General features: G+C 34.1%; 2 protein-coding genes and 1 pseudogene across 2 annotated transcripts; 2 read left to right on the top strand and 1 right to left on the bottom strand.

Moving 5' to 3' along the window:
- Positions 1-23866: 23866 nt before the first annotated feature.
- On the top strand, positions 23867-25224 carry LOC142634904 (uncharacterized). Its single transcript, XM_075809147.1, has 2 exons — positions 23867-23914; positions 24295-25224. The coding sequence occupies exons 1-2, from the start codon at positions 23867-23869 to the stop codon at positions 25222-25224; spliced, it is 978 nt and encodes a 325-aa protein (XP_075665262.1).
- A 6108-nt stretch (positions 25225-31332) lies between these two features.
- Positions 31333-32478, top strand: LOC142634902 (uncharacterized). Its single transcript, XM_075809146.1, has 2 exons — positions 31333-31876; positions 32108-32478. The coding sequence occupies exons 1-2, from the start codon at positions 31333-31335 to the stop codon at positions 32476-32478; spliced, it is 915 nt and encodes a 304-aa protein (XP_075665261.1).
- Positions 32479-41024: 8546 nt separating this feature from the next.
- LOC142636844 (coatomer subunit beta'-1-like) lies at positions 41025-43744 on the bottom strand (annotated as a pseudogene).
- Positions 43745-56154: the final 12410 nt, after the last annotated feature.

Genomic DNA, 56154 nt, shown 5'->3' with positions numbered 1-56154 from the left:
CTAGAATAAGTTTCTAGGAGGATATGTACTTGGGCTATGGGTGTGGGGCTGGTTAAAGGGGTTATAATGGGTTGGGATGTATATATGGTTTAGATTTCTGGGTCTGAGGCATCATCATTATCTGAATCTGAATCTTTTTTTGATATGGAATAGGCCATAACTACTAAAGCTTGAGAAAAATAATCATCATCAAGTGAAAAACGTGATTCTACATCTGAGAAGGGGGTGTCATCTGTATGAATCTGAGCTTGTTTAAGAAGCTTTGCTGCTTTTTCCCTTTTTGGACAATATTTTGCAAAGTGGCCTGGTCTTCTACACACAAAACAAACTTTTGAAGTTTTTCCTTTGAATTACTTTATTCTAAGAAACTTCCATTTTTTCTTTCTAAAAAATTTCTTCCTTGGTCTTGCATGGTGTCTCCTTTTCAAAGGATATTTCTTGAAATGAGCTCTTCTTTTTGTTAGATAGTCACAATTTTTCTCATAGTACTTTATCTGTAATTCCTTTCTTTTGCAACTATCCTTGAGTTTACTATGAACTTTGTCAATTTCTAAAAGAAATTTTCTCTAGTTGCAGAGCTTTTCTAGAGCAATGAGCACATGCTGGTAAATTTCTCCCAAGGAGGCTTGTTGTAGAGCTATTTTTTGGAGGTTTATCAAGCAGAGAGTTTCATCTCCCAATGGTTTCAGGAGGGAGTTAAGAAAAGTATGCTTGGAATTGACATCATCCATGCCATTAAAGGAATATATTAGTCTTGACATCCTGTCAAAATGCTTTTCCAGATCTTTTCTTTCAAATGAGCAACACTTCATTACTTAGAATTCTTCTCGTGCTACTTTTGTATGATGGGTCGGCGAGCCAAGAAATTTATTATGAATAATTGTGAAAAAATCTTCTAGTGTTTTGCATTGGGCTGCCTGTCTTTGCCGGAATTCTCCTAGATTAATCCACCATTTTCTTAGTCTTCTTGTGATTCTTGCAACAAACTTGGCTATGACCTGGGCAACAGTAGAATTTGAGGCTTAGAGTTTAGTTGTGCACCATGAACACATATTAAAAATTTCATCATGTCATTTGGAAGGAGGGGCATTATCAATGGTAAACAAATGTTTTGAATTTGTGGTTGATGGGTGGGTCAAACGTGTTTGGTTGTCAGGGACAAAAGGTGGTGGAGGAAATATTGGCAGTGGCAGTGGAAACAATTTAGGGTGGAGAACATCATCTTCTTCTACAATTGGTTAGTTATCTGTCATGAACACTTCTTCTAGACCAAGATCAAACAAGTCTAGATTAGTGACATCAATTACTGGGAGCACAAAAGGTTCTCTTGGATCTTCAAGGGTGAGATTTTACAAAAAATGATGAAATTGGATTTGGAGGGTCAAGATCTACAGCCAACATGTTCATATTTGGAGGCTTTGATAAAGTGCCGATAGTTGGATCTGGGGGTTGGTATAATGGTTCTTTTTCCTTTTTCTTAGGAGAAGATTCATTTGGTGGCCTAGCTTGGGGTTCTAATTTAAGTGGAGCTGAATATGTTATGCCAAGAAAAATTCCACTAGGCCTGAAAGGGTTATGGTTAGGATTGTTAGGATGTGTGTCCTTAAATCCTATTGTATGGTGCTATGTATGACATTTTGTATGATTTAATGTTGTGATTAATAAAGTTGTTTTATTATTATCTAAAATAATGGTAACATGAATATTAGGACATTATCATATAGTCCATGAGATGCATAATATGTGATTTAGTCACAGAAGATATAAATCACAAATTCTTTGTAAACTCAGAATTGTAGTTTGTAGTTGGTGATAAAATTAGGCATTTTATTTGCGAAGACTATAACATATCAACTAAGATGATTTGTCTTGATCATGGAAATGGAGATTTCTAATTGGTATGTTAATATGTTTTAAGAGTTAAAACATATTAAACTGGACCGCTGTGAGATTTATTATTCTTCTAATGACTGTCAAATGAATAATAAATTCACGATTTCTATTTACATGAACTCTTAATCCTGAGAGGATAATGAATCTGCTCATGAAGTGTAGGTTGCTTTGATATATCAGGAGTGAGGTCTAAAGTCACGATCAAAACCTTAGTATGTTAGGCAACCACATTTAGTGTTGATGGAACATATATTCTCAAGATGGAATATATATTCTCAAGATGGAATTCACAGTTTTTTAACGGAGATATAAAATATTCTATTGAGATAAGTTTAATAGGTTTGGTTATTTAGAGTGTTAGACCCAACCACTGTAGTAAGGAGTTACTAAAGTATATATTTATGGAATTGGATTTTATAAATATATAATGAATAACTTAAAGGATTAAACCGAGAACTCAAGGAATTAAGATGTAGTAATTTTCAAAGTTACAGTCTATATTCATGACTTTGTATTACTACGAATATTTTATGAAGATGTTACATGTATAATAAAGTCTTGGGATATAATTTATTAATAAGGCCTAGAGTGCAATTATATTTATATAGTGGTATTAAATATAATTAATGGTAACTTTGAACTTGTCAATAGTTGACAGAAAAGCCCAAGGCCCATTGGAGCTAGTGTCTTATTGGTCTATTTTGGTCCCACTCCAAGCCACACACTAAAGCCCAATTGGAAAGGCTCAATAGGCCAGCCCAATTAGATAATCAGTTAAATATAAAAGGGAGAAATATACATAATTTTTTTATTAGAGAAACATCATTATGAAATAGTGTGTATGTGTGAGTGAAGCCACTCCTTTATTCTCCCTTGAAAACTAATTGAGAGACCACACTTCTTGAGCGTAAAGTGGAATTGGAATGAAGATTAAAAGTGTTCCCAAGTACTTCTAATATTTTTTTTTGAATTTCACCACACCAAGGTATGCTATTTTGTTCTTAAATTCTGAAATTTATATAGTGCATGTTATCAATCATGAATGAAATTGATCCATATTTGTTGCTTCCATTGTGTGTTTTGTATGAGATACAAAACCAGATTTTCCAACAAGGATGTGTTATGGCTAATGGTTGGAGATTTTGGCTAGGAGAGGTTGATGAGAATGGAGAGGTTAAAGGTATGGATAAGTCTTTATATAATGATTCTCGAGGTTGGTAAGGCATATAAACAAGCATCGAGGAAGATTGGGTAGCCTCCTTTTGTGATCCTTCTATAGATTGAAGTCATGCTAACAACTATTTTCTTTCTTTTTCTTTTTGCCCTATGAGAGGGAAAGAAACAGACAAATCCTTAATTGTGGAAGCAATTGTTGTCAGCTCTTGTTCAACCATCTTGATTTTTTACTTCAAATCATCAATAAGAGAATTTGAGGATGAGAAGGTCCAATAATTTGTATGATTTTTTTGAATGAGGGTTGGGCTTTATTAAACACAGTATAAGGATTTACAACAGGGAAGTCGGTAATAGGTATTTTACTATCTTCAGGTATATGAGATATTTCATATAGGTAGTTTAATCTATTTGCAATGGATGTACGAATGAAAAGGTCAAAGATGGGTTTAGTGGTATCAGTGACTGCTGAAGATGAATTGGCCATGATAGTTTCTTCAAGAAAAAAACTGTTTACATGTAAAAGATAGAGATTAAATATGTAGTTTATACTTAATCTTTTATGAACCTTTCAGGTGAAAGTCCCAAGTTCTTAAATGACTTTCATAGGCTTTGTGAACCTCATTCTCTTGGGTTTTCAATCTAGTAAAATGTGAGATTAGAGATGGATGTAGGAGTACTTAATCTGAGCCTATGTGTGAGCAAAAAGATCGTCGACAATACAACTCTTATCCAATCAAATAGTTTGTCAAGCCATGATCAAGACAAAGAAAAGGTGATAAGAAGAGAGCTACACCAATTCTTGATAAAATCTCAAAAGTCATACAATATTCAAGATATCATGCAAACGATGAATTTCTACCATATATAGTCTCCTTACACCATTTTTATAATAAATTCTACCATAGATTTCTAACTAAACTAGGAAATTAACATGATAAAGATAGAGGGAAACTAGGAACAAAAATAAATCTATATACAAAATTGAAAGAGAAAATCTAGGGATAGTCCCAAAATCTCACAATATTTTCATTAGAGTGATTATCTCATTTTAATTATTATTAGTTAGTACATATAAATGACTTGGCAGTCCCTTCTCAGAAAGAAAAAAAAAAAGAAAAAGAAAAAAAAAGACTTGGCCGTTGGCTCGTTGTATACGTTACTACGTTAGTTATGCTTCTTATTATATATAGTTTCTTTTTTATTTTTTTTCATAGAAAATAATAGACATATTAATTTGAAGTAAGATGTTTTATACATCTTCTTGTAATGCATCATGCATAAAACTGGGAATATCTTTACAACCAAACAAGCTCGTTCATGAGCGACCTCCAAACGCAACCCTAGCTGATATATAGAGACCGATCTGAATCTATGGTTTTATCTGAAACTAGGGTGTTTTCTGTTTTCATTACTGTTTTTTATGGGCAGCAACCAGTGAAATTTTACGCCAGTCTTAAACAAACTCCAAATTTAAGGATTTGAGAACTGGTTTTGGTGAAAGTGTATTCTGTACTCAGACTCAAAGACGTTTTTACTCTCTCTCTTTATTTCAGTATTTTTGAGTGCTGCGAAAATGCACAGTCGAGTCATGTAAATCCTTTGGCCGTGGTGGTGGGTCACATTTTTTCAAAAAATCTGCAACACAAACTGACTTCATTTTTGTAACCAAAACACAACTGAACTGACATTTTAAACGGCAAAAGAAACCAGCCCACACCTCCATCGCTGAAAGCAAAGCCAGAACCATAAGCATTAGCACAACGCTATTAAAAGCAGTTCCTTCCATGGTGTGAGTCCCTTCTTTTTAGACAGTTCTCAGGTCCAATGCTGATATGGGATCTTGGGTTACTACAGAAGGGCTGGAGTAGAAGTTGAGTAAACTGGGTTCAGTTCTCTGTGACTTTGTGGGGTCGTTATATGAACCAGTCTGTGTGCAATTTACATAGAGCTTCACAAGGCAAAAATGCAATTTTCTCCTAAGTAATAAAATATCATTGTAAATATTTTAATGTCGTAAAATGACATTTTACTCTTATGAAATGAGTAAAGAATTATTTATAATATTAACAATGAGAAAGATATTAAAATAGAATATTTAAGACTTATCTTTTATTGTGTAAACATTTAAAAGAGTTCATTTACTCGGTTCCTCCATGATGGTTCATTGGGAAAGATGTTGCAGTGGTTCCTCCACCAGTGGTTCCTTCACCAGTGATTCCTCCACCAGTGGTTCCTAGGACGTGGGTTTGTGGTTCCCCGAGTATGATGTCGTGGTTTCTAGGGGTACTAGGTCTTTAATCAATGGAACCCAAAATGTTAGTTCTTTGAACTATGGTGCCTTTAATTTGAGAACCCAAAATGTTGGTTCCTTGACCACAGGATCTTCCTCTATACTTACTGGATTTTGTCCTCTCCCTTTACCTTTGTAGGTTCTGCATAAAAACTATACAATACAAATCTCCTCAAATAATTTTTAGTTCCTTAAGTTAGGATATACATTCTAAAGCATATACATATATGTAAATGTACTTTATATAAATGAGTTAGCCACGAGGTTCTTGGCCCTAATTCTCACAGACTTAGTGTTTTTGCACAAGACTTGTAGGATTTGGAACTCAAGTCAAAGTAGCTTTGCTTGGACATTCCCTTCCAAGGTAGTCAAGTGAGGAGAATTTTGTGGGAGAGAGTGATATTTAATGTGTGCATGTTTTTGTATATGTTTCTTTGGAAACTAAGTGATATTTTGAAGGATCTCTAGGATATGGGAGGAAGTCTTTCTCTCTGGCTCTCTTGTTTTACTCCTTTCTCTACTCTCCCTTGCTGAACTCTTATAATTCTCAAAACTCTCCTCTGAACCCCTGGAACCCTCCTTTCAACCCCTTTTTCTGCTTATAGTGGACATGGTCTGAGACTCCCAGGCGAGGATGTCCTTGATCTGTTGGGTGAAACCATGTCCTTTGATAGGAACCTAAAAGAGTTCATTGGGTAGAGGTTTAGTTTAATTTGGCCATTATAACTCAAAAGAGTATTTGGCTTTAGCTACAAATGAAAGATGCCATTCTGAAAAGTCAAATGAGTAGGTGGGATATTCAATGCAATGGGTGATAGCTTTGATTGATAAAGACAATTGAAAGGAAGCAGTGGGGGGATGATATGCACACGAGAGAACTGAGTTTTTCATTGGTTCATGCATTCCAAGAAAATAGATTAACCAAAGGAAAACTTCAAGTTCCTCTTTTCATTAGAAATCACTTTTCTACCGACCAAACCACTTTTCCCTTACTACCAATTTGAGATCCCATGGGCTTAGACCATGGATTACAAAGATGATACCTTGTTTGCTGGATATTTAATGACTTTTTTTGGGAATTTGAAAATACATCTTGACTTCTCACGTGTTAGCCAAGGTCCTTTTCTCAAGACTTTAAAAGGACACATCAAGGTCCTAGGGTCTTAATGTTGACTATTCTTGGTTTGGTATTTTCCCAGAAATGGCATAGATTCCTCCTAGCAATGGGTAAGCTTGGAAAGCCTTTGACCATCCTCCTCTTTGCTACATGTCCTCTGCTTGACAGAGATCCCTTAGTTCCTTCGTCAAGTATTGAACTTGAGGACATCACTTATCTCTTTCGCTTCTCTCTACCTCTTGATTTCGATAGGACATCTAACAAATCTTTTCTTCTTTTCCTTCTTTCAAGGATACATGTGAGTGACTTTTTCTACCTTCTGGGTTGCCCACGTCCTTCTTAGAATCTTCTAGGTTGTCTATCTCCTTAGGATCTTTTACATTGTCCACGTCCTTCTTAGGATCTTCAGGCTTTCTCTCAAAGGACCCGCTTCCTAGAGGATGGAGATCCCATTCGTGGCCTAAGTCTGGACCCAACCCTCTAACTCCTACTACTCCTAAGCCTAGTTTTTACCCTTCCCTGAATTCTCCTCTCTCACCTTCTTTCTTCTTTTCTCGAAATATTTCACCCCTTTCTGTTTTTCCCAACCCCTTTTCCATTCACCCCTCTTCCCTTTTACAGCCTCCCCTTAGTGGGGATCCAAATAATTACATTTGCATCAATTACCACATAATCCCACTTCTGCCCAGAATCCAAGTAGATTGGTCCATTCTGAGGATTCTCTTGAAACTTGCACCTGATGCCGAATGGTGCTTGGCAGTGGATTTCCCAAGGCACTAACTATGCTCTGGGGACCGACCTGAGTCTTGATTGTCCCCCCTTCGACCATCCCTGGCCCACTTGTCGGTAAAGGGCCTAGCTCGGCCCAACTACGATAGGCCACCTCCGAGCACCGATCCTATGCCCTTGTACTTTTGCCATTAGGCTGGGCGTACCCCAACAATGTTGGGCCAGTATTGGTCATCGACCCCAAGTCCCTACAGTTATTATAGGGGAGATGCCTTAACAAGGTGTAATTAAGGAGATATTAAGATGTGATTATTAATTAGATTCCTCCATTTCATGTACGATGTTACGTAACAATAGCTTTTTTTTTTTTTTTTTTTTTTTGCAAATTTAAAGTTTTACTATTTTTTAGGTCCTAATGTTTAGGAGAAATATGATTAGATTAAAGTTTTTTTTTTTTTTTTTTTGGAAAGCAATCTATCTACCTTCCTCTGTAAGGCCACTATAGGCTAGTCTAGATAGTTTCTACAACTACCGAGGAAATGGCATCCCAAAGGACTATTGAGTGAAAAAATTATTTCAATCTCATAGTGTTATGTTAAATTGAGGACAATAAATTCTTTTATATACTTGGATTACCTTTGGCTACCACATATATAACTACAAAAAAATTATACAAACTTTTTATAATTTTTATGTGTTATTAGGTTCTAAGACCTTAGGGACTAATGTATTGGAACTTCAATATGTAATGTGTTGGCAAACCATGATCAAAACATAGAGTCTAGGTTTAGGCTTGCTCAAAGTATGTTTAATTGTAAAATTGGAATCGAGTGATTGCAGATATTATTGGACAAAATCTACAAGGCTCGATCGATCGATCGAGAATCATGCAGATTTAATTTTCTGCAGAATTTCCAATTCAGCCCAAGCCCATTTGACATGTAGGGTTTTATGTTTTACTTTACATATAAAAGGAAAAACCTTAGCTACTTTTTAGAGACCTTTTGAGTGTTGTGTGGTGAATCTTTTGTGAGATCTTGAGGTATTTACCTTCATACACACACATAGGGTTATCAAGATCAAAATTTGTATCAAAAGCTTGATGATCGCTTTAGTTGCTGCTTAAAGAATTTAAAGAAACTCTGAAACCTTTGAGTGGAGTCTTAAAGTCACATGTAGGAGAACTTGTGGTTGCAGTAGATCAAGGAAATAAGTAGTCCGTGGACTTGGAGCTGTCACGTGGTTGTGGTAGTAAGTTTTCTACTCGAGGTAGCAATAGGATATTAGTGGTCTAAGTTCTATTATACAAATTTCAATTCTTTCATAGTGGATTTGTTTTACCTTGAGAATAGCTAGATTAAATCTTCCCCAAGTTTTTTACCGGTTTGATTTTCCTGGGTTATCATATCATTGTGTTCTTTATATTTTTGCATTATTTACATGATATGATTTTATTGTGTTAACCTAGATCTTGTAATTTATCTGAGTAATTACTTGGATAAATAACTAGGTTAAACAACTTGTGTTAAGGGGTCTAAAACTTCACAAGTGGTATCAAAGCACTCTATGGGTTGATCGGGTTAGCTCTAGTATTTAGATCCTTTGATCTAAGAGTTAATCATTGACCCCTGTTGTCATGGATTCTTTGAAGTTCTTTTTGCTAAAAATCCAACTTGTCTACGTTTGGTTTATATGGCTTGTTGCATGTGTTAAGTATTTCCTTGAGTATCTGGGTATAATTGCATGTGATAATAATTATGTGTATTATACAGCTTTAACCGCTTTAAAGGCACGTGATTCTTGTCTTTGGTATTTGGATAGTGGTCGTTCCAGGCATATGATAAGAAATAAAGCTCTTTTCAAGACACTCTTTGAAGGAAAGATTGGGACAGTCACTTTTAGAGATGGAAGCAAATCGGTGATCAGAGGCATTGGAACTGTGGACATTCCAAGGTTGCTGGTATTTGAAGATGTCTAGTACGTTGATGGGTTGAAAGCCAACTTACTTAGCATCAGTCAGATTTGTGACAACAATTTAAATGTTCTGTTTACCAAGTATGAATGTGAGATACTTGATGGAGGAGGTGACTGCATGTGTATTGGTGTTAGGATAGTTGATAATTGTTATGGTATAACACCAAGTATAAGCAATAAGTGTTTTCGTGCAAAGATCAATTAAGTAGACTTATGGCATCAACGGTTGGGGCATGCAAGTCACAAGCAATTAGAGAAGATCTCCAAGTGTGAAGCTGTTATTGGTTTTCCAAAATTTGAAAAGATTGAGAAGTGCATATGTGGACCATGTTAGATGGGTAAACAAGTGAAGTCCAAGCATCTGTCTGTAAGTGAAGTTCAAACCTCATGACCATTGGAGTTGTTATATATTGATCTTATGGGTCCTGCCACAGTTCAGAGTTTAGGTGGAAAGAAGTATATTTTAGTTGTTGTGAATGATTTCACTAGATATACTTAGATTGTGCTTTTTAGAGATAAGGCTGAGGCTCTTGAAAAGATGATTATGGGATAGCACAAGACACCATGGTTGTCTATTGTGATAATTCTAGTGCTATTGACATTTCTAAGAATACTGTTCAACATTCTAAGACTATGCACATTAAGATTAGATATCCCTTTATTAGGGATCTGGTTGAAAGAAAGATTGTGGCTCTTGAATATATCCCTACTAAACGTCAAAATGCTGACATCTTTACCAAACCACTTGATAGGATTAAGTTAGAGACTCTTCGTCAAGTGATTGGCGTAATTTTGTGTCCCTAGTCTCCCTTAGCTCTTATGGTCCTTGTGCTTCATCGCAATACTCTTTGTGACCATTCTTCTTTTGTTGTTTTTGTTTTCCTTTTTGCTTTTAGGATTTGCATTGCATTACATTTATACATTTCATGATAGGTTGTTTTTGTTTTTCCAAAAATAAAAAAAGCGAAAATGAAAAATATTTTTTGTATCATATATCTTGGATTTTGTAATCAATGTTGGCCTATTATCTTTACATAACATGCTTGTGTACCTTTTTTTAGCTTAGATGAACTTATTTTATTGCACTTTGCTAGTTTTAGCTATGTAGTGCATGTTGTGTAGGAATTGTTTATAGTTTTTGATCACATGATCTTGATTTTGAAATCACATTGTTAGGACTAGAACTTAATGAAAAAGACATAAATAACCATCTCACCACTATTTACTAGCCAATCATGAATACCTTAGTGCATATCGTAAGATTTTGTGCTCGAGAAAGTGTAGCACATGCACAAAAAGAACATAAGGTGTAGCCTTAGATTAATAATAAAAATAGTGTGTACATTATTGGGCTATATTAAAGATGACAAAAATAAATAAAATTGGTGTGTACATTATTTGGCTGATCTAATAATTTCCAAATGAAATAAAATTGGTGTGTACGTTATGAGACAAAACAAAAAACTTCCATAATTGCAAGCTTGTTTTCTAGGAGATGTGAGAGTTATATGATGTAACTCCTTGGGTGATAGTCTCTTTCAAACTTATGTGATGAATGATATAGAAATTGTAATTGATTACTATCTACTTATCACCTCACATGTATCTCAGGCTATGACTAGTTGCACACACTACACAAGTTATTCTTTGCTAAACTTAGTACATGATATTGTGTGTGAATTGTTTTGGCCATATAAGATTATATGTTCCTTGATTTTGATGCAAAATGTGTTTAATGATTTATCTCTGGGGGCAAATTGGTTGAACATGTTTTTGGAAGATCTGGGTTGAATTTATGTGTTTTTGAAAAACTTTTACTCTCATACTCATGCATTTCATTTATGAAATAAAGTGGTTTGAGTGGTTTCTACATAAATCTTGCTTGGTCTTTCATAAATTTCAAAAATCCAAATTTTCGATTGATCGAATTTGTTTCTCGATCGATCGAAAATGCGTTAAAAGTTTAGGTTTGAATTTGCCTGGCTCGATTGGTTTTCGGTCAATCGAATCTATTTTTCGATCGATCGAAGACCAATTTCGACTGGTCGAATTTCGGTTAGCGAGTGTTTTAAAAAGAACTTTTCTCATGTGTTCTTCATTTTGTTCAAATTTTTTCAAACACTATTTTCACTTTTTCTCCTTGACCGATTCAATCTAAGAGTTTTTGTCACATTCCTCCTCAAATCTTCAAAAGTTTTTGTCCTCAAGTGTAGGTTAGACCTAATTACCCTTCTTTTTTCAAAGAATTTACATTTTTCATGCATTCTCTTTAGGATTTTCGAACATAAGATTTTTAGGGATTTTAATGTTTGGGTTGTTTTTATTCATTTTTTATCACTGGGTTTTTGTTCCTAGATCATATACATGTGATTCTCATGCATTAATTTGATCAATTTTGTTTTTTGAGAAAAATTTGAAATTCTAGGGCTTGGAACTTTGTGAAATTGGGGATTTTGTTCAATTGGGCTAAAATTGGTGAAATTGACTTGTGTTAAGGATAGATTAACTAATTATATGATGTTTTCTAACTAGTATAATGGTTAGTTGATTGGTTGAATTTTTGAAATTGGGTTTTTCAAATTTGGGGTTTTTGGACTAAAACTCTATGTTCAAGTCAATTTTTGATTTATAAAGTGTAATTGAACAAATTTCAATGCATTAGAGCATGCATCATACGTGCATTCATTATAGGGGAGGAGCTAGGATTTTTTGTTTGGGGGGGCCAAATTTTGCTACTAATATATTAGTCTCGAGTTAAGATAAACCATCACACACATACGTAAACGCACATACACAAATATAAACATTAATATTTTTTTGATACTAGAGTAGGTCATAATTTATAAATATATTGTATATAAAATTAACAACTTTCACACACACACACACACACACTATATATATATATATATATATATATATATATATATATATATATATATATTCACAAGATAATTTCTTAGGGAAACTTATCATTCTTTAAACTCCATACTATACAAAAATTGTCTAGTTTGATATTAAATATGTACAAAAAAACAAATTAAAGAAAACAAAAACTACCTTGTCTCAATAACTACTGGACCAATTGACAGATTTTATTGGCTTTTAAGAGCATCATTGGATTAACTCAAACATTTGGGTGGGTCAACTTCTATTTTTGTAGCTAACTATTTAAATTTTTTAATACATACACATAATATAAAATAATTTTTTAAAATTTTGGGAGGGCCATGGCCCCCTTAAGCCTTGTTATAGCTACACCCCTGATTCATTACATGCATCATATAGATTGATATTTATTGAGATTTTTGTGCTCTAACCTTCTCTAATGTAGTCTGCCCTTGGTTTTTTTGTTTTTTGTTTTTTTTTTCCTTATCCCTTAGCATCATGGTTAGGAAAACTAGAGCCAACAAGAAAATCGCCACTCCCTCTATTCCTGAGTTCCAAAGTGATAGGTTCAAAACCCTTAAGTGTCAAGAAACTTATGAGAAGCTTAACATTTTTAGGTCAGTATGGGCTGAGCGTAGGGTCATTTTAGATGAGGTTAATGGGGAGTCTAGGAGGAATTTTGAGAGTAGGGGTTGGTTACCTCTTTTAGATGTACAAAATCCTCTTCTTGATGCTTTGATTAGAAAGTTCTATTCGAACCTTTCTGTCCACTCCAATGATTCCAACATTCAGTTTGTGAAGAGTTGGATAATGGGTGAAAAGTATGTCATTACTCTTCAGGTAGTGGCCTCTGTTCTTGGTGTACATTTGGTACCGTTACACCAAGTCTCCTCCCCTCGATGACATTATGTCTCTTCTCACCGGTACTTTCATTAGATGAGGTATTGATCCTGAGATCACTTCTCATGAGCTCACCGAGCTCAATTATCTTCTTCTTCTTTTTTTTTTTTATTTTTTTTTTTTTTTTTTTTTTTTTTTTTTTTTCGGATTTCTTGTCATTCCATTTAGACTATCTCCCACCTTTATACCATTCCTCTTGAGAGATGTGCGTTTTCGTACGCTCTCATCACTGATGCTCCTATCAATTTTCCTTCTTTTTTTATTTACTCTTTAGTTGAGGTTCATAGGAGTAGTGCTAAATCCCATGGTTTATTCTTTCCCATTTTCATTTATAGGATTTTGTTAAATTTAGGTTTAGAGGATTTTCCTGCATCTGAGCCTGTTCTTATTATAGCTCCCATAGGTGCCACATTCCTTAGGCAAAGAGTGACTTAGATGAAAGCTAGCTCTAAACGCCCAAGAGTCAAGTCTTCTACAGGTGATGCATCCAAGCCTCCTCCTTCAGATGATCCTATTGTTGAGGATTTTGTTGATCCCACTGCTACTATGGATCCTCCACCTTCTACATTGAGCGATTCTTCTATTCAAAGTATGTTGGATACTGTCATGACCGTTCAGCAGGTGCATGGACAGATTCTGTTGGACGTGCTCACTGAGCTTCAGGCTTTACAAGTTGATTTGGTGAGTTCTAGATGTTTTACTCCACCGTCTCCACCTTTTGATGGTGAGTCATGATTGCCCTTTTGATGATGAGTCACAAAAAAGGGGGAGTATATATACACATGTAGATAGGGGGAGATGAGGTTTGAGCTATAGATTGTATTTAGGAGCTTCTTGATGTATTTTTTGGTTTATGGTTGGCTTTGATGTATTTGTTCTTTATGGGTTGTATATGTTAGGGGAAGACATTATGCTTTGTGTCTAGTATTTGTATTTGTTTCTTGTTTCACATATGGTACATTTGATTATTGATTTATATTTATGAGGTTATTCATGATATATGTCTTTTATTTTATGTTTTCTGATATCAAGAAGTTTAATTTTGGTTTACTTGTATTTTCCACATATGCGTTTATGTGTTTGTTGAGTGTTTCAAGAATTTACAAGTTAATTCAGTTGAGGCTGCTGTCTACATTGGCAACTGATAGATAGTAGTTATGTCGAATTGTAATTAGGGCTTTTTAAATATGATTGGGCTATTTGTATCTTTGAGCATTTCATTTTTGTGATGTGTTTTGTCACAAATTGTCAAAGGAGAAGATTGTTAGGTTCTAAGACCTTAGGGACTAATGTTTTAGAACTTCAATATGTAATGTGTTGGCAAACCATGATCAAAACATAGAGTCTAGGTTTAGGCTTGCTCAAAGTATGTTTAATTGTAAAATTGGAATCGAGTGATTGTAGAAATTATTGGACAAAATTTGCAGGGCTTGATCGATCGAGAATCATGCAGATTTAATTTTTTTGCAAAATTTCCAATTCAGCCTATACTCGTTTGACGTGTAGGGTTTTATGTTTTACTTCACATATAAAAGGAAAAACCCTAGCTACGTTTTAGAGGTCTTTTGAGTACTGTGTGGTGAATCTTTTTTGAGATCTTGAGGTGTTTACCTTCATACACACACATAGAGTTATCAAGATCAACATTCATATCAAGAGCTTGATGATTGCTTTGGTTGCTGCTTAAAGAACTTAAAGAAGATCTAAAACCTTTAAGTGGAGTCTCAAAGTTACAAGTAGGAGAACTTGTGGTTGCAGTAGATCAAGGAAAGAAGTCGTTCGTGGACTCGGAACTGTTACGCGGTCGTGATAGTAAGTTTTCTACTCGAGGTGGCAATAGGATGTTAGTGGTCTAAATTCTGTTATATAAACTTCAATTCTTTCATAGTAAATCTGTTTTACCTTGAGGATAGTTAGGTTAAATCCTCCCCAGGTTTTTTACCGGTTTGGTTTTCCTAGGTTATTATGTCGTTGTGTTATTTATATTTTCGCATTATTTACATGATATGATTTTATTGTGTTAACCTAGATCTTGTAATTTATCTAAGTAATCACTTGGCTAAATAACTAGGTTAAACAACTAGTGTTAAGGGATCTAAAAATTTACATGTGCTATAATATTATATATATATATATATATATATATATATATATATTTGATAATTCAAGAGTTACAATTGGAGGGGATTGAATTATGAATGATTCTGTTACTAGGAGGTACCTACCAATTGAATTGTAAGACTCTTGGTTATGTACTATTTAATATTGATCATGTAGTTAGTTTACACAATATGCATGTTATACATGTTTTGATATATACAAGAATTGTTAATGATTTTTTGCAAATACCAAATACTAGAAAACATTTTTAGCTCATTTTCAAGGTCAATACCAAACACAAGAAAATGATATGATTTTGTTGAAAATCACCAATTTTCTAAAAAAACGTTTATAATAAAACAAATGGAAGTATTATATTCATATGTTGTTCGAGGTAGGACTCCCTCAAAGTAGACTATTATCAAATTTGAATAGATTGGTTCTGTTCCCTCAAAGCATTGATAAAAATTTTGTACTTAATATTATAACGTATGATATCTAGCTCACAAATTTATAAAAATATTATGAAAATATTATAGATATACCGATATGGCATTTCTCAGAGAGTATTTGCCACAGCATGATGGTATCATGGGTTCCTATATATAATTTGTATGGATATAGTCTTTTAGAAAAAAAGAACGTAAGCAAAATAATGCAACTGCGGCCCATATATGCGTACATTCTCAGCTATTGCTTCAACGCTTCCACAATATCAGTGTCTAAGAGCGTTTGGATGTCAATGCTTGGAAGAATATAGAAATACAGTTGATATTATGGTGATGGTTAAACGCTTGTCTTTGGGAATGACACTATTTTCTGTAATTGTTAAAATTATAGTAACATTTCTTAATGAAGAAAGGGTTTTCTTTTGGTCTTATTATTATTATTATTATTATTATGATAGCCCTCATTCTTATATATAAAGCTTCCCTTTGTTTCACTTCTAGAAGTTTTTCTTTTGGCAAATTAAATAATTCCCTAAGGGTCCGTTTGGGAGTTTATAAAAGAATTGAATGGAATGATCATTAAAGGAAATGAATGGAATGGAGTGGAATAGAATGAATTTAGTAGGGAAAGGAACGGAATGGAATAGAATTTAAAAATCTTTTTTGGATGTTATAAAGTAAAGGAATGGAATGGAATAGAGTGTAAGTAACATCGTTTGGAAGTGATATTGGAAGGAATGAAATTGAATTATTTTATAATAACATTACTATTATACCCCTCATTTTAAAGAACATAAAAAATAATCAATGAGAACTTATAATTGCTTTGAAATGATTAGTATTTAGTGGATGATGTGAAACTAGTTAGCCACAATTGAGTCTGTGTTAGATTATTGAATTACAATATAGTTTTGTCAAGGTGAATAGATTGCATCACGCTAATTAATAATTTAATAGATGAAGATAATGGCATGAAAAATGGACAATAGCACAATTTCTTTATTTCAATTTGCAAATTTTTTTAGGGGCGGCTAGTTTTAGATTGAATCTTTTTTTACTGGTGGGCTTTATAATGGATTTGATAATTTAATACATCTCTATCTCCCAATTTCTTATACAGAGCAACATCCTATTAACATATCAATTTCCTGATATAAAACTAAAATAATTCTAGTTTAAGGAAAAAGAAAATTTTATTGTAAATAAAAAACAAGTTATGTATATTTTTATATTGTAAAGCAATTCCTGCATCACATATTTATTCTCAACAAAATAAATATTGCCTAAAAATGCAAACAAATATCTTTAAAAAAAAAAAAAAAACTCTTGTAATTAGTCTTGCCAAAACAAAACAAAATAATACAATCTATTCCAAAACTAAGGTTGGCCAAAAAATCCCACACTTTTTTTAATTTTTAGGCCTAGACATCAGTGTCAATAGGACACATTTGCACTCATGATCTGGGCAGCCAAAGAACATCTTCTTATATGTTGGATTTTCCATCAAAAATATGTAGGCCTCAGTCTTTGATATTAGATCTAAGTCCAATACGCCCGAAGCTGCATGAACTTCTGCTCCATATGACTTTGAAAAGCACTTTACCATAACCTCGATCGCCCTATCAATTGCCTTTGATACATTATCAAATGACTGAGAAATTACATTCCCGAGTTCATCATCTTCTGCCAGTCGTCTTTTCTTACTTTTAGAAGATATTGCATCTTGTGATGACACTCGGAAATGTGCAACATTAATTTCTGGTGACCTCTGATCATCTTCCACTTCAAAGTTCTCCAAAGAAACTTCATTTTGAGATATCAAATTATCAATCTCATCAATAGTGGTTGATGTAGCATACCTAGCACGTTGTGTGTCTTGAAGATCACATTCTCTTCGCAAAATGTCACACAAACCTTGAAAAGCTTGTGAACCCATGCGTACTACATCATAGCATTTTTCACTAGATCTAAGTTGATGCATTATTTCATTATGAACTAATTGTCTTTCTATGGCTGATTGTGTAGGAATGTAGGGAACATGTCTTTTCAAACATTGCCTTCGATGAATAATGTAGCACAAATAACGGCATGAAGCATGAACCAAGGCTAGTTTCCGCATATATTCTGAAAAAATTATGGTCTTAAGTCCCTCATCATTCAAATCCATCTAAGTAAAAAAAATAGTTATGTTATTAGTCAGAGTCCTAGTCAAAGAAGTTATAGGCACATGTTCTATTTATTATAAAATTTGGACACTTCACAATATGCTTTTTGATAGCTTTTAAAATGCAAATTAAATATTTTTTTATATTTTAACATATAATTAAATATATGAACAAGAAATAGTATAAGACTTGAATACATTGAAATGAATATATTTTGAAATCTGTCTATTATGTCAATTTCATGGTTCAAAATCTTATTTTCAGAATTTAATAGCATATAGACTGCCATGTCCTATTCCTTATATCAGATCAAAAACAGTAATATCCTACTTTTCATTAAAAAAAAAAACATTATATGTAAGCAAATGATATACTACGTTTATAGTTCACCAAATGATATACTGCTATGTCTTATTCCTTGTATTAGATCAAAAACACCACGTTTATAGTTCACCAAATGATATGCCATATTTTGCTACACAACAAAGAAAGATGTAAGCAAACCATCTTTTTTTCAAACAGCCATGTAGCATGCTCAAACAACTATCATTTTATGAAAAAACATTATTAAGAAAGATGTAAGCAAGCCAAAGAATCTAGCCATACAACAACAACATAGCCAAAGAATCTAGTCAAAGAATATGCCACTCTTTCATCCGCGGACCCCGTAGCTTTTATTTATAAGACTTGAGGGGACAAAGAAAAGAAAGACTTATATCAGATGATCAAAACGTGTAGCTTGAGGGGACAAAGACAAGAAAGACTTACTTGTAAGGCAGCAGTCAAAGATTAACTTGTAGCTTCAATGGTGTGTCTCACGAAACAGCAGTAGCTTAACTTTGTAGCAAATAGAGAATAACGTGTAGTTATGATTTTGTTCTTAGGGTTGATTAAGAAAAGAATGGCTGATATTAAAAGGGGTATTTTAGGGATTTTAACAAAATTTCATTAAAACTAAATCTATTCCCTCTCAATCCTCCAAATTCTGAGAGGAACAAAAATTTGAAATTTTGAGGGAAAATGGAGAAATGAGCATTCCCTCCTAACCATTCTATTTCCTCCCACTTAAACTCCCAAATAAGGGAATGGATCTTTCATTTCCTCCGTTAAACACCCAAACAAGAGGAGAGAAGAATATTCTAAAAATATTCATTTTATTCCATTTCATTCCATTCCATTGCCTCTCCCCAAACGAAGCCTAAGTTGATTTGTGGGCGGTTTCAAATTACTCAGCTAGTCTCAATTTGTTTGGTCCGTATAGAAAATCAAATTTTGTAAGGAAACATTATTTAATGCATTGTCTTTTACATAAAAATGTACAAATTTTCAAATTTACTTTTTTTAATTTAAACTTTTTTTAGGAAAATTTTAAAAAAAAATTTTTGAAAGGAGGAAAATTTTAATTTAAACTTTAGTAAAAGAAAGCTATTAAATTTTTAAATAAAGTAAGGGTATCGTATGTTAGGAAATTTATTTATAGACTTTTTAAGGTAGACTTCATTTTGAGCATCTCAAAGCGGAATAAAAGGCTTAACAAATTGATTGGGACAAGTGAATACATCATAAACTTTTCGAAATTTTCAATTAAAACACTAACATTATGTCAAATTATCTCTTCAGAATTTTAATTGTGTAAAAGCATAGATTATTCGAACTCTCTCTCCTAGGCTCTCAGCAGTCTCTGGAAAGTAGAAGCTCCTAACATGTGTTCTTCATACGTAAGATCCTAACCCCTCAAATCAATTTTTGTTGATTAGTAGGGGATTTTTGCTTTCCACTTTCTTTTTCTTTTTTTCTTTTCCTTTGTTTTTCCTCATATTTTCTTCCACTTTCTCCCATTTACAATCATTCACTTTCAAGTTATGGACGTGACACTAGAGGAACTTTGGAAGAAGTTCACTCTTTCAGAGGAGGAAAAAGGTGTTCTGTCCGTTAATGCTCAGGATGTTGCCCGATCAAAAGAACAAGCTCAGTTCAGTCTTTTATCCAGGTTGCAAACTAATAGAGAATTTAATAAAGATGCTTTCAAGTCCACCATCCAACAGTTATGGAGAGGCTCTCAGCGGGTAACTATCAAAGATGTGGGAAAAAATATTTTCCTGGCAATCTTTGAAACGGAGGAACACATGAATGATATTCTAGATAGGAGTCCGTGGTCTTTTGATAAGAGATTGGTTATGGTGAAACGTTTCACTAATGATGTTAGCCTAGAAAATGTCTCATTTCAACGATCTCCTTTTTGGATTTGAGTCTTCAATATCCCAATTAAAAGTATGAATGCAACAGTTGGGCGTTACATTGCCAATGAAATTGGCGTTCCTCTTTTAGTTGATGCTCCTAAAAGTGGTCTAGTGTGGGGTCCCTTTCTTCATATAAGGGTGGATATAGATATTACTCAGCCTTTAATGAGAGAAAAAATGTTATAGATAGAGGGCATGGAGGAAGGGTGGGTTCATTTCAAATATGAGAGACTTTCCATTTACTGTTATCGGTGTGGAATTTTGGGACATCAAGAGAGGGAATGTCACAAAGCCAAGAGAGGTTGTATTACTGTAGAGGAAGATGACTTTCAATTTGGGCCTTGGTTACGGGTTGTGGGGACTAAGTCCAACCAAGGAAAAAATTCTTTCAATAAACCAAGATCCGGTGTGGCTGAGGAGGACATTGACCTCGAATCTGATGAGGAAGAAGGTGACAGGCAGCTTTCTCATATTTCTCGCCGGCAAGAGGTTCCACCGTCGATCAGTAAGCCATCTGATAAAATCATAGCAGCTAGTTCGATGGAGGGTTTTGCTGAAATTTCGGGTTGCCAGGTAACATCTCAATCTTATCCTAATCTAAATTCAACCAATAGATTAAATTCCTACCCATCTAACCCTGAAAAACCTATTTCCCTCTCATCTTCCAATTCTAATCGGATAGATAAGCCAAAACAGAGCAACCCAGAGAGAAACCCATCCACCACGGATATCAATCCTAATAATCCCATCCCTAATCCCGTGGAAAACAATTCCCCTCCACCTAATTGAGATGCCAAAATAGAGAAGCTTGGAGAGATCCCCACCCGTAACGAATACCAATTCCAAAATACTTATCCCCAATCCCATGGAAAATAACCCATCCAAACATCCCTTAATTCATGTGAATCCTTATCCACTCAAATTGGGCAGTGAAGCTATCCTCCCTGTATCAGATGAAAGCTCAGAGATATTGAAGGAGACGAAACTTGAAAAATTAAATGGGGAGTGTTTAGGTGATGATATTGAGATGGAATTATTCTCAGATAGTAGTGAGGCGTTTTTGGGCCACATTAAAACCAATCTTCGATCTTGGAAACGGTTACTAAGGAATTCCAATCCTATCCCATCTTCTGTTAATAGTGAGAAGCCTATGTTCCAAACCCATATTAAACGGCCTAACTCAATTTCTTCCTCAATTGAACACCCGAGACCCAAAAAATTAGCAATTGAAAGTCTTGCTGGGGATACTCTCCCTCCATGTCATCCTCCATGAAAATACTTAGCCTCAACTGTCGTGGGCTTGGGATCCTAGAGGTAGTATAGGAGCTCTGCTACTTGTTAAGTGAAGAAGATCCCAAACTTCTTTTTCTTTTTGAAACTAAGCTAGACAAGGATGGTTTTAGGAGGTTGAAGAGAAAGATTGATTTTCAGCAAGGCTTTGAAGTACCTCGAATTGGATTGGGAGGTGGTCTAGCTTTATTGTGGCGTGACAATGTGGAGATTGATGTTCAAACATCTTCTTTACACCACATTGATGCTCTAATAAACCAGAATGGCATTGTTTGGCGTTTTATTGGGTTTTATGGACATCCTGAAACTTCAAAGAGAGGGGAGTCTTAGGAGTTAATGCGTTAGTTGCATGCATCACATTCTTTGCCTTGGCTATTTACTGGAGATTTCAATAAAAATCTTCATAGTCATGAATACTGGGGTGGTGGTTCTCGACCATTCCATCAAATAGCATAATTTACTAGAGTAGTAGATGATTGTTCATTAATTGACTTGGGTTATAGAGGTCCGAAATTCACTTGGTGCAATAGAAGATTTGAGGGGAACTTGGTTTATGCAAGACTAGATCGGGATTTACATAATTTGGAATGGATGCAACTGTTTCCTCAGTCTAAGTTGTCTCATGTTTCATTTGGGTTCTCTGACCATATGGCATTGTTGGTGAAACTCCAAACGGATGTTGCAACTTCACCAATCCGAAAGCACATGATGTTTAGGTTTGAAGCTTTTTGGATGAGAGATCCTAATTGTGAACATATTATCAGGGCTAGCTAGGATGTCTTGCAATGGGGTACTCCTATGTTTCGGTTACACAAAAGATTAAGGCAGTAAGGGTGGCTCTTCTTCAGTGGGGAGGTGGTGGTGCAAGGGGACTCATACACTCTATAAATACAAAGCGGGAATTACTTACTAATCTGGAGTTAGAGTGTCACTTGGATCCTGAAAATCAGCAATTTTCTCATGCAAGGAATGCCATCAGATTGGAACTTAATGAATTAGTGGCTCAGGAAAACACTTATTGGCACCAGCGCTCTAAGATATCATGGCTAAAAGATGGAGACCTAAACTCAAAATTTTTTCATGCAGTGGCTTTGCAAAGGAAGAGGAGTAATGAGATTCAAAAGCTCCAAGATTCAGATGGCAGATGGTATTCAAAACAGTCTGATTTAGAGAGGGTGGCAAGTGACTACTTTCAGTCAATGTTTACTAGTGCTTCAACTAGTTCTGTCCAGCATGTGATTAATCACGTTTGTGAAGTGGTTACCTCGGATATGAACGACATATTGCTGACTGAGTTCACCTATGATGAGGTAAAGAGAGCTCTATTCCAAATACATCCTACAAAAGCACCAGAGCCTGACGGTATGAATCCTTTATTTTTCCAAAAATATTGGCATATTGTAGGTATTGATGTTTCTAATGCATTTCTTGATTGTATTAATTCTGGAAATGTCTTGCATAGTATCAATTTCTCTCATGTAACTCTGATTCCAAAAAGGAAAAATCCAGAGAGTATGTCTCAATTTCAGCCAATCAGTTTGTGCAATGTTATTTTTAAGATTGTTTCTAAAGTCTTAGCTAACAGACTTAAGTTGATTCTGGGGAGTATTATATCAGAATGTCAAAGTGCCTTTGTCACAAACAGAATGATCACAGATAATATTCTCATCTCCTTTGAAACTTTGCATTATATGAAATCCAAATGCCAAGCGAACACTGCACATATGGCGATAAAGCTTGACATGAGTAAAGCGTATGACAAGGTTGAATGGGACTACCTCAAGGCATTGATGTTAAAGATGGAGTTTCATAAAAAATGGGTGGATTTGATCATGGCTGGGATCTCAACTGTTTCTTACTCGGTGTTGGTAAATGGAGCACCTTCTGGATTTATCAAACCCTCCAGAGGCATTCGCTAGGGAGACCCTTTGTCTCCTTACTTGTTCTTACTATGCATTGAAGGTTTCTCGGCACTATTAAGGTATGCAGCCCATCATAGGGATTTACATGGGGTGAGTTGTTCTTGGAATGGACCTACAATCACCCATCTTCTTTTTGCAGACGACAGTCTGCTTTTCTGCAATGCATCTTTATCAGAATGTCATATTATGATGGAAATTCTTCAAGCTTATGAAATTGCATCTGGGCAAAAGATAGATATTGATAAAAGCTCCATTTTCTTCAGCTCTAATGCCCCTCATCCATTACGGGAGGAGATCAAGCAGTTCTTCAATGCTAATTCCAATGTACCTTTGGAAAAATATCTGGGTTTATCTCCTATAATTGGCAGAGGAAAGAAGCAAGCTTTTGAGGACATTAAGAGTAAAGTTCAATCTAAACTTGAGGGTTGGAAGGGTAAATTATTATCACAAGCTGGCAAAGATATTCTTATAAAATCTGTGGCCCAAGCCATCGCAGTTTATGCTATGAACTATTTCCTCCTTCCTTTGGGGCTGTGTGATGACATGAATTCCATGATGGGGAAGTTTTGATGGGGGCAGAAAAATGAGGAAACTAAAATACATTGGCTGAGTTGGAAGCATATGTGCCTAGCAAAGAAGGATGGAGATTTGGGGTTTCAGGATCTTAAATGTTTCAACTTAGCTTTATTAGCTAAACAGTGCTGGTGGCTTCTCCACAATTAAGTATTACTCATGGGCGAGAACTTATCAAACAAGGGAGTCGATGGAGGGTTGGAAATGGTTCCTTGATCAATATCTAGGCTGACAAGTGGCTGCCATCTGAAGCTAATCAAAGAGTCCTCTCTCCTCGTACAATTTTACCACCTAAAGCAAGAGTTGCAGATCTCATGGAGTTTTCATCATTTCAGCCTAGATGGAAAACCATACTCATTGATACTATATTTTATCCTTTTGAAGCCTCACTCATAAAAGTCATTCATTTGAGTCCACGAAGACCCAAAGATTCTCTAGTTTGGATTAGGAACAGATTTGGTGCGTTTTCAGTCAGAAGTGCATACTTTTTACAACTTGAGATTGAAAGAAATTCCACAGGTAATGAAGCTTCTTCATCCAACCCAGCTTGCCTCCATTCTTTCTGGAATGGCATTTGATCTGCTCAGGTTCCTCCCAAGATCAAAACATTTATCTGGCGAGCATGTAATGACAGTTTACCAACTCGTACAAAGCTGTTTGACAGGAAGGTGCTGCATTCTTTTTCTTATGTGCTCTATAATGAGGAAGCTGAAACTTGTGATCATCTCTTCTTAGAGTGTTCATTTGCTCAAGCCGTTTGGCTGCAATCCCCTCTACTGAATGATTACAGGCTCTACTCGAAGATGAAATTCATTGATGCAATAAATGTTGCCCTTAAGAAATTATCTGCTTTTGTTTTTGATACACTATGCATAGCTTGCTGGATGATTTGGAAATGCAGGAATAGAGCTGTTTTTAATAATATTGCTCCTTATCATGAGCTATGGACTTGGGCAGATTTGTATAGACTTGAGTTTGTGGAAGTGCAGCAGAAAAACTTGCAAGAAAGCATCTTGAAGGCAGCAAGGTGGAGTCCCCCTCAATCTGATGGTATGTACAAACTCAATGTGGCTTTCTCTCAATCAAAAAAGTCTTCTTCAGTTGGGATTGGATTTATTATCCAGAATTATGTTGGAGAAGTTTTGGCTGCTGTTTGTGATAAAAGGGTGAAGGAGTTAAATCCATTGTGTACTGCTGCTTGTGTAGTGAGGAAAGCTTTATTTTTCTGTCAAAGTACCAGCTTTTCCCATGTGCAAGTGGAGTGTAATTTTGCAGAGTTGGCGGACTTGCTTAATTCTGACCGTATATGTTCTCTAGAGGTGGCGTGGATTTTGGAAGACATTGCTATTATTAAGGATAGTTTTAATTTTATTTCTTTTTCTAGTATTCCTTTACGATATAATCGTGCTGCACTAGCTTTAGCTAATGTTGCAAAAGAGAAAGAGGAGGTTATAGTTTGGTTAGAAGAATGCCCCTCTTTTCTCTTTCCCATTGTACAAAGTGATATACATCAATAAAGCCTACTATCGTTTTTGCTCAAAAAAAAAAAAAAAAAAAATCTCTTCAGAAAGTTATTGTTAACTAAAGTACTAAAAAATTGGTATTTATTTGAAAAATAAACTAACGAAAAGGATAAAGTTCAATTTTATTTATCCGTTAGATTTTTTACAATTATTTTGTGAAATTTTGAAATGGGTTTTAGTTTGCCCAATTTGTAAAATTTTTTGACCTCAAATTAGAGATCTAGGGCTCAATTAGTTCAAATAGTTTTAAAAGTTTGTGGTTAAATTGAAACCTTTTTTAATTTCATCCACATCAAATTGTGAAATTTATCCTCTTAATTTTTACTTTCCTCTCAGTTGTCCTGAAATTCACTCTTATCTTAGCGTTAAGATGCTTTTCAATAAGTGAATATAATCGTTGGCTGAAATAAGTGAGATACGGTTTTTCAGAAACAGAAAATGTGCCGAACAAAAATTGTGGTAACGTAAAATTGTGTTCTAAAAACTAATTTTAAACTCAGTTGTCCCGATACTTGTTTTCAAGAATGAAAACAAGAAATGAGAACTTGGAGAACCAAACACAGCCTAATCTCTACATCAACGTTAGCCCATCCTGCCATTCATGCTCCTTTCAAGCTTAAAACTATGGAAAGCGCTTGGTTAGTATAATCTAGAAAATCTATCATTTTCAACTTCATAGAGCTCATATCCATCTTCAATTATTTGGAAATTTTTATACTTTTTAATGTAATATTTATGACATAGAATTTGAGACCATATAGACTTTGAACAACACGTACGATATTTTAGCCGAAATAATGGCAATCCCGTAACGTCAAACTTGATGATCATGATATTATATGTCCATTTTTTTAGTTGAATACACAGATACTTATTTGATAAAGAAGTTTTAATCGATTCAAAGACTTTACAACACAATTCAATGCGAATCCAAATAACTCGCTCAAAATACATAATTAGGGTTTTTTGGGGGAAAAGGAGCGGAGGGTTGTTAAATGTTATGTAATACAAGGTGGAAAAGACAATACTTTTCTGGAAGAAAAAAAAAAGACACAATAATGACGAACATAATTAGGCTTTTTATTGATCTTTGAGCAAGAATCAGCATCACCTCCCACTTTTCTGCATATGAAATAAAAACATATGTTAGCTAGATTAATATCACAAAAATAATCTAAAAAACATAATGAATGTTTTGATGCTCTTGGAATGTTACGCCAAATATTTGTATTATTATTATTTTTTTGATAACATCTTGAGTCAAAGAAGACTCAACTATATTATGATTTTCCTCTATCCAAGTTATATAATCAAAAACATCCTTCACATACTGGGGCAAAAAATTAGAGCATATTAGTTTAATTCTTTAGTAGGTTTTAATACGTTTGTATAAATATAAGATTAGAATTCAAATTAAAATCTTTATATTTGGCTGAATTGTCATTTTCGTCCATAAAATTTATTCTTTTATCATTTTAGTTTTTAAAATTCATACTTAAAGTTTTCCTACTAAAATTGACCAAAACGGTATTAAGAAACTAAAATAACAATTTGCCAAAATTTAAAGAGTGTAATTAAAGTTTAACCTAAATGTAAATAAATTGGGTGAATCAATCTTCACTAAAGGGGGAAGACGCATTGGAGATTAGAGTATTCTGATTTTTTTATTTTTTTATTTTTCTTTTTGAGAAGAAGAGCATTTTGAAACTAAATGTGTTATTTGTATGTGTAGCATTTTTTTTTTTTTTTGATAAAAATGGTAAGATTGTGTAGCAATCTAAAAGTCTTAAGGATTACATACCATAGCTCAAGTTTGAGCACCGCGAAGATGCCCAGTCGAGTCAGGTAAATCCTTCGACCGTGGCGGTGCCTCACATTTTTTCAAACAATTGGAGACACACATTGGACTGGTTTTAGAAAACATACAGGTGAGCTCACATTTGAAAGTGCATAAGAAGCCAGCCTGCACTTCCGTCGCTGAAAGCAAAACCAGAACCATAAGCAATAGCCCAACCCTTCTAATAGCAGTTCCTTCCATGGCTAACTCCCTTTCTTCCTTTCTTGAAATTTGATGGTATTGGAATTTGAAGCAAACTCAGGGCTTGTTCTCACTAGCACTGGACGTTTGAAGTATATATAGTGTATTTTTTTTGTTCGTAAAAAGAAATCTTATTTATAGGAATCGCCTTATACAAGGTGTAAGGAGATATTATTTGGTTCAAATCTAGATTCCTTTACTATTATGAGGCAAAATGTGTAAGAAGAGATTATTAATTAGGTTCTTCCAATTCATGTGCAATGCCAATGTTACATAACAATAGCTATTTTTTGCAGATGTTAAGTTCTATATTTTAGATCCTAATTCTTAGGAGGAATATGATTAGATTAGACTGTTGAGTCTATACTTTATTTCACTCTAAAAAAAAAAGAGTCTATATTTTATTTTGTTCCTACTTTTAGCATTTGAAGGTTGTGAGCATTCACATCCGATTTTTACAAAAATTTTTATTTTATCATCTCAAAAGCTATTTTATCATTTATACCATACTATTTTACAATACACCCAATATTTCAACTTTTATTTTTCTATTCAACTCAAAAAATAATATATACTACCTAATAAAATAATATAATTCAAGCTTGTTACAATGCTACAGTATCATCTGACAGTGCTACAGTGCCATACCCAATAGAATATAATAAACATTATACAATTTTTGCTACAGTGCCATCCTACATTTAGGATGGCACTGTAACACAATTGCAATTTTGTTTTGCAATTACAACATCGGGTAATGTGGGTTTTTGGAGCTTTGTTGTACATATGGCATATGGGAGATCCAATGCTAATGCTCCTATTTTATAGATCTTAAACGATTGGAAGGAGTTATCTAAATAAGCAACATAATTCAATAAAGTCATCAACCTTCAAAATTAGAATACTATTATACTCATATGTTGTTAGAGGCTGGGATCCCCTTCACAAAGTAGTCAAATTATCAAATTTGGATGGATTGGTTCTGTTCCATCGAAGCACCCTTAAAATTTTATTACATAACATATTACACAGGTATCCAGCTTCACAATATATATTATTATCTACGGGTCAATTAGAAACTGATAAACAATAAAGGTCTACATATTGCCTCATATGCTGTTAGAGGTATAACTTTAAAAAGTTACATATTTTCTAAACTATTGAATTTAAATAATTCCAATGGTAAAAAAAACACTTATTAATCTAATATTTTGATTAGGATCTCATTTATTATTTTTTATTTATGACACATTCCATATATATCTCTAGACTCAAAATAATTTTTTTTCTCTCTCTCTTTCTTTCTCCTCCACCGCATGATATATAGAAAAGCACTAAATTGATCATGAATACTATAATGATCATCCTGAGTGTGGGTAGCACAGCACTGGTGCATATAGTGGTCATGGTGATCATGTGAATGAGTTTTTATTTTACTGTGTTGACAGCAAAGGAAAAAAAAAGATAGCGAAAACATTATAGTCCAACAATGCTTGGGATTTCTGTATATACATGTTCCGTATATACAAGTTTTACTACAAGTTTTATGTCAAAAGTCAAAACAAATTAAAAGAATTATAGTATATATATATATATATATAATTCAAAATAAACAATAATTTTTTTTTTAGTAATTTAATCTTATTGAAATCTAGGTAATAGAGTTTCACTAAAAATTTAATTAGTTTATTTAATAATATGTTGTGGAGGAGAAAGAGAAAGAGAGAGAAATAGAATGTCATAAATAAGGGACATTAAATGAGATCCTAATCAAAATATAAGCATTAATAAATGATTTTTTTTGACCGTATGATTTACTTAAATCCAATAGTTTAAAAAATGTGATAAATAAGGGACATTAATAGGATTTATTTATTGTCTTTTTTTTTTTTTTTTTTTTTGTTGAGAATCCAGGATTTATTTATTGTCATATAGGCTTCATGGTTCTGATTTCTTGATTAGGCAACAAACTTTATAATTTTTTTTTCCTTGTGTACATCTTGACCCGATTCTCATTGAATGAGAAAATAAATTTTACCATTTTTGTTTACATCAGCACTAGGTCTTAGTTTGGAAATATATTTTCCAATAATAAATAAGATCCTTGGTATAATTTGGATCGAAATAAAAACTTTTTAAAACAACAATTTGACTTTCACTATGGAAAATATTATTGTTAGAGTTACTCCCTTTTTGTAAAGTCCAATTATTTTATCATCATTCTAACCTTCATTTGGATGGAAAGTATTTTCACTATTAGTATTGTGGGGGGTAAAAATGCTTAAATAAACGTTTGAGTTTTGAGCCTGGTTAGTTGGTATAAGTCTGTTCAATCAGAGTCTTCTAAGCCCACAGGTCAGTTCGCACTATAATGGTCCAAGGAGTTGTCTGAGGAGAAGTATCTCCTCAGACAGTAAAGGCCATGGGACTTGCTAAAGGGCTTAGAGACTGGATTCTGGAAGGTCTGTTGGGTAAAGGCATGATCCAAGCACCCGTTAGAAGCAGGAACGAGTGAGAAATATCTGAGGAAAAAGCTGCTACCACCGCATTAAAGGCCCTACATCTACCTCCCTAACCGCATTAATGGAGAAATGACCTCTGAATAGTAGTATTCAGCCTTCTAGCTATTATTTGAAGACTTTAAGAAGGTGGTGGATGGGACAAGTATTTAGGAGAAAGGTCTGTGTTACACGTGGATGAAACATGGAAGAAGAATAAGGATATAAGAAGGCGAGAGAGGAAAGAAGAAGGGGCTCGTTTTTTGGAAACAAAAACTTGTAATCTTTTGCTTAGAAAAAGAAAGGCTATACAAATTGTCCTCGGCTTACGTCTGAGGAGGGTTTTTTGTCACATTCATCTGTTACTTACATTGACTGCGACGTTCTAGTCTGTTTATCAACTTTCCAATATCCCTAACCTAGGTTTCAAACCCATACTCTACAAATTTCATTGTATAAGGCTCTTTGAGCCTGAGCCCATCACTCGTTTTGGGTCCGGGTACAAATTGTGCACTTACAAGTATCATTTAGGAAATTATGCTACAATAAACCAAATTATGCTAAAAATTATATTTGGAAATATAGCAAGAAAAGATCATTACTATTTAAATAAAAGCAATACATAAAAAACAATAGTTGGCATTAAAACTTACGGAAAAGATTAAAAAAAAAAAAGAAAAAAAAAAGATTGGTTGGGTAGGGTTGGACCTGAGACCGACCCGAACCCGATGCACACCCGAATATTAGACCCGAACCTGACCCAAGCATTCATCCAACCCGCCCAAGACCCTTCGGGTCAGGTTGGCTAGGTCTATGTCTAGCCCTACCCACAAGCATAGAATGACCATCACACTAATGGTGAGCGGTGATACATTTTTCTTATTTTGTACTTTCCCTCAATTGTCCTAAAATAGATTCTTATCTTAGCATTAAGATACTTTTCAATAAGTGAATACCATCGTTCGTTGGAATTAGTGAGCTACGTTATTTGAGAAACAAAGAAGTGTGATCAAAACAAAAAAAATGTGGTAAAAAAAAATTGTATTTTATAAAACTTTGTCAAAATTTGGATGAATGTAAAAATAAGAACAAGAAGAAGAAGGCAGTGCAAGCAAGATGAAGGTAGATGCAAGCAAGAAGTGAAGAGGTAGTTCAGGCAGAGAGGCAGAGGAATGAAACAGAGCAGTTCAGGCGGAGAGGCAGAGGAATGAAACAGAGTAGTGTTGGAAGATTAGCTTGCTATACGACTGACCTGAGTTTTAATATACGACTTGTAGTTTAGTTTTAAGTTTATTAGAAGATGTATATAGGGACACATGTAATTCTGGGATTAGTTGAAATTGGGTGTTAGATTAGGATCCGTATAATGTGGGGTTAGTTGCAGATTAGTTATTTTGTTTTCTGGTGTTAGTTCTTGTATATATATACATATTGTACAAATCAGTTTTTGATTCAATATACGAAAATATAGAAATTCACCAATCAGTCTTTTCTCTCTAGCTTATCTTTTCTCCTCTCTAGCTTTCTGTTTTTCTTATATGGTATCAGAGCTTTGTGTTTCTGTCAATGGCTAACCAAGATCAGACTTCTCAAACTTCATCTTCTCCATCCACTGCTCATCGTGAGCTCTCTCCAATGGAGGATCCGAGGAGTCCATTCTTTTTGCACCATGGAGAGTCACCAGGTGCAATTCTTGTCACACAACCCTTGACAGAAGACAATTATCCTAAATGGGCTAGGGCTATGCGTATGGCATTAGATGCAAAGAGTAAGCTAGGGTTTGTGGATGGCACTATAACAGCTTCCATGGCCATTACACCTCTGGAAAAGATTGCTTGGTCAAAGAACAATTCCATGATTTCTTCATGGATATTGAATTCAGTCTCTTCTCACATCTCTGGAAGTGTGATTTACAGAAACACTGCAATGGAGGTTTGGAATTCATTAAAGAATCGTTTCTTGCAAGTAAATGGTCCACGGATTTCACAACTCCAGAAGCAAATTTCAACAATCATGCAAGGAGATGCAACAGTGACTTCTTTCTTCACTGATCTTCAAGCTTCTTGGGATCAATTGCTTAATCTCAGGCCTTTACCGTGCTGTTCTTATGGTAAGTGTGTCTGTGGTGTGAATGATAAGATCACATTGTTTCATCATCAAGACTCTTTAATGCAGTTCCTTAATGGCTTGAATGAAGTCTATTCACAAGTTCGAACACAGATTTTGATGATGGAACCAAGTCCCTCAATTGACAAGGCTTTCTCTTTGGTAATACAAGAGTAAAGACAAAGAGCTTTAGGCTTCAATGGAGGGCCTTCAGTTGATGCAACTGCTCTTGCAGTTAAGACTCAAGGATTTAATCAAGGTGGGAAGAATACAAAAGGAAAGGGTAGACCTATCTGCAGTCATTGTGGCAAGGCTGGTCATTTCATGGAAAAATGCTACAAGTTAATTGGTTTTCCACCAGGATATAAGCAAAAAGGCAAGGTGTCCATGGCCAATCAAGTGAGTCTTAATGGTGATTCTAGTCAATCTGAGGTTGCATCACAGCCAAGTTCTTTTCCTTTCACATCACGAACAATGCCGCCAGTTGCTATCTTTGTTGAGCTCTCATGCATCTTCTTCGGCCACCCACGATGCCATTCACTCAGCAAATTCAGCACTATCAGTATTTCTTGTGCCTCTTTCCAGATTCAACTTGTCTTAGTTTGAAGAATTCAATTTTTACCGAAAATCCTTCAAACAAAACGACTTACAATGAAGAAACTTGGGTTCTTGATACAAAGAGCCACCGACCACATTATTCATTCCATTTCTTTGTTTACTAAGATCACTAATTCAATATCTTCTTTTGTGCATTTACCTAATGGTGAAAAAGTTCTAGCCACACACATAGGCACATGATCAGTCACTTCATCCTTAATTCTTGAGGGTGTCATTTGTGTTCCAAAACTTTTCTTTCAATCTAATCTCAGTAAGCAAATTAACCAAGTCTTTATCATGTTGTTTGGTTTTCCTTTCAAACTATTGCTTCATACAGGACCTTACTTGCTGGAAAATGATTGTAATGGGTAAGCTTCATAGTAATTTGTACCTGCTGCAAGATTCAGTCAATTGCAAATCCATTTCAGAAGCTTCTACTATCCTAGAGTCAGTTTTGAAGTCTTTTGTCAATTCTGTCTCCCATGTTCCTATTGTAACTCAGCCTTACTTGTGGCATCTTAGATTAGGACATGCTTCTGATGATAAACTTCAACATTGTGTATTTGATATGTCCTCTTTTCATTCAAATAAAGATTGTATTGTTTGTCCAATTGCAAAACACAAACGTTTACCTTTTCCCAACTCTAATCATTCATCTGATCATGCTTTTGATATGATCCACTGTGATGTATGGGGACCTTTTGCCACAGCAACTCATGATGGTTTTAAATATTTTCTCACTATTGTAGATGATGCTACAAGATCTACACGGGTTTACCTAATGAAATCCAAATCAGAAACTAGGCCTTTGCTGATCTCATTTTATAAAATGATACATACTCAATTTCACACTAATATCAAAGTGTTTAGAACTGACAATGCTCAAGAGTTTTTCCTCAAAGATTTTTATGCTCAACATGGGATTGTTCATCAACATTCCTGTGTTGCTACTCCACAACAAAATTTAGTTGTGGAAAGAAAGCATCAACATATCTTAAACATTGCTAGAGCATTGAAGTTTCAGTCTAATATACCACTTTGTTATTGGGGAGATTGTGTTTTGACAGTAGTTTACATCATAAATAGGCTTCCTATTGTTGTTTTGGATCATAAAACCCCTTTTGAGAAGCTTTATGACAAGGTTCCTTCCTATCATCACTTAAGAGTTTTTGGTTGCCTTTGTTTTGCTTCCACATTGGCTCACAATAGGTCTAAGTTCTCACCTAGGTCAATTCCTTGTGTGTTTCTTGGTTACCCCTTTGGTGTTAAGGGTTACAAGTTGTTAAACTTGATCACAAAGAAAATTTTCAATTCAAGGGATGTTTCTTTCCATGAAACTGTTTTCCCTTTCATTTCTTCAATAAGTTCACCACATACTTCCATTTCACTTCCTCATATCTGTCCTAATGTGGCTATTCCACATGATACCATGTTTTTAGAACCTCTCACATCTTCTTTAGATGTTCCTTATTCTAATTCTGGTCCTATTCAAGCATCTAATCCAAATTTAGATATTGGTATATCAGATTCTATCATATCAGAACCCTCCATACCTACTTCTAGTTCTTCTATTCCTATTTCACCAGATTCTACAAAGACTCGGTCTTTTATCTCCTTCTCAAGGACCAAATTTAGTTCAACTCCGCCACTCGTCCTTCCTTAAGAAGGTCATCCGAGTGCATTAAACCACCTTCCTATTTGGAAGACTACCAATGCGGCAACATCATATCTCCCGATCTTACACAGCCCAATTCACACAAAGAAGTCGTACTTCCTTAGTCTCTACTAGATATCCTCTTTCAGATTACATTGACACTTCACAACTCTCTCCTTCATATGCCAATTTTTGTGCTGTCATTACCTCTATTCCTGAACCAAGATTCTATCATGAGGCTGTTAAGGATCCAAAATGGAAAGAAGCCATGAATGCTGAAATAGATGCTTTGGTTTCAAACAATACCTGGTCTCTTACTCCATTGCCTTCCAATAAAAAGGCAATTGGATGTAAATGGGTTTATAGGGTCAAATACAAGGTTGATGGCTCTGTGGAGAGATATAAGGCTCGCCTAGTTGCTAAGGGTTTCACTCAACAAGAGGGGCTGGATTTCGCTGATACTTTTTCTCCAGTGGCAAAGTTAACTACTGTCAAGACACTTCTAGCCATATCTACTGTGAAAGGTTGGCATTTGGCGCAATTGGATGTAAACAATGCATTTTTAAATGGTGATCTTCATGAGGAGGTGTACATGCAACTCCCTCAAGGATTTCACAGCAAAAGGGGGGATGTTGTTTGCAAATTGAACAAGTCTTTATATGGGCTTAAACAGGCTTCAAGGTAGTGGAATGCAAAGTTTTGTGCTGTCATTAAGCATCATGGTTTCAAAAACAGTCCAAAGCTGACTACTCTTTATTTACAAAGAAGTTCAATGATTCATTCATAGCTTTGGTGGTTTATGTTGATGATATCCTCATTGCTAGCAACGATGTTCAAGCAGTTGAGGAGCTTAAGACTTCTTTAGACCAGCATTTCAAACTTAAGGATCTTGGTGGTTTAAAGTACTTTCTTGGATTTGAGATAGCTAGATCAGACAAGGGTATCACTTTATGTCAACGAAAGTATGCTTTGGAGGTATTAAAGGATGCTAGAATGTCTGCTTGTAAGCCTAGCAAGGTGCCAATGGAGCAAAATTTGAAGTTAAGCAAGTTTCAAGGAAAATTGCTGGCTGATCTTGGAGTGTATAGAAGGTTAGTGGGCAAATTGCTTTATCTAACTATTACTAGACCAGATATTGCATATCCTGTTCACAAATTAAGTCAATTCATGTCAAAACCTAGGAAGCCTCACCTAGATGCTGCATATAAAGTGCTGCAATACATCAAGAGTTGTCCCGGTCAAGGTATTTTTCTCGGCCCACATCGATTTCCATTTAAAGGCCTACACGTATGCTAATTGGGCCTTTTGCATTGATACAAGGAGGTCAACCACAGATATTGCATCTTTTTGGGTGATTCTCTCATATCATGGAAGTCCAAGAAATGTCCATAGTGTCTCGATCTTCTTGAGGAGAATATAGAGCAATGGCTGTTACCGTATGTGAAATGACTTGGCTGTTGGCATTATTGAAGGATTTAGAGATTTTTCATCCTCAACCAGCTCTATTGTTTTGTGACAATCAAGCCGCCATTTACATTGGAGAAAATCTAGTGTTTCACGAAAGGACTAAGCATATAGAGGTGGACTGCCATGTGGTAAGAGATAAGGTGCAAGATAATGTTGTTAGGCTGCTCTTTACTCCTACACATTCTCAGTTAGCTGATTTACTTACAAAAGCTCTCAGCAGTCAACAATTAAGACACTTATTAGGCAAGATGAGTGTGGTGAATATACATGGTTTAGCCTCTCATCTTGAGGGGGAATGTCAAAATTTGGATGAATGTAAAAATAAGAACAAGAAGAAGAAGGCAGATGCAAGCAAGAAGTGAAGAGGTAGTTCAGGCAGAGAGGCAGAGGAATGAAACAGAGCCTGTGCAGAGAGTGCGGAGGAATGAACAGAGTAGTGTTGGAAGATTAGCTTGCTATACGACTGACCTAAGTTTTAATATACGACTTGTAGTTTAGTTTTAAGTTTATTAGAAGATGTATATAGGGACACATGTAATTCTGGGATTAGTTGAAATTGGGTGTTAGATTAGGATCTGTATAATGTGGGGTTAGTTGCAGATTAGTTATTTTGTTTTCTGGTGTTAGTTCTTGTATATATATACATAGTGTACAAATCAGTTTTTGATTCAATATACGAAAATATAGAAATTCACCAATCAGTCTTTTCTCTCTAGCTTATCTTTTCTCCTCTCTAGCTTTCTGTTTTTCTTATAAACTTGTTTCAGATTCAGTTTTCCCAATACCTATTTTCAGGAATGGAAAAAAAAAAAAAAATGCAAACGTGGAGAACCAAACACAGCCTAATCTCTTCATCTACGTTAGCCCATTTAGCCATGCATGCACACTCCTTTCAAGCTTAAATCTCTAGAAAAGGCTTAGTCAGTACGTACAATCTAGTAAAATGTCTCAGAATATATGACTTAGTAGCAATATTGACGATCTCTTAACTATTACTGTAGGATCGTCTTCTTTAACCTTAAAAACCATTTTATTTCTGCATGTCATTCTTTCTTAAATTCATTGGACGATGGCGTTTTTGCATGCACAACTAGGCAACTAGCATAAGCTTTTTGTTTCTGATACGCATTTGTTGGTAATAGATTCTTATCATTTTCAGCTTCAAATACTCATATCCATGTCCAAATATTTGGAAAATTTAATTTTTTTTAAAGTAATATCTTAGGGTTAGGAACCATATAGATTTGAATACCACGATATTTTAGCAGAAATAAATACAATTCCCTAACTTTAAAACTTGATTGTGGCATATTAGACATTATATATTTCCATTTTTTTAGTTGAATACTCCGATGCTTATTTGATAAAAATGTTTTATTCAATTCTAAGATTTTACAATACAGTTTAAAGGGTACATGACATAATCCAAATAACTCACTCAAAGTACATTCATCACAAACAAATTTTATTGGAATGGGAGCGGAGGGTTATTAAGTAATTCACGGTAGAAAAGATACAATACTTTTCTGGGAAGGAAAAAAAAAAAACACAATAATGACGAACATTAATAATTTGACTTTCTGTAGATCTTTGACCAAAATCAGCGAAGTCTCTCCCACTTTTTCTGCATATGAAATAGAAACATATGTTAGATTAATATCACGAAAATAAACTAAAAAACATAACGAATGTTTCAATGCATTTGATTAGGTTTTAATAATTAAGTATAAATATAAATATTAGAATTCAATTTAAAATCTTTATATTTGTCTGAATAGTCATTTTCATCCATAAAATTTATTCTTTTGTCATTTTAGCCCTTAATATTCACGTTCATTCTTGAAGTTTTCTTACTAAATTTGACAAATAAGGTAAATTTTAGAAACTAAAATAACAATTTATCCAAATTTAAAGAGTGTAAATTAACTAAGTTTAACTTAAATATAAATAAATTGGGTGAATTAATGTTCTTTTTAAGGGGGAAAATGAACTGGAGATTAGAGCATTTTGAATGCTAGATGTGGAATATGTATGTGTAGCAATTTAAAAGTATTAACGATTACATACCAGAGCTCAAGTTTGAATGCCACGAAGACGCACAGTCGAGTTATGTAAATCCTTTGTCCGTGGCGGTTTCTCACATTTTTTCAAACAATTGGCAACACAAACTGACCTAAGTTTTCTAGCTAAAAGACACTTAAACTCACATTTAAAATCGCAAAAAAAGTCGGCTTGCACTTCCATCGCTGAAAGCAAAACGAGAACCATAAGCATTAGCCCAACCCTTTTCAAAGCAGTTCCTTCCATGACTAACACCCTTTCTCCTTTCTTGAAATTTGATGTTACAAAAATTTGAAGCAAACTCAAGCCTTGACCTCACTAGCGCTGGACGTTTGAAGTATATATAGCGCCTTATTTTGTTCATAAAAGGAAATGTTATTTATAGGAAATGCCTTGTAGTAGGCGTGAGGAGATATTATTTGGTTCAATTCTAGATTCCTGTACTATATATGCAGTACAAGCTGTAAAAAAGGAATTATTAGCTTCCCAATTCATGTACGATATGATGTTATGTAAAAGTTGCTATTTTGAAGATGTAAAGTTCTATATTTTGAGTCCTAATTTTTAGAAGGAAGATGATATTAAACATTTCTTTACTAAAATGAACTATCTAAAATATTTTCACAATATTTTTAGAATAAATCCTAAGTGATGAATTATTATTGTTCTAATTTGAATTCCAAAACACTTAAATTACAATTTTTTTTCCACCTATAACAACCAAAAATAACTTTTTTTTTTGTTGAGAAACAACCAAAAATAACTTACTACTTAGAATTTGTTGTAAAAGTACAAAAATTTTGAGGACGTAATACTTCTCTTGATAATTTAGTTTAAAAAACAGAACACTCATATGTTGTTAGAGGTTAGACTTTATCAAAGTTGTCTATTTTATCAAATTAAATAATATACCACGCGGTGCAATGTATACTTTGCAAATTTTTTAAAATAATTTTGTCTTTTTAGAGTTATTTATAATACTCATTTTGTTGTATAATATTCATGCTTTTTCAAAATATTTCTAAATTCTTTGCAAATCATTCTTCTTAATTTTCATATTTATATTAAAAAAAATTGTCGAAGAATTGGTTTCTGAATATTATGTAGAATTGTTGTACTAATCTAGATTTCTAAGGTTATACTTCGTCAAGTTTTTTGACATTTCTAGGAGACTAAAATATTATAATATTTCTATACTTTATTTTTTAAACTAATAAAATGATTTTGAAATCTATAAATCAAAATGCAAAGCAGAAAATACTTTCATATTCTAAAATTACAATTCCTCAACTACTCCATTTTCATTACCAAATACTGAGCCTCAAATCTCAAACACCCATTTCATTATCTTAACAAGAAAATCACTTGCAAGCACCTGCAAATAGATCGAATGTGATAAAACAAAGAAAAATTAGCTAAAAACACTTCTATTTATCAAGATTTAATTGCCTTTAGCTAGACTTCCACGTCCAAAAAAGAAAAAAAACATGAATAACAAACTAAAATCATAATTTTCTTTTGGTTTTATCGTCGTGGCTCGTATTGAAGGTTTCTTTCTATCTCTTTAGTTCTAAAACAAAATACATTTATGGCTTTCCCACACCAAAATTCCAAAAACCTAAAGTCAATCAAAACTTTTACAAAACCCATAACATCTAACCTGAAAATCAAAACCATAAGTCATCGTCATTGAATAAAAATGCAAGCGCTTTCTTCCTTGGTTATAGCCAACTCATACCAGTAAAGATCAAGTGGGATGACAATGTTGGAGTTAGCTAGATGCCATAAAAGGTAAATGAAATCTTTCTTGTTTTGGTATATTTGAGATGAGATGACATGAAAGGTCATAGGCAAGTATATGTAAATGAGTAAAAGTGCAAAATGTGAAAAGAGTGAATAAAAATAGAAAGAGGTTTTGTGTAAAGAGGTTTTGTGTGTGTGTGTGTGTGAGAGAGAGAGAGAGAGTGAGAGAGAGAGAGAGAGAGGGATAGTTTTGTTGGAACAACTATTTACATGAAACAAATAGTCCTTATTTTTTAATTGAAAAAGTTTTGAAACGTTGAATCAAGGAAACAAAGAGTTTTACAAAGAATTTTTAATCTTTAATTAGATAAATCTTGAAATATTTAACCAAAGAAGCAAAAAGCCCCTATTTTTTTTTATTTTTTTATTATCTTTGATGTGACTTAAGAGTATTTTAATTTTCTTTTTAAAGAATCCACTACATGGTAGAACCTAATATTCTTCTACACGATGTTTATACTTATTTATTTATATTTATATTGATTGATTGATTTGGAGGCATTGGTTCCGTTGTCTCCAAACATCCATAAAAAAATAAAAAATAAAAGTTTGTACGTAATATACAATGTCCACCTTCACAACAAATATAAATTTTTGCTTAAAAGTCAAAGTAGAAACTAACAAATAAATAAATAAATAATAAAAAGTTAATTAAAATGATTTTACCACCAAGTATGTTCCAATGCAGACTGACACATAAATATTTTGCTCAAGGCCAGATACAATATTGTCAACTCAATCTCTTTCCAAGTCTCTTTACATGTGAATAGAAAGGCCATGCACTTCTCATAGCCAACGTTAAGATCAAGTGGGACAATAATGTTGGAGTTAAGGTATTCGCCAAAGAAGCACATTTTGTTCTTTTTCTCTTTTTCTCTTTAATAAAAAAATTATATAATAACCGAAAATAGGAGATTTGAATCCTGAATGTCATGAGCATGCTGGGAGGTGTTAATCAACCAATTGCAATTAGTGTATGCAGTTTACCTCTTTTAATGGAGGTTTTGAATACGCCGCAAAAAATAAAACAAAATAAAAACTTAGCTTTTTTGTAGTGATTCTACACTTGCATTTTATTTTTCTAAGAACAAGCTCGCTAGTTGATTAAATGTGTCATATGACACTTTTTGTCGCGTTTGTTTGCGTGTGTAGGTGGAAAATAAATGGAAAGATAATGCTTCTGAATTAAAGTGAAGAGCAAATTCATGTAATTTGAGCAGTTTTTCCTGGAAAATTTCTGATAGTAGCATTGCTCATAAGGTTCCTATCATGTTTCCACTAACAAGTATCAGCTTATAATGTGACTATTTTTTTCAATTGCAGATGTTAGGACTTATTTAAGTAAAGGAAAATATTTATTTGAATGAATTTATTAATTTCGCCATCTGTACTATTGACTATTCCTCTGAGGACATAGTTAGATATATACTTGCCATGCATTGAAGTTTATTTACTGGAGATTACATAGTGATGATAATAATACTAGAACATACATGACACTAGAAGTCTAGAAGAGATCCTTTCTGGCTGTCCTTTCAGAACATACAATCATAATAGAATTAATGCTAATTGTAATTCTTCCTTCTAGTCTTCCTCTTCATCTCGAAGATACACAGACTTATTCATACAGAACACCCCATATAATACTTGTAGAAGCAGCAGTAAATGAATTTATTCCTCCCAACCCTTCCTCCTCAACTTGTAGGTGCAGAAAACCTCAAGTACTGTTCATATTGACCATAATTGTTCCGTTGTCACAACCAAAAACAACCCTGTAGGGAGTGGGGATATCAGTAAGGAATAAAAGGAATATGGTATTATTGAATATTAGAAATGGCATGCAAAAAAACAGTTTTCCTTACGCTTACATACAAAAGTCAATGTCAAAAAGAAAATTTAGAAATCCTTTGTTCCTTCTCATGTTTCGAGAAAATAAATAAATCTCCATATGCTATAGGCACAAAATTGATTGATAATACAATGACACATTCCCATATTTACATTGTCTAAATTAATAGTGATTCAAACATCTCCTGCAATGCAGAGTGCGCGTGCACACAAAATAAAGGAAGAAAAATCAAGAATCTTACTGGTTTGATCCTTTCTTGTATCCAACTGCCCAAACTCTTCCAAGACCATAGTTTAATGTGTTCTCAAGCCTGCAAGTTAATGAGATTTACATCAAAACCTTGAAACCAAAACATAGCAGAATTAACCAAAGTCTTACTAAAGTTTTAAATAAAATTCAATGAAAGAGCCAAATATGCAACAACTACCATGGCTCTAGTATAGATAAAAGGCCAGTACGTAAGTCTTATTTGGAAGCAATATAAGGAGCAAGAATTGGATGGACAAATCACTCAGTTACTGAACTTAGAATGTGAGAAATTTTAATCTTTCAAATGTTACCTATAGGTTGTTGCATGCCATATGCGAATAGTCCCATCCTCAGATCCAGTAATAATTATGGGAAGCTCCGGATGAGCACATACTGAGGTAACATTGTGGCTGTGGCCCTCTAGTGTTTGCAGACAACTTTTGCTTTGAGAGTCCCACACCTGTTCATTTAAAATTTTTCAATGGATGGATTAAAATTGTTTCCCACACAGGTACAAGCATATGAAATTAAACTTTCTGCAAACTTTTTTTTTTTTTTTCAAAGCAATAGGTTGCAAACCTTAGCGGAAAAATCATCAGAACCACTCAATAATTTTGGTTCATCACTGTCTGTGAAGTACTCAACGCAGTTCACACCTTTCGAATGGCCATCTAATGTAAAATTTGGAGCAGGGGAGGAAATATTCCATATCTACAAGATGAGCCATTACCATATCAGACTGTCACACAAGTAATGAAACAACAAAATGCAGTTAACAAGGTAGTGATCAATGAACCTTATATACCTTTATGGTACCATCAAGTGATGCACTTGCAAAAGTAAGGCTATCTTTTGGGTTCAATGCAACCTGCATCACATAATGTGAATGTCCCTCAAATCTTTGAGCACATATCCAATCCTTCTCCCAATCCCAAAGCTTTATAACCATGTCATCAGACGCTGTCAGCACATATGGAAGGGTAGGATGGACAGCCACACACCGAATGTAGTCTTTATGTGCCTCGAACTCTTTAATCTTTTCTAGTGTGTTATAATTTTAGACACGAATAAATGTGTCGTCTGCTGCAACAACTATCCAGTTTTCGCGTGCTATGAACTTTGCTGACCTGACTGCAATCACATAAATGGATGTTTAGAGCCCAAAAAGACTACTTCTGAAGAACAGAAGAATGCAAGAAAGATATAGTTTGTGGCATCATCAATTGGAGATGGCAAATATCTGTAGTGTTAAATATGTCCTTTACCTGGTGATTCTGTGACCTTGAAAGACTTCTCCACAGTCTGGAATTGTATAAACAAGTTAGAACCAAATGCTTGGAGAGTAAAACAGATTACTAATTCAAGAAGTTTCAAAGAACTTATAAATTCAATAAATTTCTGAATACCCACTAGAACTCCTCATATTTATTTAATACTGATAAATTTTTTTTTTTTGGGGGGGGGTTGGTGAGGATCAATTTTCAAGGTCTCTAACATAATATTGCCTTACCTGTGACTGATAGTTCCAAATACATATAGTTCCTGAATGCAAACTTGCTAGAATCCTGCATCAGAAATCATTATGCAATATACATTAGTTACATTATCCTTATAATGACTAGCTACCATATATTTTCATGTACATGAAAATGATATTATAAAGTTTTGAGATTTAGACCATATAATCATATTTTAATTTGCACTGAAAAGATATGTGACTACCATGGCTCAGTTGGATGTAGATCAACAGATTTTACTCGTTCTGAATTCTGAACATATTCTTTCTGATACAGAAATCAATCCACGGTTAGTTAAACAGTTTGAAATTACTAAATCAACAAGGAATTTATCTACTTGTAAACTTAAGTATGATAAGTAAATCATTACAATACCTCAATTTTCAGTGAAAGAGATTGATGTGCCTGTATACCACAATCACAAACTTGTCAGTCTAACACTAAAATTAGATTCTCAAATAAACTTAAAAAGTAAACAAATGTTAGAACTGTGCCCCATTCGTTATAGGCAGCTTCCCAAGAGATCTTTTTTTTTTTTTTTTAAATTGTTACAATATGCTGCTTACCATGCCGCTCGAACTTTTTCACCCTAGACCCTTAAACACTTTGTGTATTAAGATATGTCAATTAAGTTACAAAACTCTTGACTCCAAGAGATTCATATATATCCCAAAAGAAGGCTATGGTAGAACATATTTGGACCATGCATATAATAAAATTTTAATTTGCACTGAAAAAAATAACTCACCATTATTTTTCAAGTTGATACCAGGGAAGGCAATGATAGAAAATATTTGCTTGTAAAATACTGGATAGAATTTGAGTAAGAATATGGAGAAGCATATCTCTATATTTATAATTGACATTTTCATGCATTGTTCAAGTCTCAGTTTACCAAATTTCCATTTCCTATATTTATCTTATGTTGTCATCCTATGTGTTCCAAACCGTTGATTATTCTTACATTGTTAGAATGGACGGCAGAGATTTGAGTTTCACAAGAGTCTTCCCTATGTTGTCATTCAATGCACTCTACCCGTTGATTATTCTAACGCGTCAGGATGAACGGCAGAGATTGATTTTGGACACCTTTTGTTCTTTGACCATTCTACTTGGGACGATACTTATTCTACAAATTAAGTCAGACAAACGTGTAAAATACTATTACTACTTGATTAATAGACATATTTGTCTGACTATGGACAATTCAATATAATTTGCTGTCGATGATTTCGAATATGTAGCAAGATTTTGTTTTTACTAACCAAGTTCTGTCAATTTGTTTTTAAAAAATAATATATTCACAACAAATCATAAGTGGCAGATTGTTACTGGCTGTTATTATTGGAGCAAAAAAGTAATCTTAATGTTAGGTTCAAATTTAAACCAGTAACAACTAACTACCGATTTGTTATGAAAATATTCTAAAAATACTATGAACATAGAACCTCTCATTTTTTTTAAAGAAAGTTTCACGAAAGAACTTTTTGATATTGTGAGTGTATTTTCTCATATTGTCATTAAGATAACGTATCAATATTATATCTATATTTTTTAAGTTGAATACTACGGAATATATTTGATTAAGATTTTACAACACAATTCAAAGAGGGCTGTTAAGTAATAAAGGGTAGTAAAGACACAATACCGTTCAAAATAAGAAAAAACAAAGACACAATAGATAGTTTTGGATAATTCTCATCACTTGTTTATTCGACAAGGGATAGAGGATCTGATCTATGGTCTACAAACGCTAATGACGAAGACAATTAGACTTTTTGCAGATCTTTGAGCAAGAATCAACGCAATCTTCAACATTTTCTGCTATGAAATAACAATATATGTTAGACTAATATTACCAAGATAAACTTAAAAAGATAAGGAATGTTTCTATGATTTGGAATGCTGTCCCAAAGATTTGAAATTTGATTTGGGACACATAATTTGCAGAAACTCGGAGAGCATTAGTATAATTCTTTAGTAGGTTCTGATTTTATATTTAATATGTATAAATTCAAATTCAATTAAAACCTTTAAATTTGGATGAACTGTCATTTTTGTGCATAATTTATTTTTTGATCATATTACTCTATTAAAGTTTTTTTTTTTTTGGTAGTATTCAAGTTTATTGTTAAAGTGTTCCTACTAAAAATGACCAAAAAAAAGAATAAGAAAATTTTATGTACAAAAATAACAATCTACCCAAGTTTAAATGGTGTAACTTGATTTTTAACCTAAATATAAATAAATTGGATGGATTGATGTTCATTAAAGAGGGAGAAATGTAGGGGTGGCAATTCGTGTTTGAATATCGGGTTTGTGTTGTGTCGACTCATGAGTATTCGACTATATGGGTCAACCCTAACCCAACATATTTATTAAACGAATTAAGATTCCTCAACTCTAACACAACCCATTTATTAAACGGGTCAATCGTGTCAACCTGTTTATCAGATTTTATCAAAATTAAAAATAAATAAAAAAACTAATTTTGATGTCAACCAAATTGATATGAACTATGAAAAACCAAACAAATAAATATTTTTACTATAAACTTAGGCCTTGATCTCGCTAGCACTAGACGTTTTAAGTATTTATAGGGCCTTCATATATATATATATATATATATGTAACCAAAGCTAAGAGGAAATCCAACTAGAATTCAAATTAGATTTCTATTATAATCTAATTTAGTGTCATTTGTCTAATTCAGTTCAAAATACGAAGAGTCCAATATAAATAAACAATAAAAAACTCAACCATATATATATATACACACACACACACACACACACACACACACACACACACACACACACACACATACATACATATAGAGATGGGTTCAAGTTAATGCTTTAGTTTTTTTTATCCCCCTTTAATAAGAAGAGTTAATGCCTAAATCACTAATTTCTAGGAAGTAATAATACATTACTATAATTGTTTTTTGACTCTTAGATTTAATAGTAATCAATGGTCCAAAAAATGTGTAATTCTTGTGAAGTTACACCAAGTCTCTCTCTCTCTCTCTCTCTCTCTCTCTCTCTCTCTCTCTCTATATATATATATATATATATATATATATATAGAAGAAGAGATAGTTTGAAAGATTATGCTTTACAATGCCATTTATTTATCCAATTAAAAATAATTCAAATTTATCAACTTTTAACATTATGAACAGTTATTATTTATTTAGTAGAAACTTATATAGATAGTGTGCGTTTAGTGTTTATTAGTTTTATTTTAAAAAAATTGTACACGTGCATATGAACAATTCTAAACTAGTCTCATCATATATCTATATTTAAAGTCAAAACCAAGACAAAATCCAATCGATCAACATAAATATAAAAGCAAAGACCTCATGGGAGAGAGCATGAGGTTCTGCCAAATGGAACATTCTTCATTTAGGCTTCCACCTCAACAAAATTACATTTATGTCAATTTAAGTATGTATAATATTAGTTCATTAAATGTGTTCCTGGATTAAATGCACATATTAATTATTAATAATTTTTTATGTAAGAAAGCAAAAATCTAAGGTGGGAGACCATGAAGTTCTATCATGTGACATGTTCTTACATTATTTTTGTATTTACCCTTCCATTTGGCATTTTTTGCACATTTCTCCAAAACATTTTACAAAATATATATATAAACTTAAAAAAATTGATCTTTTCTATCAAATCAATATATATATATATATATGTGTGTGTGTGTGTGTGTGTGTGTGTGTGTGTGTGTATAAAAGTAGAGACCTCATGGGACAGGGCATGAGGTTCTGCCAAGTGGAACATTTTTCATTTACACTTCCACCCCAACAAAATTACATTTATGTCAATTTAATTATGTATAATATTAGTTCATTGAATGTGTTCCTGGATTAAATGCACATTTTAATTATTCATCATTTTCTTTTATGTAATAAATCAAAAATCTAATGTGGGAAACCACAAGGTTCTATCATGTGGCACTTTGTTACATTATTTTTTTAGTTAACCTTCCATCTGGCATTTTTTGCACTATTCTCAAAAATTTACAAAAAATATATATAAACTTAAAAAAAAAAATTGGTCTTTCCTTTCAGGTCAATATATATATATATATATATATATATATATATAAGTATATATAAGTAGACACCTCATGGGAGAGAGCATGAGGTTCTCCCAATGGCACATTCTTCATTTAGGCTTCCACCTCAATAAAAATTACAATTATGTCAATTTAATTATGTGTGATATTAGTTCATTGAATGTGTTCCAAGATTAAATGCAGATATAAATTATTGATCATTTTCTTTATATAAGAAAGCAAAAATCAAATGTGGGAGACCATGAGGCTCTATAATGTGGCACTTTACTACATTAATTTTTTTATTTAGCCTTCCATCTCGCATTTTTTGCACTCTTCTCCAAAACATTTTACAAAATATACATAAACTTAAAAAAAAAAAAATTGATCTTTTCTTTCGAATCAATATATATATATATATATATATATATATATATATATATATATATATATATATATATATATATATATATATAAAAGCAGAGATCTCATGAGAGAGAGCATGAGGTTCTACCAAGTAGAACATTCTTCATTTAGGTTTCCACCTCAACAAAATTACATTTATGTCAATTTAATTATGTATAATATTAGTTCATTGAATGTGTTCATGGAGTAATTGCACATTAATTATTGGTAATTTTTTTTATATAAGAAAGCAAAAATCTAATATGGGAGATCATGAGGTTCTATCATGTGGCACTTTGTTACATTATTTTTTTTATTTAGCCTTCCATCTGGCATTTTTTGCACAATTCTCCAAATTTTTTTACTATATATATATATATATATAAACTTAAAAAAGAAGTGATCTTTTCTTACAAATCAATATATATAAAAGTAGACATCTCATGGGAGAGAGCATGAGGTTCTGCAAAGTGACACATTCTTCATTTAGGCTTCCACCTCAACAAAAATTACATTTATGTCAATTTAATTATGTATGATATTAGTTCATTAAATGTGTTCTTGGATTAGCTACACATATAAATTATTGATCTTTTATATATATATATATATATATAAGAAAGTAAAAATCTAATGTGGGAGATCATGAGGTTCTATCATGTGGCACTTTGCTGCATTATTTTTTTTATTTAGCCTTCCATCTGGCATTTTTTGCACTCTTCTCCAAAAATTTTACAAAATATATATATATATATGATATTTTCTTTCAAATCAATATATATATATATATATAAGTAAAGACCTCACGGGAGAGAGCATGAGGTTCTGCCAAGTGGAACATTCTTCATTTCGACTTCCACCTCAACAAAATTACATTTATATCAATTTAATTATGTATAATATTAGTTCATTGAATGTATTCCTGGATTAAATTCACATATTAATTATTGATCATTTTTTCATATAAGAAAGAAAAAAATCTAATGTGGGAGATGTAGGGATAAAGGGCCCAAAAAATGATATTGGGTCGTGGGCTGTGTCTGAGGACATTAAGTCATTTGAGGACAGGTAGACATTAACGAGGACATACAAATTAGTAAACTATGGAAGAAGTCTAGTTGTAAAGGATTGAGAGTGTAGTCCGAGGAGAAATACCTGCTTGGCTAAGCAGAGTAGAGATCAAATGTCCAACCGTTCATCAAGAACAACACACTAGACGATCATACTGGTAAGGATAAGCATCAAAAGGAAATAAGACAAAGGAAAGCTGGAAAATATCTAGGAGAAAGCTGCTACCACCGCATTGAATGCTCTACAGCTAATTCTCTAGCCGCATTAATGTGGAGGTGATACTTGAGTAGAGACATGCAGCCTTACAGCTACCCACGAAGACTTCAGGAAGGTGCTAATGGGATATGGATCAGCACCAAGAATTTGATCTACACGTGGAGGGTTGAGATGAAGTAAAAGATGGGAATATAAAGAAGAAAAACCCCATTATAGAGGGGGATCAAAGAATCTGTAGAGAAAAAACTGTATACTGAAGAACTATAATGGTGTTTAAGTCTAAGAGAAATATATAAGAACTACCATCCTTGTACTTTGCCAAGGAGGATTTTCTCTGCATTAAACTATTTATTCATGCTTTCAAATATCATTTAAACTACTGTGATTACTGTCCAACACCTTGGAGTTCAGTTTCTAGCCCACTCTCTACAAATTCATTGTTTTGAGTTCATCACGTAACCATGGTAGGTTCAGGGCCAAACTGTGAAGAGTTTGTGGGGTCTCAATGTCAAGATCATTTCCTTAATCTTGAGCGTAGGAGAGACCGTGAAGTTAGTGTACACACCACTCATACAAGTCGGAGTCATTCTAGAAGTAGAGTCATATGTCCCAAGGGGAAAGCACCAAGAATATGCAGTTGGAAATTGACCACTTACGGAGGAAACTACGTCGTAAGCGACGGAAAGCAACTCCTTCAAGCTCAGAACCTTCCTCTACTAATGATAATGATGCTAGCTATAGGCCCAAATCAAGGACTCCCCCTAGTGAGTCTTTCTCGTGTGATGAGGAGTGTCATTATAGGCAGAGAAGCAGAATTCCATCTCACGGAGGCCTGGGTAATGATGATATGAGCCGTGCCTTACACCAGATTTCTAAATCACCATTTATGCGAAGGATTGAAGGAGGAAAACTTCCTCTGCGGTTTACACGGCCAACATTTACCATGTATAATGGTAGGACAGACCCTATGCACGTCAGTCATTTCAATCAATGAATGGTTGTTCACTCAAAGAATGAAGCATTAATGTGCAAAGTGTTCCCATCCAGCTTAGGACCAGTGGTGATGAGATGGTTTAATGATTTGAAGGAAGGTTCAATCAATTCCTTTCAGGAGCTTACTAGGGCTTTTGGGGCTCATTTTAATACTTGTAGCAGGGTTCCTCATCCCTTAAATTCTCTGTTGTCCATGGCCATACGAAATGGAGAGACCCTGAAAACATACTCAGATAGGTACTGTGAGATGTTCAATGAGATAGATGAAAATTTTGATGATTTGGCAATAAGGACTTTCAAGGTCGGCCTGCTTGCCAAGCATGATTTAAGGAAGTCTTTGACAAGAAAGCCTACTAGGAGTGTATGCCAGCTTATGGATCGTATTGATGAGTACAAACAGGTCAAGGAGGATCAACGGTAAGGCCAAAGTAGTTCCCCTAGGCTGAGGGGATTTCAAGTCTGAAAGGTACAATAACAATCGACCTAGGAGGGATTTCACTGGGCATACAAGATCTATTACTTTCCAAGTAGTTAGCATTGTGTTCATGGAGCCTGTGCACCAAATTTTGGAGAAAATAAAGAATGAGCTATACTTCAAGTGGCCCAATAAGATGGGTGGAGACCCCACAAAGCGCAACCAAAGTCTTCATTGTTAGTACCATCAGGACTGAGGACACACTACAAAAGAATGTAGAACCTTACAGGACCATCTAGAGCAACTAGTTAAAATTGGGAAGTTAAAACAATTCTTGTATAAGCCCAATGGACAAGGGAGCTAGGTAGGGTCGAGATATTAGAGAGATGCTTCTTCAAGTCCACCTCTAGGGAGAATTAGTGTTATTCTGGTTGCCCTGGGAAGGACTGGTTCCCATCCATCCAGGGTGATGTCCATAACTCAGCCATTTGCGGAAGACCTGACCCCTGACCCTAAGAGGAGTAGAGCAGAAATTTGACCAACTTTGAGCTTTTCTGATGAGGATAAGGTAGGAACCTTGCAGCCACATGATGATACTCTGGTGGTTACCCTCAAGATTGAAGGGTATGATGTGAAGAGAGTGCTGGTAGATCAAGGTAGTGGGGTAGAGATTATGTACCCTGATCTATATAAGGGGCTTAAGTTGAAACCTAAAGACCTGGCTTGCTACAATTCTCCTTTAGTAGGATTTGATGGGAAAACAGTCATCCCGAAGGTCAAATTAGATTGCCTGTTCAGGTAGGGTCAGAAGTCGTGGAAGTGGACTTCATTGTAGTGGATGCATATTCCCCCTACACTGCTATTATGGCAAGACATTGGCTTCATGTCATGGGGGCTGTTTCTTCCACCTTACACTTAAAGGTGAAGTATCCATTAGGAGATCAAGTTTAGGAGCTGATCGGAAGTCAATCTATGGCCAGGCAATGTTTAGTGGCCGCAATTAGGCATTAGACTAGAGGTGAGTCCTCGGCCCCTATAAGGAAGAGTTTGTAGCAACAAAAGGAAACAATGTCATTCACAGATGTGGTAGTAGAAGGGGCAAAGTGTGAAGTTTTAGCAAAAAATTTCATTGATGATGACGAGAAGTTTTTCCAAGTGGGAATTTAGTTACCCCTTTGGGAGAAGGAAGAACTGATCGTCTTTCTCAGGAAGAATGTTGACGTGTTTGCATGGAGTGCTTATGAAGTTCTTGGGGTGGATCAAAATTTCATTTTCCATCACTTAAATGTTAATCCATATGTCACTCCTAAGAATTAACCACCTCGACGCTCTTCTAAAGAACATTTTGACGCTGGTAGCGAAGAGGTGATCAAGCTTAAGTAGGCGGGGGCAATAAAAGAAGTGTTTTATCTTGAATGGCTAGTCAATATAGTGGTGGTGAAGAAGAAGAATGGGAAGTGGTGAGTATGTGTAGACTTCACTGATTTAAACAAAGCTTGCCCAAAAGACCTCTTCCTAATGCCTCGGATAGACCAATTGGTGGATGCAACAGTTGGACATCCTCGGATGAGTTTTTTAGATGCCTTTCAGGGATACCATCAAATACCTTTGGCTCTGGATGATTAAGAAAAGACTGTTTTTGTTACACCTATTGGGAACTACGACTACACAGTGATGCCCTTTGGACTAAAGAACGCAGGATCAAATTATCAAAGGATTATGACTAGGATGTTTGAGCCTCAACTTGGCAAAAACATTGAAGTCTACATAGATGATATGATGGTGAAGAGAAAAGTAGTGTCCGAGCATGTGAATGACCTTGGAAATACTTTTGAAATACTGAGAAAGCATAAGCTACGCCTTAATGCTTTTAAGTGTTCTTTTGGTGTTGGTTCGGGAAAATTTCTTAGCTATATAGTCACTCACTGTGAAATTGAAGTAAACCCTAGTCAGATTAAGGCAATTAACAATTTACAGCCTCCTTGGAATCCCAAAGAAGTCTAGAAGTTGACTGGAATGACTGCTGCCCTGAACCAATTTATCTCTCGGTAAACAAACAGGTGCAGGCCTTTCTTCTAGTTGTTGCACAAGTGGAAGGGATTTGAATGGACCGAAGAGTGTGTCTTGGCCTTTCAGCAGTTGAAGGAATATCTTTCTCGGCCACCCATTATGTTCAAGCCCAAAAAAGAAGAGATTCTTTTTGCCTATATTGCTATAGCCTCCCATGTGGTGAGCCTAGTGTTGGATTCTTAGACTTTAGGTTTAAATATATTAGAACTTCAATTTGTAATGTTGGCAAACCATGATCAAAACGTTTGGTCTTGTTTTAGACTTGCTCAAAGTATATTTAAGTTGTAAAGTTGGAATCGAGTGTTATGCAGGATTTACTATGTAAATCTACCTAACTGGATCGATTGAAAATTAGACTCGATCGATCGAAGCTCGTGCAAATTATTTTTCTGCATAATTTTCCAACTCAGCCCAAGCCCGATTTGATGTGTAGGGTTTTATGTTTTGTCTTAAGTGTAAAAAGGAAAACCCTAGCCACGTTTTATTGATGCTTTTTATGCTGTGTGTGTGAATCTCTTGTGAGATCTAGATGTGTTTGCCTTCACATACATTTAGGGTTATCAAGATTTAGATTGATGTTAAGAGCTTGGTGATCAATTCAGTTGCAGATTCAAGAGCTTAAAGATATACAAGTAGGAGTGCTTGTGCTTGCTGGGAATTCAAGAAAGACGTAGTCTGTGGACTCGGAGCTGTCACGTGATCATGGTAGTAAGTTTCCTACTCGAGGTAGCAATAGGATGTTAGTGGTCTAAGTCGTTATTATGTAAACTTTAATTATTTTATAGTGGATTTTTTTTTTTACCTTGAGGATAGCTAGGTTAAATCCTCCCCAGGTTTTTTTCCAGTTTGATTTTCTTGAGTTATCATATCGTTGTGTTATTTATTTTCTGCATTGTTTCAATGATATGATTTATATGTGTTAACCTAAATCTGCATAATTTACCTAAGTTAATCACTTGGCTAAATAACTAGGTTAATTTGGTTTTGTTTAAGGGGTCTAAAAACATACAAGTGGTATCAGAGCGGTTTAGCTCTAGTGTTTAGATCTTTTGATCTAAGAGTTGATCTTTAATCCCTGTTATCATAGATAATTTTAAGTGTCTTACTATTTTTGATTGTAATGATTTGAATAAAAATGACACTATTGTTTCTATTGATCTTTTTGATGCTTGTGAAACTCTTCGTAAGGAATTATCAAAATTTTTGAAAATTGCTAAGAAATTTAAAGAATAGTTAAAATTGCTAATCTTGAAAAAGATGAATTGGTTGTTAGATTAGATGAATCTAATAAAAAGAATGAATTTTTGAGAAATCAAATTTCCTCTCAAGATGAGAATATGAAAAGCTTGGAACAAGAGTTAGTTGAATTTAAAGCTAAAATTGAAAATTTGACTAGTATTAAGCCTGCTGTTGATAACAGAAGTGTTTTTGTTTCTCTTAAGCCTAAAGCTGAAAAATTTATATCCCTACTTTCAAGAGGAATAATAAAGAAAAGGCTTATTTTGCTAGGTTAGACAAAGGTAAAAATTCTGATGTAGATGCTGAAGTTTCTAAACCTATGTTTAAACCTACTGCTAGTGAGCAAAAGAAATCTGTTTTTGTGCCTACATGTCTCTTTTGTGGTGTTGTTGGTCATATTAGACAAAATTGTTCTTTCTTGAGGCAAAAACCAAAATCTGAGACTAGATTTGCTGTTAGAAATACTAATGTTCCTAGATTTGTTCATGTTTGTCTTTTTTGTGATGTCTCCAGTCATATTTGTCCTAATTGTCATAAATTGAAATTTAAAAATTCTGTATTTCAATCTAGGATTTGTAATGATATTTCTCCTACCATAGACCTAACGAAATTTTTTCATATTCTTTTGAAAAATTTGAGCTTGTTGGTTTGTGAAAGGAATTTGCAGGATTTTAGTATTTCTCAGAAGATTGGTGTAATCCCTAAAATACAAGTATGCTTTGTTTAGGGGGAGTTGAAATTTTTTTTGAAAGGGGAAGAAAATAATTTTTTTAATGTATCTAACTTAGGGGGAGAGTTAGTTTGCATATTTATTGTTTTACTGTTTTTGTCTTTCTTTCCTTACATGTGTTTATGTGTTTGTTAAGTGTTAAAGGAATATACAAGTTGATTCAGTCGTACTGCTGTTTACACTTGCAGCTGATGGATAGTAGTTAGGTTGAATTTGTTGTGTTGGGCTATGTTTTTGTAAAGGGCTGTTTTGTTTGTAACTTTGAGCATTTTGTTTAAGTTTGTGTTTTGTCACGAATTGCCAAATGGGGAGTTTGTTGGGTTCTAAGACTTTAGGTTTAAATGTATTAGAACTTCAATTTGTAATGTTAGCAAACCATGATCAAAATGTTTGGTCTTGTTTTAGACTTGCTCAAAGTATGTTTAAGTTGTAAAGTTGGAATCGAGTGTTATGCAAAATTTACTGTGTAAATCTGCCTAGCTCGATCGATTGAAAATTAGACTCGATCGATCAAAGCTCGTGTAGATTGTTTTTTTGCAGAATTTTCCAACTCAGTCCAAGCCCGATTTGACGTGTAGGGTTTTATGTTTTGTCTTAAGTGTAAAAGGAAAAACCCTAGCCACGTTTTATTGATGCTCTTTATGCTGTGTGTGTGAATCTCTTATAAGATCTATAGGTGTTTGCCTTCACATTCACTTAGGGTTATCAAGATCTAGATTGATGACAAGAGCTTGGTGATCAATTCAGTTGCAGATTCAAGATCTTGAAGATATACAAGCGAGAGTGCTTGTGATTACTGGGAATTCAAGAAAAAAGTAGTCTGTGGACTCAGAGCTGTCACGTGGCCGTGCTAGTAAGTTTCTTACTCGAGGTAGCAATAGGATGTTAATGGTTTAAGTCGCTATTGTGTAAACTTCAATTCTTTCATAGTAGATTTTTTTTTTTTTACCTTGACGATAGCTACGTTAAATCCTCCTCAAATTTTTTACCGGTTTGGTTTTCTTGGGTTATCATATCGTTGTGTTATTTATTTTCCTCATTATTTCAATGATATGATTTATATGTATTAACCTAGATCTGCATAATTTACCTAAGTTAATTATTTGGCTAAATAACTAGGTTAATCTGGTTTTGTTTAAGGGGTCTAAAAACGTACACCTAGTATTGATAAGGGTGGACGATGGAGTACAACGGCCAGTCTATTACGTGAGCAAGTCATTGCACAAGGCAGAGGTTTGTTATCTACCATTGGAGAAGGCTATTTTGGCAATGGTATATGCTACACGGAAACTCCTTCATTACTTCCAAGCTTATGCAGTTGTGGTTTTAACCCAACCCTCCCTTCAATCGTTACTTTGGAAAGCTGATTACATAGGGAAAATTGCCAAATGGGGAACAATTTTGGGGGCTTTTGACATCAAGTATATGCCTCAGACTTTTATTAAGGGCCAAGTTCTCACAGATTTGGTAGCTAAGTTTATTGAGTCTTCATTAGAAATGGAGGGCGAAAAGTAGAATTTAGGAGGAAAACCAATTGAAACAATCTCCTTATAGGGACCCTTACCTTGAAAATTGTATGTTGATGGTACAGCTAATCAAAGAGGATCTAGGGTGGGACTAGTTGTGGTGTCCCCAGAGAAGATTACTATTGAGATGTCTTTATGGTTAGGTTTCTCGGCCACAAATAATGAAGTTGAATATGAAGCTTTATTAGTAAGGATGACTATGGTTTATAAAATGGGAGAAAAGGTAGTGGATGTATTCTCGGATTCAAGGTTGGTGGTAGGCTAGGTGAAAAGAGAATTGGAAGCTAGAGATTTTAGAATGCAAGAGTATTTAAGCCAAGCTAGGCACTTGCAATCAGGTTTT

This window comes from Castanea sativa, chromosome 5 (assembly GCF_040712315.1).
Source record: "Castanea sativa cultivar Marrone di Chiusa Pesio chromosome 5, ASM4071231v1".
NCBI lineage: Eukaryota > Viridiplantae > Streptophyta > Magnoliopsida > Fagales > Fagaceae > Castanea > Castanea sativa.
This window is presented reverse-complemented; position numbering and strand designations above follow the sequence as displayed.

Excerpts from the sequence above, each read along its gene's own strand:
- LOC142634902 (XM_075809146.1), top strand. The coding sequence starts at position 31,333 with ATGGCTAACCAAGATCAGACTTCTCAAACTTCATCTTCTCCATCCACT. Across the intron at positions 31,877-32,107 it reads TTTACCGTGCTGTTCTTATG|TTAAGACTCAAGGATTTAAT; the intron begins GTAAGTGTGTCT and ends CTGCTCTTGCAG.
- LOC142634904 (XM_075809147.1), top strand. The coding sequence starts at position 23,867 with ATGGGCGAGAACTTATCAAACAAGGGAGTCGATGGAGGGTTGGAAATG. Across the intron at positions 23,915-24,294 it reads TCGATGGAGGGTTGGAAATG|GTTCCTCCCAAGATCAAAAC; the intron begins GTTCCTTGATCA and ends TGATCTGCTCAG.